This window comes from Telmatherina bonti, assembly GCF_933228915.1.
Source record: "Telmatherina bonti genome assembly, chromosome: 3".
Lineage (NCBI taxonomy): Eukaryota > Metazoa > Chordata > Actinopteri > Atheriniformes > Telmatherinidae > Telmatherina > Telmatherina bonti.
The window spans coordinates 36,238,210-36,305,709 of NC_136621.1; the positions used below are offsets into that span (position 1 = coordinate 36,238,210).

At 39.0% G+C, this 67,500-nt stretch overlaps 3 protein-coding genes across 3 annotated transcripts; all 3 read left to right on the forward strand.

Moving 5' to 3' along the window:
• Positions 1-16,285: 16,285 nt before the first annotated feature.
• On the forward strand, positions 16,286-20,392 carry LOC306754252 (ATP-sensitive inward rectifier potassium channel 12-like; the record flags this gene model as incomplete). The annotated part of the gene is made up of 2 exons (XM_079238190.1): positions 16,286-16,377; positions 18,751-20,392. 2 exons carry the CDS (start codon positions 16,286-16,288, stop codon positions 20,390-20,392), a joined length of 1,734 nt encoding a protein of 577 aa, XP_079094316.1.
• Positions 20,393-38,178: 17,786 nt separating this feature from the next.
• On the forward strand, positions 38,179-42,187 carry LOC306774945 (transcription factor SOX-10-like). Its single transcript, XM_079265139.1, has 4 exons — positions 38,179-38,289; positions 38,639-39,307; positions 39,667-39,935; positions 40,108-42,187. Exons 2-4 carry the CDS (start codon positions 38,871-38,873, stop codon positions 40,896-40,898), a joined length of 1,497 nt encoding a protein of 498 aa, XP_079121265.1. The 5' UTR covers positions 38,179-38,289; positions 38,639-38,870; the 3' UTR covers positions 40,899-42,187.
• A 3,134-nt stretch (positions 42,188-45,321) lies between these two features.
• rnaseh2a (ribonuclease H2, subunit A) lies at positions 45,322-50,520 on the forward strand. Its single transcript, XM_079264938.1, has 9 exons — positions 45,322-45,363; positions 45,674-45,808; positions 46,506-46,577; positions 46,705-46,831; positions 46,914-47,001; positions 47,294-47,431; positions 48,245-48,332; positions 49,042-49,165; positions 50,177-50,520. Exons 2-9 carry the CDS (start codon positions 45,682-45,684, stop codon positions 50,334-50,336), a joined length of 924 nt encoding a protein of 307 aa, XP_079121064.1. The 5' UTR covers positions 45,322-45,363; positions 45,674-45,681; the 3' UTR covers positions 50,337-50,520.
• Positions 50,521-67,500: the final 16,980 nt, after the last annotated feature.

Here is a 67,500-nt window from a genome sequence, read left to right on the forward strand (position 1 = left end):
CCCCCACCCAATGCTACACCCACCTGTTGTCTTGTGAAACTACAAAGAAAGGAACTTTAAAAATAAACTGACGGGGGAAAGGAAAAGAGAGGATTTTATGTGTGAGAGACAGAAGATGAAGAAGGGAAAGGGAGGTTTCCATGGAAACTAAAGAGTTTTGTCTAATTGGTAAAAAGCTCTTCAGAGAAAACTGGCCTCATGTAGTCGTAAGGAAATGGTGACAGTGTGATGATGTGCTAATTCAGCACCGCTTTAATGCTTAAAAGAAATCTAAAGGTGTTTGCTCTGTTTTGAGTAAAAATCCTGCATGTGGTCAAAACATCCCACTACGACCAAGTAGGAGTGATACCAGGCTGTATTTGTTTTACTTTGATGATAATAATGTTAATTTTTTAAATGAATCATTAAAACATACAAGCATAATAGTAATAAGTGATGCTGTTTCGTTACCAAAAGACAAATATCATTTATAGATATTCAAAACTTATATTCATTCATTCATTCATTCATTTTCCTAACCGCTTGATGAAGCGATGAAGGGTCGTGGGAAGCTGGAGCCTATCCCAGCAGTCTTTGGGCGAAAGGCAGGGTACACCCTGGACAGGTCGGCAGTCCATCGCAGGACCACAAAGAGACAAACAACCACTCATGCTCACTGCTATGGGCAATTTTAGAGTAACTATTTAACCTAACATGTATGTCTTTGGACAGTGGGAGGAAGCCGGAGTACCCAGAGAGAAGCCACGCATACACGGTAAGAACATGCAAACTCCACACAGAAAGGCCACTGACCAAGCCTCGCCAAAATGAATATATTAGGTAAAATACTTGTTAAAAGTAAATTGAACAAATCTGTTTGCTTTCACACAGAGGATTTTCTCAGCTTTAAATGGGTTCTGAAAACCTGGATTTCCACGACATATGCTTAAATCCTCATTCCCTTTCAGGCTCATTTAAAGAATTAAGTTCCCACAGATTGCAAAATGATGTAAAATCACTGTTACATAATCTGTGTTAAAGCAGTCATAATGCATGCAATGTCACTGAAGTAACTCTGGCTTAATCACTCAGTATCACATGTAAGTACTGCAGGAGCTGCAAGGACGTTGAGAGACAGCAAAACAAGTTTGCTTTTTAGACACATTCATATTATTCTATGTTGAACAGAAATGACTGAATAGTCACACACAAAAAGGAAAGTTTGTCCTGTAATTATCTTCAAAAACTGTCCTTAGTGCAAGTTGTTTTGCATCCCTGAAAAATGCAACATACATAAGTGGTCAGTGACTACTAAACAAAAGCGACATTGTGATGAGAATATTGTGATTGTAAATATGTTGAGAATTTGGTTAGAAGTGGAGCAGGGTGTTGGCAAACAAGTGCACGCATTTATTACATTTTCAAATAACCTAATATAATTTAAAACCAGACAGATCCCGTGGAGTTATTCCTGTAAATGACTAAATGACTACCACCATGCTATCTGTTTATTTGCTGACAGCAGACCAGAACAATCTTGATATCCAGATAAAATAAACCAACACAGCCTTAGAAGACAACTTGTGACAGAGGAAGAAAAGCTGATGCAAGATGGTTAAAATGTTGTCGTCACACTTGCTCTGAGGTTGATTTTGCATGCAAGCAGGATGGTGTTTTTATATGGAAGATCAGCCTCATCAGCCTCTGACATCCCTTTATCATCAATTTCCAATCCACATAACCAAATAACCACATATACAGTACCAGTCAAAAGTTTGGACACACTTATTAAAGTATTATCCTATTAAATCCAGTGGAAAAGTGGAAATTATAGGCAATTGGCAAGACATACCCAATAAAGGAGTGGTTCTGCAGGTGGTGACCACAGATCACTTCTCAGTTCCGATGCTTTATGGCTGATGTTTTGGTCACTTTTGAATGCTGGCGGTGCTTTCACTCTAGTGGTAGCATGAGACGGAGTCTAGAACCAACACAAGTGGCTCAGGTAGTGCAGCTCATCCAGGATGGCACATTAATGCAACCTGTGGCAAGAAGGCTTGCTGTGTTTGTCAGCGTAGAGTCCAGAGCATGGAGGCGCTACCAGGAGACAGGCCAGTACATCAGGGGACGTGGAAGAGGCCGTGGGAGGGCAACAACCCAGCAGCAGGACCGCTACCTCCTTCTTTGTGAAAGGAGGAACAGGAGGAGCACTGCCAGAGCCCTGCAAAATGAGCTCCAGCAGAGAACAAAAGTGCATGTGTCTGCTCAACCAGTCAGAAACAGACTCCATGAGGGGGGTATGAGGGCTCGACGTCCACAGGTGGGGGTTGTGCTTACAGCCCAACACCGTGCAGGACGTTTGGCATTTGCCAGAGAACACCAAGATTGGCCAATTTGCCCCTGGCGCCCTGTGCTCTTCACAGATGAAAGCAGGTTCACACTGAGCACATGTGACAGACATGACAGAGTCTGGAGACGCCGTGAAGAATCTTCTGCTGCCTGCAACATCCTCCAGCATGACCAGTTTGGCAGTGGGTCAGTAATGGTGTGGGGTGGCACAGCCCTCCATGTGCTTGCCAGAGGTAGCCGGACTGCCATTAGGTACCGAGATGAGATCCTCAGACCCCTTGTGGGACCATATGCTGGTGCGGTTGGCCCTGGGTTCCTCCTAATGCAAGACAATGCTAGACCTCATGTGGCTGGAGTGTGTCAGCAGTTCCTGCAACATGAAGGCATTGATGTTATGGACTGGCTCGCCCCTTCCCCAGACCTGAATCCAATTGAGCACATCTGGGACATCATGTCTCGCGCCATCCACCAACGCCAAGTTGCACCACAGACTGTCCAGGAGTTGGTGGATGCTTTGGTCCAGGTCTGGGAGGAGATCCCTCAGGATAAACAGGAGCATGCCCAGGAGTTGTAGGGAGGTCATACAGGCACACAGAGGCCACACTCACTACTGAGCCTCATTTTGACTTGTTTAAAGGACATTATATCAAAGTTGGATCAGCCTGTAGTTTGTTTTTCCAATTTTTATTTTGAGTAAAACTCAAAATCCAGACCTCCATGGGTTGATGCATTTGATTTTCATTGATAATTTTTGTGTAATTTTGTTGTCAGCACATTCAACTATGGAAGAACAAAGTATTTAATAAAAATATTTCATTCATTCAGATCTACTTGTTACTTGAGTGCTCTCTTTATTTTTTTGAGCAGTGTATATATTTAGCTCAGTGGTTAGCTCAGTTGGTAGAGCATCCACCTGGAGTGTGGGAGATACAAACAAGTCCTATCAATGGCTGGACTGAAGGACAGCACAGAGGCACTAGTCATGGCAGCAAAGGAGCAGGCCCTGAGCACCAGAATGATCAAGGCCCAAATCTAACAGGTCCCAGGCAGGTCCCAGGTGCAGACTATGCAAAAGAGCCCTGAAACAATCCAGCACCTCACAGCAGGGTGCAAGAAACTGACAGGCAAAGAATACATGGAGCACCATAACCAAGTAGCTGGCATAGTGTACAGAAACATCTGTGCAGAATATGGACTGGAGACCCCGAAGTCCCTGTGGGAAACTCCCCCCAAGGTGGTGGAGAATGAGAGGGCTAAGATCCTCTGGGACTTCCAGATCCAGACAGATAAAATGGTGGTGGCCAATCAACCGGACATAGTGAGAAGCAGCAGAGGAAAGCCGTAGTGATCGATGTATCCATCCCCAATGATGGAAATATCAGGAAAAAGGAGCATTAGAAACTGAAGAAGTACCAAGGCCTCAAGGAAGTTCTTGACCTCAACAGATACCTGTTGAAACATCAGACATTTCCGTCCAGAAAAGCGCAGTCGTAGGAACAGCTAAGATACTGCGTAGGACCCTCAAGCTCCCAGGATTCTAGGAGCTTGAGGGTCACTGCAAAAATAAACATGTTTACAGCCTGCTTCAAAAAACATGTTCGGTGTAATAGGTCAGGTTTACCTGATAGCTGTGAGGGGAGAAATATTAGTTTAGAAGTAATTTAATCTTGAAATTGGGCATGATTGGGGGCATGTCATTTAACTGACAGGTACCTGTGTACAGCAAGAAGGAAGAATGTAGCACAATCATGGACCATGTCCGAATGTCCCCCCTATTCCTTACATGGTGCCCTATATAGCACTCACACCAATTTCTAGGGGTTTTGAGATGTCGAGAGAGAAAAGGGTAGTGCAACCCACAATGTGTCATTCATTTTATATCCTTACTGAATAAAAATGCAACAAAGAAAGAATAAAATTCAATGTAAGAAAATACTTACATAGTGGTGGTTGCCGTGGTGACGGCCGGTAGTCATGTGATCCACAACATGGCAAAAATAGCCAGTTTCCTATCTAAATCACCAACAGAATGAATGCACTACATTCTGGGCTATCATATAGTGTAGCCCTTTGTTGTAAATGAGGGGTTAGGTAATAGTGTGGACATTTGGACACAGCCATGTTTTTTTTTTTTTTTACTTTGCTTCAGCCCATACCTTTGTTAGCTGGTTAGCTCCCTTTAGCACTGGATTAGCTCACTTGGTGAGTAGCTACAGGCAGCTCACAGTTTGATGGATGTCAGTCATCCACCTCTACGCTCTAAGCTCCACCTCTTTCCAGTTTTTGTACATTCCTTTAGAGACTGCATGTGTGGCGCTGCCAAACAGAGGTGAATAATCCAGGTGCCATAAAGTAAAACTTCTCTGGCAGCTGTTCCAGCCAGTCACCAAACCAGGTGACTTTAATTAGCTCAGCTCCGCTGCAGGTAGATGAGCCCGTTAGTGAAAACATCTGTTCTAAACACACAGGTAGATTAAAAAACATGGTTATGCTTGGTTATTTTTGAAGGATTCTTCATCATTGCAAGATTGGGAAATATTTCAGTATATACTGTATGCATATAACTTCCATGACTTTTACTTTATGGTACCTGTTCAAATAGAGTTGCAAGAGGGGTCAGAAAAGTAGGTAAATATAACGCTAAAGTTAAAATTATCTGCAATTGTCTGTTTGTAATGTCTGTAATCTGAAATTGTGCACTGACAGATAGACAGATAGTCTCTACAGTCTGCGTTCCTGTCTGTTTAATGCAAATCACTCATTTGGTCCAGTACAGGGTCCAGTACCATCCAGTCTATGCCTGAGACGCACCTTAGTCTTAATGACCATGTTGGCAAATATAATATATGTCAATGTAACAAATATACTGAGATATTAGCTGCAGAATGTAACCATATTGTGCTCCAATAGAAATATTGCTACATAAAAGTAGTTTTTCTAACTTTAAAGAGCCTAAATGTCTTTAGATAGATAGATAGATAGACAGATAGACGAACAGATAGATAGAGATAGATAGAGATAGATAGAGATAGATAGATAGATAGATAGACAGATAGACGAACAGATAGATAGAGATAGATAGATAGATAGATAGATACCTGACGCCTCTGAATGAAGATGAGAACATGTGAAAAAACAAAGTGAAAATGCTTTCATGAGGAAAATAGACATTATGGTCCTTCTCACAAATCTGAACTGTGCCGGCTGAAGGGTGCATCACATTTTATCTGCCAAAGCAGTAAATGAAAAGTTGCAGAGAAATTAAATGTGAGAAATCTGACTCTCTGTTCTGTCGCTTTGCTAAACTGTTACAAACACAAACATTTGTGAGGATTGGATCTAGGTGGTCATCTTGTGAAGACTAAAAAAATTCAGTGGTCTTTGAAAATGTTCAAACTTTCTTAGGAAAAAACTAAAACTGTGGAATATTTAGAGTGTAAATGATCAATTTAAAGTGAGACAGAATCATGGCACAGCCCTAAAAGCAGCGTCCTATATTTTAAAAGTGCTTACTTCACAGTACTCAGGGGCATAAAAATAATTAAATCCATCCATGCATCCTTCTATTAATTAGTTTGTTTTTTTAAACCCACTAAATCCAGTTAATTAAATTATTTCTAAAATTGCAAAACCATCTGTGGATGAAGCTTTTCAAAATTCTCTTTTATTTATTTATATTTGTTTTGACTGTTTTAATTACATTTATTTAATTCCCTTCTTTTAAAATGTCATACAGGATTAAACGTATTCATCCGCCATGCTTCCACCTAACTGGGCATCTACCTCTGACTGTTATCACACACTGTAAAATGCCTCAGACACACTCTCCTAAATCTCTATAGGAATTCAAAAGGATTGCAAAAGTTTTTGCTTATTATTTATTGATTTATTGCATGTAAGTCCTGATCATCTGCTTTCGTTGGCAGTCTTGAATAAATATACTCCACATCCACACTCTCGGGAAAACAATGACACTTATAAATAGGCACATAATCAGAGCTCTCTCTCTCTCTCTATCCCTCTCTCTCCTACACACACACCAGCATGGACAGGAGGGGGAGATGCACAAGCAGCAGGGAGAGAGAAAGGACCGACTCGCTGCAGTGACTATGGAGCAACAGGACAAGGTTCAGGCTGGAGACATGAAGTTTCAGATCAGTAAATCCAGGAGCAGATTTATAAAAAAGCTGTTTCTCTTTTAAGCTGGAGCAAGCAAGAAAAACTAAACAGGTGGAGTCACGGCATTAAACCCAGTTAAGTATCTTTTCCTGAGGATGAAACCACTGATTCAGTCTGCAGTTACACAAAGGTGAGTGTTTACAGTTTTACGTCCTTCTTTCTGATGTTGATGAGAAATAAACTAGAGATTAAAGACTTTTTTAAATTTTATTTTACCAAACTAAAGTTGAAGATTATCAAATTTGTGAGGCTGTAAAACTGCATTTTATGAAGTTCCCACCTCATTAAGTCCTGCGATGTGGTGTATTATAAGAAACAAACGATCCAACTACTCAGAAAATAAAATCAATGATTGAGCCAAACATTTATGCTAACAAGCAAGTTCACATGGGGAGGGGACACAAGAGAAGATTTTAAAAGGGCAGCATCATTTTCAATGCCAGCTTTGAACACAGCTATCCCTCCTCCTCCTCTTCCTCCTCTTCATGCCTGCTGTCGATTATTCCTGCAGGGTTCGGATTGATTTTCAGCACTGGACAGTTCCCGTGGCCTCAAAAAGGGATGCACGTCACAGCTGCAGCTCAGTTAGCAAACAGCTCCGTCATAACTTCTGCTCGCACTCGCTGACCCATTGATTGGCAGTTTAGGACTTCTCGCATGCTTGAAGTTGAAAAGCTTTATTTCATCTTTATTTGGTTTACATTTACAGCAAACATTTAGACACATTTAGAGGTTGAGAGAGCTGACCGTGACTTTGATGCTTGGGATGAGTTTGTTTCCTCAGAAAGTTTCTGTCTGGTGGTACAAAAGATGGAAGAGGAAAAAGTTTACATAGAGTTTTAGTACATTTATGAAGCCATTTTATATTGTGCCTAAATATGAATATTTTCAAACAGAAAACAACTGTCAAAGTGAAAAATTTTCTGAAATGTAGCGGACTCAAATAGTATATATATATATATATATATATATATATATATATATATATATATATATATATATATATATATATATATATATATATATATATATATATATATGTATATATATGTATATATATATGTATATATATATGTATATATATATTATATATATATGTATATATATGTATATATATATGTATATATATATGTATGTATATATTATATATATATGTATATATATGTATATATATGTATATATATATGTATATATATATGTATGTATATATATATGTATATATATATATATGTATATATATATATATATATATATATATATATGTATATATATATATATATATATATATATATATATATATATATATATATATATATATATGTATGTATATATATATATATATATATATATATATGTATGTATATATATATATATATAATATGTATGAAAATATACTAAAATATACTCAATAAACTAAAACATATACTAAATAAACATAGAATTCTGCATAATTTTCACACAAGAACACAAACAGACTACTTTATGTTATGCAACCGTTTACCTATTTGAGGCTGGTTTTGTATGTGTGTTGAGTTTCAGCATTTTATTGTCCTCAATGGGAAACCTGATCCTTCAAAACATCACACAATAAAATCCAGTCACTCACAACAACCATAATTTAAACAATTTAAAACACACACTTGGTGTGTGTTTGTAGGAAGAAGTTCATGAAGTTCTTGTATGGTAAATGAACACAGTCCTGCAGAGCCCCTATTTTTGCATCTCTGCAGGACAAGGACGCAGCATGAGGCCAGTGCTGCTGCCTTTCAGGACGTCTCATTTAGGTCCATCTTATCGACGAACATTTTCACATGTCTTCACACATTTCTTTCATTTTTTTTCTTTTTTACTAGCAGCCATATTCACACTAGGAAAAGAGGATGCAGAGGACAGGTTGCGTGTTTTTTTTTCTTGCGTGCTCACACAGTGCTTAAATGTTGTAGCCACATCCTCAGATATCATGATCTTTTAATCTTAATCGTCATGTTTCCCACCCTGTCTTGCATAAAGGATTGCACACCTGTAAGAGTTTATCGTTCTTGCTCTGCATCTCTCCCTCACAGCCTCTCCGTAACCACCCTGCTCATGCCATCAGTTGTCTGATTACACAAAAGGGCTTAAGGCGGGTCATACAAGAGCCGTCCACCTTTCATATCAGTGTTTTGGATCAGGAGATTAAAGGCTTCCTCCATCCTTCTCTTTATGTAGGATTACGCTCTTAAAACACGCCTGTTTGCTTCCTCTGACGTAATTAGACATCAGCATCCCTCTTGCATGATGCTGGTGATTTTGTGAAGCCCCGTCCGGTTCTGCAGGTCATCCTCCATGAGTTTTTGTTGCTCCTTTGTGAATTGTCATGTGGATGATTCTTCACTCAATCAGTTTATCACAGTTTTCCCATAAACCCTCACAGCTCAGCCCCATAGCGAGATGAAAGCTGTTCCTATGGAAACGACTAGCACAGTAACTAAAATCCTGATTAACTACTTCTGCTGTCTCCCAGTGTTTCTGTCAGCTGACAGCAGATTTCTGCCTTCCAGACAATATATGAAGTTATTAATGCTTAATTTAAAGGGTCTTTATAATGGCAGGTGTTACACCAGCTGAGAGGAGTCATGTGTGTAAAAAAAACTTGATTTCACCTGGCGAGTATGAGTTAATCATCTGAATATGTCAAGATAATAAAATAATCAAGGCTGGTCTTCTTTTTTGGAGCAGTTGAGTGTCCTTTATATGAGCTTGACAGAAAAGTGTTGAGAGAAAGAGAAAGGGGGCGATGAAATGACATGCTGCAAAGGCCTGAATTTAAACCTTCATTGTAAAGCTGCAGCTGCTTTACACACCACAGCATTTAAATTGTTTTCCTGAGATAACGTGGTGAGATGTTTGTCTTTGTTAGAGTTGGGAAAACCATCACCAGGCAGAAAACAGAAACATGCACATTTAACTTAGATTGTTCTCAGTTCAATGCAGTTAAATTCAACTTTATTTGTATAGTGCCACTTCACAACAATGTTGTCACAGGGCACTTTACATGCATGAATCAACATACACATAATTTCAATCCAATTCATACATATCCTATAATAGAAACCAACTGAATGCATTGAATCACGACATGATCCAATCCCCCATCCTGAGCTGCACGAGGCGACAGTGGGAAGGAAAAAACTCCCCTTTAGCAGGAAGAAAATCTCCAGCAGAACCCAGCTCGGGGAGGGCAGCCATCTGCCTCGACTGGTTGGGATGGAGAAGCCAGGAAAGACAGAACAACGTGTACAACTGCACTTATTCAGGAAGACCTGCGGAAAAAAGGAGAAATAAGTTAGAGACGGCAATATTGTCATATATTTATACATTAGTACATTAGAAATAGAGCAAGTTGTGATAATAAGATGCAATTAGGTGCTACTGCATAAAAATACTTTTTTTTTCTTTTTTTTAGCTCAATTTAATCATGTTGTGATATCCAAAACGTTTGTTATATCTTGAAAAGATGTGATGATGACAGTTTGTGATTTCCTGGTTGGCTTTACACTGTATTATGACTTCATGGTGAAAAATGAAAACAACTCATTTAAGGTTAGAAATTGATCTTGGTTTGTATTAAAACACATTTTGACAGCATAGCCATCACCATGATCACCATTTTTACCCTTTACATGCTGCTTCTCTGTTATAACCACTACATGGTGGTGCATATTCTTACAACATAGTTACAGCTATGACCATAAACATGCACACAAACTGTGTGGAAATGTTTTGCAGAAGAGGATAGTCTCTGTAAATCGTACATGTCTACCTTCAGTCAAACTGTCAAAAGTTATATGATTCGGCAACACTGACTCCTTTTGTAAAAACATGAAGGCATGCAGCTAAATTCCCAATAAATTCCCATTAAAGCTGCTGGCATGCACATAATATTTTCCAGACTGGAGCTTAGCTGTGATGGTTTTAGTTATAATCTAAACCAATACAGTTATTTTGGCTGCAGAAACAACAGAATATTTTCACCACTGGGCAAACTCCAGTCAAGAACTACTTTACCCTCTCATACATGTATACTGGGACAAGGATGGTGGTCCACCTAAAAGAGCAAAAGCTGTAGCTTCACTTAACCATTCATGCAACGCAGCCAGCATGTCACGAGGCTGGTGGTGGAGGTGTGGACCCAGAATGCTGAGACGGGAGCCAGAGATGCAGAAACTAGACTTTTAATGTGAGAGAACTAAAGGCAGCAAACGCAGGAGGCCAACAGAAACCAACACCAGGAGACTCATGTTGTGATCCAGCAACACTGAACTGAAACAGAGGCTAGAAATACAGACAGAACAAGACACAGGTGAAATGAATCAGCTAATTGAGTCCAGGTGAAAGCTTTGAATGGGAACAAAGGCTACAGGGAAAACAAGACACAACCCTACAAAATAAAAACAGGAAACTATAACTAAAGACCAAAACAAACACAAACCATGACACAGTCTGTAGGATCTGAGTACTGTTATGGCTTTGTGTCAGTATTTTCATAGAGGGAAAAAAGTCCTTTGGTTGTTAACAGTTTGTGTTCATACATGACGGTGCTACATGTTACCATGGCAACAAAACTTTTACCCTTTATTACATAGTAATAAAGTAAAGTGAGTTTGAAATGTCAGATGTTTGGCATATTAGTAAGGCTATTATTATTTGGAGGACAACCTACAGGCATTCCAGATATGCTCCGCCACTTATCAAGGCAGAACCTCTCTAGAAACCAGCCAAAAGGCTGCCGTTGGAACCAGAACCAGCACAAGGCTGGACTGAAGACTGGTAACAAAAGCAGAAAATTTCCAAAGAGGAAACGTTGGGGATTGAAGTGCAGGCCGGGATGTGGAACAGACAAAACATCGGTAGATGAATCTGACATCTTGTCAGGGTTTGTCAGATCCTGCAGGGCAGATAGATGATCTTCATGGACTAGATCTGAATTTAGCCGGATGTCGGCCTGGAGGGTAAACTCCAGATCGAAACCCTGGGTTGTTTAGAAAGGTCCAATGTGCAAACCAGTAATTGCGAAACCACAATTCTGCAAAAGAAGATCCAAAAAAGATTAAAGATCATCCTCAGAGTAGGGATATCAAAATGTTTCCTGTTGAGACTTTTTCACCAATACTGATGCAGAAATTGATACTTTTTGCCCCTTAAAGCAACATCAAGATTAAACAGTGTGCATGAATATTTGTGTAGCAGGAGCAGTATGAAATATTAATAAAACTCAAAAGCAGAAACACTGAAAAGAATTTAAAAAACACTTTAAATTATAATGCTGAGCAAATTAAATACAAATGAAATTTGAAAACACATTCTTAAAATGACAAAATACTTCAACTACAAATTAATAAGTTCATTCACATTTGTTAAATGGAAAACAATAAACTATCTCTCTCTGTTGTAGCAATATTATAATTATATAATAAAATGTAATGCACAATAACCAGCAATAAATCATCATAACATCATTGTCACTAACAGTATCGGCATCGTCATGACGATAGGCTGTCATAATCATGTGACACAGGAGGAATACACTGTGGCTGGGCTTCACACGCTGCTTCATTGCCTTAAGCTCTCAGAAGTGAAAACAAATGACATGTTTATTGGTAACAGCCTGTCAAAGTATTAAATCCAATATTTTGACTGACTGATATCGAAGTTATAACTCCAGAGTATCTATTCACCCATCCCTACTCAGATGCTTCTACACACAACGATACCAGGGTGGCTTGCCAAGAATAAGTGGAATACTTTAGAAAATATCTGGCCAGTGGCTTGAAAAAAATCAGGAAATGGAGATGGCAAGAGGTGCTTTTGTTGGCTGTTAGTTGTCCGGTGGCACGAAGACAACAGCCTCCATGCTATCGTTACCTTGAGTCACTTTGAGACACATAAAGGCAAACAAACGTCTCATGAGAGTGCACCTCCCAGACAACAATTCAGCCATGCTTATATATTCAGAAGTCAGAGTTTTGCCTTTAATTGTACTTCCCTTAAAAGTTTCTTAAGTCTGCTGGCTCTCGCTGACTGCGACCCTTCCAGTGGAAGAACGAATCCTTCCTAGATGGGATGTTAGTTTCCCCAAATCCACAGAGTTTCAAAGGAAGTGCAACAAGCACAAGGCTCATTCAAATACAGGAATAAAAGGACATATGAGCTCAATGCAAAACACAACGTGAAACAAATGACAGGTTGTGAAACATGACTGATTAAATTCATTCGATATTTGAATAAACACAACCAAAGATTGTTATTTGTGTTACAATGTTTTTCACTGTAATTTAATGCAAACATATTTACATATGAGACTAAGCAAAAAGAAATATCCAGGTTAGAAGATAATCCCAGTAAAACTGAGCCAAGTTTCCAGACATATTGACTGGTGTCTTTAAGAGCTCTGCTGAGGACACTCCCACAGCTGCTGGAGTTAAGTGGCAGATGATTACTTCATCTGGGATTATCCAGTCCTCATTCAGCCAATCAGCAGCTAGCTCGCAACAGCTGTCCTCACCAAAGTCCGTTTATATCTCACTCAAGGGTTTGCACACAGCCCATGTTTCGTGCCACCAAATCCCATCAACTTCTGTGCATGTTTGTGTGTGTTAATGTGCAACGCAGTCTTTTCATTCGTCAGTGACGTGCAAGCGTTATCGACGATCCATTACTAACTTCAGCATTAATGCATGCATGTCAGTTATTTCATATCAGCAAAAGCGTTTTACGTACAAGGAAAACATAAACCACTTCTGACCTTTTGCATTGAATACAATTGGCCTCCTGGTTATGCAACCCAGTGTTTTTTGGTTCTCCTGCTCTCTGGGTTGCTGACATAACCTTGTCATCGGGCCAAAAAGCCGATCAATTGTTCCTCTAACAGTGGATTACCACTGATTCATCTCCTTTTTAATCCTTTGTCCCTTCCACTGCCTGTCTAGTTTTCCACCCGTGGTTGGTCTGACGAGGCCTTAGGCTAATTACTGAGCAACGATCTGATCAATAGGCTTTCATTACACAAAACTGTCTGGTCTGCACCGTACATTAGGCAGAGCTTCCAACTCTCACAGATCGACTGTGAGATTCACACAAATTACACTTTTCACACAAGCGTTCTCACGCTATACACCATTCACACGCAGTTAAAAACAAATTCACAATTGATAACGTCATTGCACGAAATGAGGACAGTGAAAAAACACACAGTCAGGGAAGATTGATCATCACAACAGCATCAGAAAGTTGCAGCTCTGATTTATTCAGATCTTCAGAAAGAAAGACAGAAAGAAATACCTTATGTTGAATTTAGCGTCATCGCACCTGGTGAGGTCCAGCACATAGGAGACAGAATGGAGAAGCTTTTTTAGGTCAGATCAGACTGACAACTACTCTGATTTGCTTTTTGTGTGTGTGGATTAAAAACAGGCTGCGCGTGGCGATGTCTGCTTTAATGTGCAATGAACCCCATTATTTCCTCTTTAACAAGAAAAACTTCATCCATTGCAGTTTTGTACACGGCTGTGTCCATCTGTTTAAATACCACATGTTGTAAAACATGTTCACACTTTCTTACCTTGATCAGCTGTTTAATCAAAACAATGTTTTACCTGCATCTGAAAAAATGCAGAAGCGACAACTTTCTGCTTCATGCTTGTCCGTGTTAACTACGCCCACCTCAAATGTCTGACCAATCACACAAAACTTCACAGAGCTCCACAAGCAAAAAGTTTTGCCAAGAAATTCTGTGTTGAGAACCATCTTTCAATCATGTCTGCGAGAAAAAAGTGACGTCATTTTCTTCTCGGGGAGGTTGAGAGCAAGAAATAAAGTTCTCGCTTCTCGTGGGGGATGTAAGAGGCTTTGCTTGGTCCAACTTCACAGCCCACAGCACGAAGGTCACTGGTTCGAGCCTCAGCTGAGGGAAGGATTAAAGTGTGGCCTTTCTGTGTGGAGTTTGCATGTTCTCGTCATGTAAGCATGAGTTCTCTCAGGGTACTATGCCTTCCTCCCACCCACAAGATATACGTTTGGTTAATTTATACAGATAATTGATCACTTCACACATCACTTTAGGTTGCTTTGGATAAAAGCATTTACCAAATGACTCTAGAATAGAATAGAATAGAATAGAATAGAATAGAATAGAATAAATAAAATGCTGCTGTTGTTAATGTCTGGAGGTGGTCCGCTGACTTTCAGTGATACACCTGCTGGGGCCTGCCTCTCGCTCAATGATTGGTGGGATTAGCTCCAGCTTCCCCTCAAGTAGACTAAGTGGTTAAGGAACTGACATAAAAAATAAAATGAAATGATTGTGATTGTGGGCAGTATTTTTTAGTTGGAAGCTCTAACTGAAAAAGCATCTCTATCTCCACATATCAAGGAATCCTCCAAAAATAATCCTGCATGCAGGCAGTGATCCGGTTCATCCTCAACAACTAAGATAATTCTTGTTTGTTCCATGTCTGAGATTTTTGGAAAATGCAATTAAAATCCGTTTATAACTTTTTAAGTTATGTTGCTAACAGACAAAACAAAGCCTCCAAATACATGACCCCCCGTTTGGTGGGAACAATAATTGGGAACAGTTATTTCCGTTTTTCTTTGTTTGTTGTTGTTAGTGTCTAAGTCAGGAATGTCCAAAATTGGTCCTCGAGGTTTGCTGTCCTGCAGGTTTTCCATTTTTTTTCCTGTTCCAACCAAGAGACAACCTGCTGGGGTTAAAAGGAAAACCTATGCGGAAGTGCCAAAAATTGCAGCTCCCCCCTCATCCACTAGGGGCTCTAAAACAGAGCAAATACCCATAGACTACCATGTTAAAAAGACCAACTTCACAGCAGATATAAACATGTTTACAGCCTGGTACAAAAAACCATTTTCGGTTCAGTAGGTCAGGTTTATCTTCTTGACAACTGTGGGAGTCTTTTTTTTTTTTTTTTTTTTAACTCCCCTGTTTAAAAGTAATTTAATCTCAAAGTTTGGCATATTTAGGGGTGTGTCCTTTTGATTGACAGGTACCTGATGTCCCGCTTCAAGTGAGAGGAATGTAGAACAACTGCGGTTTTTAGCCGCTTAACAGCGTGACTTAACTTTAGCCTGCTTACCTCCATTAGCTGGTTAGCTCCCATTAGTGACGGGTTAGCTAAGTTAGCTCTTAGCTACAGGCAGCTCAGAGTTCACTAGATGTCCATCAGCCACCCACACGCTCACAGACCCTCTCTCAGTTCCACCTCTTTGCCCATTTTTGTATTTTCCGGGCGAGACGACATGCATGCCCGTCCCCTGCCAAGATGGTGATGGTAGGAATCACCCAATGAGCTTCAATTCAGCTCTTCAGAAACCCAGGGGTAATGTCATGGAGGCTCCATCCATCATTTTATGTACAGTCTATGGTTCCAACACACCTGACTTCCATTAAATGGATCCAACAACCATTCTGCACAATGACTGATAAGTTTGAGTCTGGTGTGTTGGGACAGGGATATATGGAAAACCTGCAGGATTTGGCCCTCAGGGACCAGAGCTGGGCACCCTTGGTCAATGTGGTAGAGCTACCAGCATTAGCCTTATTATAAGTACATATTGTTGTATTTGCTTTCCTTCCCATTCCCATTTCCAATTTGTCAAAATTTACAAGTATGCTCTTTGTCCTCTCCATCCACAGAAAATGTACGTTGAAAAGGCAGTGCTGATCCCAAATGCAAGACAGACCTGAGCTCATACTGCTTCCCTGTCCAGCAACAGTACGTTAATGGTTGGAACTGCTCGCCCCAACCTACATTACTGCCCTCGCAGACACAGCCTGATGATCGCCGGTGCCATGGGAGCGGTGAGGGTCAACAGGTAAGGAGAACAGGAACCACAACTTCTACACAAACGTCTTTAGTTCCTTTTAATGCTTTGTGAAATACATGTACCACAAACTTTAAGCTTGAGGTCCAAACATCGATAAAAGGATGCAAAAGTGTTAAAGACTTTTTAAATAGTGAGGAAATCACTGAAAGATTTTTGATACTTTTTTAGTGCTGTTTAACTCTGGTCTTTAAGGGCTACCGCTTATAGATTTTAGTTGTTTCTCTGCTTCAATACAATCAGTTGAAATTAAATAGATCTCCTCAAGATCGTGTTTTCACTTTCAGCAAAAGCTGGTTAATGAGCCATTAATTTGGGCCAGGTGAGTGCAAACAGGGAAATGTCTACAACCTGCAGGAAATGAGCTCTTTAGGACCAGAGTTGAACTCTGGTTAAAATTAATGCTAGGGTACTATGCAAACTCTGTAATACAAACACTTATTCATAATAAACAAACAAATAAAAAAAAGAATTTAGATTATCTAGTGGATCATTATATATAGCTTATAAAGCTTCTTTTGGCAAAGCAAATTTGCAACCAGACCATCAATCTGCCTGCTTTCCCAGGAGAAGACAAGGGAAAAAAAGAGATTGTCAGGGACTCAGGTTGGGAAAAACTTCTGAAGCCATATTACCATTTGAGTTGCTACTCATTAACAATCGTCCCTCCAAAATAGTATGCTTTAAATTGTTTTTTCAACACTGCACAAATGGCATCTTGGTTTTACTGCTTAGTGACTCCTCATAGCATTGTGCATACTCAGGACCAAGTACTGAATCAGAGCTGATCGATACAATTTGGTGGTTTCTTTCAATAGGCAATTATTTTTTAGAACTTAGCTTATATGAGCCATTATAAACTGGATTAATGTAGAGTACATTATCAGTTTAGTTTGATTATGTTATAATTGGATCACAGTGGTATTGAATTGATTATAAGTGGACTAAATAGTATTGTTAATAGTGCCTAGAAACGACTTTGTCATGAATCAGTGTGATACAAATTCAGTAAAACGCTAACTGACTTGAATGACGTGTTAAATACAGCTGAGAAACTCACAATGACTTTACTGCATTGTCTGACTGCAGAGCTGATCTCTGAAGGTCCCATGTTATGCAAAATTCACTGTCTGAAGGTTTTCTAACAATCATATGTGTCTGCATATTCTGTGTTGAGGCCCAGAAATGAGAAATCCTGTCTCCTCTTTCATTTCCTCCACTTCTTTGCAAATGTGTGCTAAAACAAGCTGGTCTGAAATCTTTCCATTTGGGACTTCACAAAGGGAAATAACCACTCCCACCAGTGGTGAATACTGCTATTGACCTACCCCACAGCTAGCTGAGCCTGCCCTCTAAAATCACCAAATGGGGGCCTTCAAAAGCCACATTCTCTCACAGCGAGTGGTGCGGAGTGGGCGTGGACAGGCATTGCTCATGAATATTTAAATTGTTCTGATACAGATCATTCTCAGTAGCACTCACTGGAGCAACTTTTGGCATGGCTCAAATTAACAACCAAGGCTGAATTTCTGCTGAGACACTTTGAAAACAATGTTGTTGGATTTCTGACATTCAAATGAAATTGTTAAAAAAAAAAAAGTGTAATATGGGACCTTTAATGGTGCAACTACAATCAATTTTGGATAACATTACATCAGCAGACTTGGTTTCATTGGAGACTTATGTAGAGTTTTTTTGCAGCCTTGAAAACAATTTATAAACAGTTAGAGAAAAATTAATCACTCTTAAAAAAAACTCCTGAGAAAAAGGATTCTTGTACAAAAGTATCCATCTGTCTCACAACCAAACTCAGCTCCTCAACAGTTGTGGTCTAATTTTAGCTTAGCAACAGTAACTAAGCACTTTGTATCTGCCAAGATTGTTTCACAAGTTTAAGCGCGTGCAAGGGACTCAATTAAAAGAAATATTGAGGCAGTTTTTGCTAATTAGTGTCTTTGACTTCTTTGAAGATGCAGCTGTTTGCGACAGCGATGAGCTCACTGTTTCCTTAGCTGCCGAGGTTTTACATCAGATTTTTTAAGGAAAAATTTGAAGATTTTAGTCATTTTGAAAATGATCTTTTGGTGCTTTGAAAGTTTGGAATAAAATTTACTTAATTTTTGCATTGGGATTCACATTCGGTGTTGGAGCATTTTCTAATGAATATTACATTTGGCAAATCTTTGCCAACAACAAGCTCTGTCATTTAACTGGGTTTCATTGATCCCTTAGCCAATACCAAATCTGACAAAGACAAACCAGTACTATCATTATATAAGAATCATGCTTTGGTTACTTTTCCTATTTGATTTTGTTGTGTTTGCCCATTTTTAATTCTTTTTTTTTTCTTCTTTGCCCCTCCAGATACAGCATCGTTTCCACCGATGAAGATGCCCTGAAGATCTCCAGCCTGGGCCTCCACAATGGCCACAGTCCTCTGACTCAGCAGACACTGTCAGGGAGCTGCATGCGAGGTGAGGAAGGAGGTGGAGGAGAGTGTGCAGGAAGTGACGAAGGGCAAGGCACACTTTCTTTGAGGGTGAAAAACGAGCCAATTGTCCACACCAGTTGCCGTGCCTCACCCTCATGTCGCCTGGACCTGGATTTGGGCAACAGCCACCTGCGCAGTCGCTTTGTGAAGAAAAATGGTCAATGCAACGTGGTTTTCAATAACATGGAAGACAAACCGCGACGATACCTGGCTGATATTTTCACCACCTGTGTGGACATACGCTGGCGCTACCTGCTGCTTATCTTCACTACTACCTTCCTTCTGTCTTGGCTGCTGTTTGGACTGGTCTTCTGGGGAGTGGCCCTCGCTCATGGAGACTTTGACCTTCATGTACCTGTGAAGGACGGGGAGCCTCAGACTACCACAGAGGGAGGAAAAGACGAGTGGCGACCGTGTATTCTCCACATCCAGGGCTTCATTGGGGCTTTCCTGTTCTCCATCGAGACCCAGACCACCATCGGATATGGTTTCCGCTGTGTCACCGAGGAGTGTCCAATCGCTGTTGTGACTGTGGTGGTGCAGTCTATCATGGGCTGCATTATCGACTCTTTCATGATCGGCACCATCATGGCAAAGATGGTGCGCCCCAAAAAGAGGGCGCAGACCTTGCTGTTCTCGCATCATGCTGTCATCGCGCTGCGAGATGGGAAGCTGTGCCTCATGTGGCGCCTGGGGAACATGCGTAAGAGCCACATCGTTGAGGCCCATGTGCGTGCACAGCTAATCAGGCCTCATGTAACAGTGGAGGGAGAGTATCTCCCTTTAGAGCAAACAGATATTGATGTCGGTTATGATGACGGGCTGGATCGGCTGTTTCTGGTGTCGCCACTGGTGGTCGTCCATGAAATCAACAAGAACAGTCCTCTGTATAATCTGAGTCGCAGTGACCTGCAGAAAGAAGACTTTGAGATTGTGGTCATCCTGGAGGGAATGGTGGAAGCCACAGCTATGACCACGCAGGCTCGTAGCTCCTACTTGGCCAGAGAGATCCTTTGGGGCCACCGCTTTGAGCCTGTAGTTTTTGAGAAGGGCGACCGCTACCATGTAGACTATTCCCGCTTCCATAAGACCTACGAAGTGCCATCAACACCTTACTGCAGTGCCAGGGAACTGAACCAGATGAAAAGTCGCAGTGGGCAATCTTCCTCCTCAAGTTCAAGTTACTCTCGATCTCCGTCGCTGTTCATTCCAAGAGCAGCCCGAAACCTTCACGGCTCTCACTCTCCCAGCGCTTTCTGCTACGAGAATGAGGTCGCCCTCTGCTGCGGAGATGATGCCGGCGACGAGAACAGCAAGGAGGAGATGGAAGGCCTGAATGTAAGAAGTGAACGGGAGGTCAAGATGAGAGACGACATTCATTTAGATTTCAAGGGGACATTCGCGAAGGAGCAGACAGTTGAGATGCTGTGTGTTCTGGACACAGAGAATCAGATCAGCCTTGACAGACTACAGCCCACCCTACCTTTATACGTCAGCAGAGAGTCCGGAGTTTGATCAGTGGTCACGGCTGCCCTTTCGTTTGTTTCCTTATTTGTGTGCACCCAACCAAAGTATTGAACTTAAAGCGTGTATGTTCCATAAGAGACGAACACCCTCCCTTTATTATTTCCTTGTTTTTGTTTCTTCCTTTGGTTTCAGTTAACACACACTTTCAGCTGTAAAATCAGCAAGTGTACAACTTCACTGCTCTTCTTTAAGAAAAAAAAAAAAAAAAGCATGTCTTGAAAACTTATTTTCTCTCTTGTTAGTTTGACCTGTTTGTGATCTACGATTAATTTTCATTGTTGACTTCCATTCTTTTTTTAAAATTGTAAATATATGCTTTTGTTTTAATTCTACATTGATTTCACATCATATACAGGTAAACCTTAACTGAAGATATTCGGTTTTTGTAAAGAAAGCATGGTGCAAAGGACTCTGATGTTTTCTCACGTGTAAGCACTTCCTGCCCGAATTCTGTTTCTTTTAAGCTTTTTTTGGGGGTTTTTCAAGCTGCATCATGGCATGTACGTAAATGTTGACAAAGCACAAGTAAGACCCGTGCAGATGAAGAACAAGCACTTTAGTCTCACTTTTATCAATAGATATAAAAACTTTGCAAATGTCTGTTGTTTTGAATGAACAAAACACATATTAAACAACAGTTATACTGTTGACAACTTGAATTTTCTGTGTTGCGTCTCTGTTGCCTTTTTTCCACACGGCCTGTTGATCAATGCTCATTTTCATCTTTCTATATTTATCACTACATTAGCTGTACTTTGTGTTCGCTACACATATAAAATTAAACAAAGAAGCTTGAATAAAAGGTGAGACAAAATAACAAAAGACCTGATAAACATCAACATGACAACTTTGTTACTTTTAAGAAATTAGCATATCTTACCATTATTCAGAAAAACACATGAGAACTGTGTTTTTTTACGTTTTACAAAGTAAATACAAAATATGCAGACGAACCAGCTTCAGCGGAGATTTTTTGTTATCTGAAAGAGCGGGGAGTATTTTCTTGCTTCCTAGTTGAAATAATATTAAATTGCAATAAAGAAGCAAAACTTCTTCGTTGGCTGGCTTTGCGTAAGAAAGGATGTAGGGCGAAAGCAACTCAGGCAAGCAGGGTTGAGCAAGATCATTTTACTGTTTGTAAGCTAAGAGAAGAAGTTTTAAATCACTTCTATATGACACAGGGAGTCATAGGAAGGAGAAGAAAAACCGTGGAAATGTGCCCATGTCTGTGTGCTCCAGTTAACAGCCGAACAGCAGCAGTCTGGACCAGCTGCAGGTGGGAAATGGGAATCTGATTAATTCCAGCAAAGAGAGCGTTACAGTAATCCAGGTGGGTTGTGACAAAGGCACAAATTATTTGCTGCAAGTCTCTCTATGCAAAATGTGCTTTTGCTTAGGTGTTAGTCTTATTTGAACAAATGCTTCTGGACCGCAGAGCCGATGTGACTGTGAGATTTACAGTCCCAGTGGACCCCCAAGCAGGTAACCAGGCTTTTAATGTAAAACTCCAGGAAACCAGTCAGAAAATTAAATAAATGAAAATGGTACATTTTACAAAATAAAAAATGTCTTTCTTGCCTAACAATAAATAAATAAAGAATTTTTTCAAATGATGATATAATTGATCTTTGGATTACATAAAGGCTATTTCTAGCTCTACTACTAACTAAAAATAAAATTATACTATAACTTCACATATTGTATTTTTAATATTCATCCACACACAGATAAAGTAGAGTGAGACAATAAAGTAACGCAGCAGGACTCAGATCACTTCTTGTGGTAAATAATTTGCATGTTATTATTTACAATTCTGTATTCCATTGCTAGAAATATTCCAGAAAACATATTAGGTTCTTATTAACATTTTGTCCTGCAACCATGTGTTCCTGCCAAACAAGCATAAGCTGTGCTTCCAATTGCACAAAATCTAGATATCACAATAAAAAACAACTGATGGAAACACCTACATCTTGAAAAACCTCTCAAATATTGCAAAGAAGGTTTTTACTCTCTCATTAAGCATATTGTTGTTGTTTTTTTTGTTTGTTTGTTTTTTTTTTAACCTGTCCTGTCCAGCATCTCAGCATACAGAACAGCAATCTGCGTGCCATATTTTTGCCAGACAGATTTGCTCATGTATGTAGCTGCCCTTGATAATCTGAATATTTTTATTATTAGGATAATTATTTTATTTATTTATTTTTTTTCCTTTTTTCATTTTGCAATCATCGTCAGTCTTGATATGGCCGAGCTGGACCTGGCAGGGGAAGAGGAAAAAAGAGGAAATGAAAGGAGGAAAAAGAGAGAGAGAAAAGAAAGGAGTGTCTAAGCTGCTAAAGTTACAGTATTTGCAAAACAATATAAAGTACTGAAAAAATACAACAAGACATAAGTAGGATAGTGACAATATTCAAAAACAGACAAAAAAAAAAAGAAAAGTAAAAGTTTAAAAAGTAAATGAATTAATAAAATAACAATTACAATACTAACCGTTATCAAACATACCTACAGAGTCATCAGCAACATTTAGTAGGAAGCAGATGGGAAGATGAGCGCTTTGTGGGCGTGCACAAATGAGTGTTCAAGCATATTGTTTTTATATAAAAAGTACATTACAAAAGTGTGATGGAAACACAGATGTGACGTAGGGGGTCATGTGACCAGTTCATTTTCGGTACAGATGGCGCCTTATGGAGCTAACAACAGTGAAAAGCAGATTTTAACAATGAATGAGGATAGGGAAAGAGGAAAAAGGGTTCAAAAATTGTGGCAAATACTGCAGATTAAGTAGAAAAGCCAAAAATAACAATACGTGCCTAACTTACAGAAGCCGCAGTTGTCGTAAAATTTCATCTACCAGTCGAGATTTTATGAGAACCGTGGGTTATTTACAAAACACCCTTCAGTAGAAACACCTGCAAATCACGATTGTAGTTGTTAAAATTTTACAAATATCGTTTTACAACACAGCTATAGAGAAAAGGAGAAAGAGAAAAGCCCGAACTTTCTGTGACTTTTCTCTATAGCAGTACTTTACTTCAGTACACACAAGCAGCTCGCCTGAAATTTCTACCTTCACAGTTACTTGTTCTGTGTCACTGCAGTCAGGCTTTTCTTTGGTTAAATACTGAATACCTGAAGTTTTTTTTTAATCCTGGATGAGCCAACAATAAAAACAAAAGTCATAATTAATTTTAAAAAATGGAGCAACAAGAAACTAAAGAAGCTAAAGAGAGGAAATCAGACTTTTTCCATTATGCAGTACCGTCAGTACTACAGCCCTAATTTAACAGCAGCCAGCTTGTAACACAGCAAAAAAACAACAAAACAAAAAACAACTACACTCTATTGTAAATATAATTATTGATAAAGCATAATACATATGTAATATCTTTTATCAGCCTGCAGAATTTCTGTCACAGAGTGGTGGAGGTGTGAACCCAAATGCAGGGAAGAGGAAACAGGGTGCAGGCGGGATGCAGGAAGGGATGTTTAATACACAAAAGACCAGCAGGAAAAACAAAGAAAACCCACATGACTACATGGAAGACAACACAGAGGACAACTAAACAACAACAATGAACTGACAAGCGTGAACTGAAACCAAGCAGTAATGCGGACACAACAACACACAGGTGGGATTTAATGAACTGAATGAAACCAGTTGAAGTGATGGGCAGGAAGGAGAAGCTAAACCAAATCCACAAGGGAGGAAAACTACAAAATGCAACAGGAAACCAGGACAACACTTGACAAGACTGCACATCCCCACAACAGAAGCTCTAAACCAAAATGATTTCCTGTGTACTGAGCAGAGTATTACGTTATATTTTCCTGACTACCAGGAAAGAAACTGTGTGACTACAAATGTCCACTACGGAGGACATTACTTAAACTTTTAAATATTGTGGTAAAATATAGTTATATTTATTTAAGAAACGATTTAATGTGTTTATAAGATATTAAATGAAAATATAACTACAATATTTCAAGTAAAAATCAGCACAAAGAAAAGTATTATGCACTTTTGCTCTTGCCATAAAACATGCTTGTTGCAATGGAGGCCATTTTTCTTGAAGAGAGAAAGAAAGTTCACAAAGCCCCCCCCCCCCCCCCCCCCACACACACACACACACACAAATGAGGTACCATTTAAAAGCACTAAATGTCCTCTTTAAAGACCAAAAGGTGTTAGTTCAGTAGCATTCAGGGAGATGAAAATATTTAGGTTTACAAAGGTCCTCCACAGAGGACAAATTGAACTACTGGTAGTTGGAAGGATATCATACATGTGACTTTTCTTAGCAAGTAACATAACTAAAACTTTCACATCAAATCCATTTTTATTTATAAAGCAATTTTCACATATTAAAAAATAAGCACAAAGTGCTTTACACATTTACCCCCACCCCAGACAACTTATAAAAAGAAGGAACCTAAGTCAGGAAGGGGTTACCTGCACCGGGTAACCCCGCCACTGCTTCTGCCTTTTCTTTTTTTTTTTCTTTTTTTGAGTAAATAGTAGCCAATTAATTGATGAAACTTCTAAATTATTAATAAAAAGACCAACGCAAACTGATAATAAAATGTCTGTCCTACTTTAAAAGGCCAAATTAATCTTCATATGAGTGTATTAGTTAGTTTATAACTTCAGGAGGATTCTTGTTAGATTTCCTCAGATTCTTTCTTTCTTTCTCATTGAACAGCTTTATGTTGGAAATCAAGGTCAGGTTTTGGATCAAGTTTACTTGTGGTATTTATAGACAGAGAAATGTAAGTGTGAATACAACTGAGGACACTTTCTGATGCAATTACTCTTCCTACTAACAAGCCAAATCTTCCCAGAGTTTAGTTATCTACGGAGGCGTAAAGCTCTCCAACTAATTAAAAAAAAAAAACAGAAAATTCGGACCTTATCAAGTTATAATATGACAGTTTTATAGTCAAAACATGACATATTTTTGTAACATATAACTTATAAATTTTGCAGTGGAAAAAGCTGAATATAAAGCATGTTTGTCTTTAAATGAGGAAACTGTGCAGTAGATCAGAGAAATGTTAAATGTGACTTCACACTGGGTGTAACTGGACTATCCACGGGTGACGCTTGGACAGGATGACAACGCTGATGTTGCACCCAGAGGGGACAATGTCTTCATGCCAGCAGCTACATTATCCCACTGGTGTATATATCCTACATAATTTTAATTATAAGGATTCTACTTTTAGTTCCATTTAAAAGCAACACACTCTTGCACCATCTCATGTGTGTCTAACTTGTCAGCTTCTGTGTTGCGTTGGTGAATAAATTGCGGCGACACAGTGTGATCTTTGGAAAAAGTCTCCATTTAATTTCCTTTTCTGAAAGCTGAACGCTACAAAGGAGAATGAAAACCACAACTGGGATCTACTCGCTCCAGTTTAAATGAGAACGAACAACATGCATTGTGATGGCGACTGTCATGAGATGTTTTGTGTTTCTCCTTGGTTCTGGTTTCCTGTATTGGTTTGTAGTTTTCCTTGTTTAGTTCTCTCATGTCTAGGTTCCTGTTCATTAGTTCACCTGGTTTGATTTTCTGATTAGTTTCACCTGTGTCTAGTTTCTTCTTCTGTGTATTTACACCCCTTGGTTTGCATTGTCAGTTGCTGGTTCATTTAGTTAGTTTTGACCTTGCTTGCAATAATGGAATTAAATCATGTCTACTTTCTGCATCCTGGCTTCCCATCTCCTGCATTTGGGTCCACGTCTCCACTCCATTCATGACAGGCAACACCGAAATATCTCTCCACAACCATCAGTGCGCTGCGATCGTCCTGTCAATGCTAACAAACACATGCAGTTTTTATAATAAGAATAAACATTTGAGCAAAATGTATATGAAGTAATAGGATGGCGATTTAAGGAATTTATTGGATTTATTCCCAGAAGAATAAATCAGGAACACTGTAAAGAATTTCACTGCGTCCCTGCTGCCAGTATTTTACAGTTATTTTACAGTGCACCTACTGTAATTTGTTTTAACAGTAAAATACTGTATTTTGAAATACAGTATATTACCATATAATAACAGTGGGTGGTGTGGTAATTTCAATCCCACAGTTATCAGTAAGATTGTGATGGATACAAGACTTTTGAAGAAACATGGTGCCTATCACAACCGCTCAATATAAAATACTGTTATATACTGGTCAATTGCAATTTGTTACCATTATCTGTAAATTTACATGTAAGGATGAATATTTAAGTGTTTTACAATTTTTATAAAAACAAACAAACAAAAAAAAAAAAAACCCAGGAAGATACTGTTCTAAATCCACCATAAATTTACAGAAATTTGTTACAGTGAAGCAAGGGCTTATATCTCAAACTGAACTTCAGTGATGTAAAAGATCTCTTTAGGTAAATTAACATTTATCCAGGATTTGTGGAATTATAACTCAAGGATCAACCGTTTCTGGTTACATGTGCATCATGTGATGCCTGTTGCTCACAAGACAAGGCATCACCTGATGCACCACCACCAACACCATGTTTACATATATAAATCAGAGTGAAACAATTAAAATTGACAAAAAAAAATATACACTGAAATTTTTCTGCTTGATTATAACAGTCTCAATAAAATAGACTTTGTTCCAATATTTCTGGCTCACATTTTTTATGTTCTAACAATAAAACGTGTCAAATAACGTGAACAGGTTCCAAATTTTTAAAAAAAAAAATAGTTTCCTAATGTTTGCGCTCTTTGCAAAAGGCTGAACAGAGAAGATAAATGGCAATGTTAGCAGTGTTAGCCTTTCTTACCTCTTTTAAAAGAGTTTTACCTGATGTGTCACAAACACTTATTAATGGGCTTAAAACAGTAATTTCTGTCTGAGAGGGTTCAGAAGTCAAGACAGTGAGGCTCCACAAATAAAAGGTAAGCAGTCTCTGGAGGAAAAAGGACAAAAGAGAAATATAACATAAAGTGATATACTACATGTGTTTAATCTTCCAAATACCTTAATGAAAGACTAAACTGACAAGACATACCTGCAGGCTTGTACTAAAGCCCATATCACTGCAGCAGTGTTGTACAGGCTCCACCGTGTGGCTGGGCAGTGACACCACAGACGATGCAGCCAGTCCATTTGATGGGTTTGACGACGATTACACAAAACTTTCAGAGGACTTAATAAAATACAATCCTAAAACAAATGTGTGTTGAAAAATGGAACCTTTCTTGTGCTTTTAATGTAATATTTTCCCTTCTGAACAGATGAAAATAAACACACGTTGTAGATTTCACACAGGCGTTCATGTATCTTACATTCTTTCATATGGTGTTAAAAATCAGTAGTTTGAGCCTGGTATTTTACTTAAATGTACCGCACTCTTTATGCACAAACCTGTTGATTCACTGTGTGTAAATCAAGCATCACCTTGGCTGAGCTCCCAGTAGCTCCAGTGTGGTCACATGAACTTACACACAGGCTGTATGAAGCATTCAGTCACACCTAAATGATCTTGTAATGCACACAGGAACATGTTTACCATGCAGCCACTACCTTTGTTAATTTGATTTCCCCCCTTTTTTTTTTTGTCCTTTTCACAAGATAAAACGGTCGATGTCCTGTCTAACAGGACATCTTGGAGCAGACGTCTCTCCCTGCTGTCATCTCATCTTCCTCTGCGACTCTTCTCTGCTGCTGCTTATGTCCATTTCATCACATTCCCCTGTCATCAGTGTTGGTGAGGGGAGCAGCTGGGTGACCCCCTGAGACCTCTGTTAAGGGTACTAATGGCTGACTAGCATCTTTCCTCATAAGGTGGAGTGTGTTCCTTCTTATTTAGGTTAAGTGTGTGAGTGTGCTTGTGGGCTTTCATGTGTGTGACACCGCGTATATGTGCGTGGCCTCTCTGGCCTCGGTGGCTGCTTGCGGCCTCAGGCTGAGTGACCGAGGCTGGTGACAGGCTGTGTGTGCTCAGCAGGGGACAGTATTTAGGCACTTGGAGATGAGGCTGGGGGATCTTTGATTCCATAATAAGCTGTTGTCTGTTGTGGAGCTGTGAAGCAGTTCGCTGGGGGGAACAGAGGAGCATTGTGTGCAGCTCAACGCAGCCCAGCACTGCAGCCAAAACCTGCTGAGCCCAGCTGGGAAACACCACGGGGCAAACATCCCCTGGACGCTTCTGTCTGGGTCTGCTGTATATTTTTACACATCCTGTATGTCACAGCTGTTCTGTTTGAAATCAGAACTTTCCTTTTTTTTTTTTTTCCTTGATCAATTGTCAGCTAATAATTTAACTTAAAACATTCAATAATGTTGTGAATTTGTGATGTTTGGAGGTATTGTTATCATTGTTTGTTACCTGTGAATTTCATGTTTCCTGTCTTTATGCTAACAGATGCTACATTACTTAGCAGGCAGATATGAAAGCAGCAAACTTCTTTCTATGTAATTCCCAGTAAGGCAAGGAGTTTTCCAAAATATCAAATCAGTTACAGGTAAAATTAAACCCTGTTATACATGAATTTTGTTGTTTTTATGAAGCTGAGAGTTGTTTTTTTTTGTTGGATTTTCTTGTTTTCATTGTTTATCAGGACAGATAAAACCAAGGGAAAAATTGCACGTCAACATTTTAAGATACCCATCAAACCTGGACAAAAGAAAATGTTCTGAAATTAACAAATGAAGCTTTATTGAGCTATATAGGTGCCAATTCATATGAATTTCCTTATCAGGAATATTTGAAAAGAAAGCCTAAGAATGTTTTGTTTTGTTTCCATATTAGAACTAAAATGTTTTGACAGATGGGATTTGGGATTTTTTTTAACTCTTCACGTCTAAAAAAATATGTTAACATCCTGTAAGAATCCATTTCTGCCACATTTTCGGGAATGAAACATCAGGTTATTTAGGAGATTTAAGCAAATCTCACCATGAAAACTAGAAGGTTTGGTGCATTAAAAAGTTACTGTAGAACATCAGAAGCAAAACTGTAAAAGTCAGAGCAATTTTACTCGAAACCATTTAAAATTCCCTCTAAACTGATATCACCGTGAAGCTTCAGTTGATTATTTTCACTCTCATGCAGCATCTGCTCGCATGGGAACTCCCTATTTAGTGTAATCACAAACCCACGTGCACACACAAACACACACACATACGTGCACAAACTGAGACCGGTCCATAAATACACACGCTAAAATGACTTACATCAGATCAACTGATTATCGTACAACATATCCAGCAATAATTACATCAAAATATTAATTTATCATACGTTATCTCACTAAAGTGATGCAGTGATGTCTCCTGCAGTTGCCATGGCAACTTTCTGACCACATGGGTTAAAATTTCATCCAAAAATGTCCCTTGTGATATATTTGTGATCATGATCGTGCACTTACAGGTTTGTTGTACAGGCAAAAGGCACATTTCTGCTACATAATAAATACTGTGACTCATCATTCGTCCTTGTTTTGGGTGATGAAGGGACGTAAAGTGGTTTCAGTTGAAGCTGAACTAAACGTCCTCTGCGGTAGACACCGAAAGGGCAAAAGACCTCACTCATTCCCTCTGTCCAGCTGTCTGTCCAGCTCTTTGTCTGTCTTGTTTACATTTTACAGTGGTTTATAATTGCTTCTGAGAATGTTTGATCTACAACAAGCGGCTGTTTTACTGATGAACATTCAGCATTTCTTTGCATTTTCACTTTTAAACACTGTTTAAATGTGTCCTTATTGCCCACTAAACACTACTATTTGATTTTGTGCTTGTTGTTCTCACTCATATGTAAGTCGCTTTGGATAAAAGCTGCTGCTAAATGACTTTAGAATAGAATATAAAAACAAAATCACATATTTATACTGACTCTTTCACATCCACCCCATCAAACGCTGCATGTCTTTTAATCTCAAGTTGTCCCCATTCTGTGGCCAAACATCCCTTTATTTTGTACTTTAATTCAAATGTGATTAAATCAATTATTTTTCACTTGTAGCTTTAAGCAGTTTGACAGAAAATTCACTTGCTCACGTTCAGTCCAGTCGATTAAAAAAGAAAAAAGATTAATTGGAGTTTTAAGAAGCGGAAAAGTAGTGAAAATGACGTTTCTCTCTCTTCTCTCCCAAATATCCCATCTATCTTCCTGTCCTGCTGCCTTTCATCTCCCCGTCTGCTCGGACAACAACAGACTCTTTCATGTAGCCATCTTTTCCTCAAACCCTCAGGCCCTCTGCCTCTTTCTCCTTCGTTCACACGGACTAATTAAATGTTCTGAGAAGAACTCATGATTGGAAAGCCACAGCTACTTTCACCGCTTCTATTTCTACCCCGTTCTTGTAAATAAATTCTCATATAAAATCAGTGTTTGGGTGCTTATCGCCTGTTAAAAGCTTTTTCTGGATATAGACACATTCAGTCTGGTGTTGTTTTTCATATAAATGTTGCTTTATTTGCAGTTTTATGTCATTTCACAGCAGAAACAGGTGATAAGTGTTTAGTTTTCCAATTTTCTTGAACTTTGCACAGAAGGTAAAGTAGTTACGATGTGAAATTATTATTATTATTAGTAATGATGTGCATCATATATCTTGCTTTTTACTTGCAGTGATAATAAAAGCACAAGTTACAAAAGAACCACAAGAAGAAACCAGCATGAGAAACATAGATAATTATCAGAACTAGTAAATACTTGTTTTTTGTTTCTTTTTAACCCTTTAAGCTTGAGCCCATTTGTGCTTCTGCTTTCATATTGCATTCACATAATGAAGTATATATCTGCAGCTGCCACGTCAACTTAAGTACTTTTGGAGTCATAGTAAAGGCAACAAGAATTTATTTTGAACTAAAAAAAAGACTTTTAAAAAGAACAAATGTTGGTTACAACAAACAACAAACAAAACAAGCTTCTTAAGTTCGATAATGGGTTTTGGAAGAAGTTGGGCACTTATCAAAACCTCTTATCAAAGACACCGTAAAACTTTCACAGCATGAAAAGAAATAGTAATACACATTAAATTCCATTACAATGAAACTTAAACAGCATACAGTCGTAATACACACAATAAATCATAGAATTCAACATACATTGCTTTAGAAAAATAACCCTATTTGCCTCATAACTTTTAATTATATCATTTTTTATCATTTGTTTAAATTTTCCTATTGATTGACATGATTTTATTTCTTTACTGCAGCTCTTCCAGAGCTGCCTTTTCATAGTGAAAGCAACGCTGCAAGATTAGTAATGTGTATAAATAGGTATATGACTGCTAAAGAATAAATGAAAATGGCACACAACACAAAAGGAGAAAACTTTCAGGCTTGCCTGAAAAACAAGCAAAAGAAGACATTTTCCAGATATAAAGGGATTGAAATATGATAAATCATAATACAATATGTAAACGTGGTTCCTTTAGAGGCCAAATGAAGCAGAACAAATAAGAGTGCTTTTAGTTTAGACAGCTGAGGCTCCAAAATGGTCGTTTTGGTTCTAGACCTCCGTTATTTAAACCTGAAGCCACTTCCCCACTTTTTCCTCCCTGATATTTTACCATGATCTAAACTCCAGAATCCAGAAGGAAAAGGGAAAAAATAAAAGATGCATGTGTTTGGAGCTTAAATAAAGCTGTCTGCAGTTTCTCATAAGCAGAAAAAACTCTTTGCTAATTTCCTTTGTTCTGACTGAAGAAGCTCAGAGGAAAAAAAAAAAGATGCTTGACCTGAGAGGTCACCTGGGTCCACCTGGTCCAGGTCTGCTGCTTGTTTTACTTGATCTCTGTCTTTTTACAGACTAGCCTTGTTTACATACACATCTCCGCACAAACAATCCAGCAGAAAACGCAAAAGATTGTCTAAAACCTTTGAATTATTACTTTTCCCATCTGTACAACGGCACAGTTTCACAAGTTTCCATGAGAAAATCTGAATGTGACAGAAAACAAGCAGCGTGGTTGTGTTCACGCGTAAGAAAAACACAGGCCAGGATTTAGTCTTTGCTGCAGTGAAAGGAAGACTTTCGGTGTAGATAACAGTCGACACGTATGACTAAACTGCATGCTGGCATGTATGACCGAAAGGCAATAAAGATGCGTCATGAATGCCATCATTGTCCCGTTGACCATCATCCCCATCTTCATCATCGCAACACCACATCCTCCAACACCTGACACACAAACGTCCCATTTTCTCAACGTTGTCCAGGCGTCTGTTTCTACTTTTCATCACTGTAGCAAATAGATTCTATTTGTTTGTTTGTTTGTTTTTTATATCATTCTGTTGTTCACTTTTCATCCATTGCTCCCAGCTGAAGTTGTGGCCGAGAGAGAGAGAGAGAGAGAGAGAGAGAGAGAGAGAGAGACGTGGATGCAGCAAACCTCTGAACAATAGAGCATTCATGATGCCCTGCAATGCAAAGATGATCCTGCCCTGCCCTCCACCCCCCCCCCACCCTGCACCAGCCTCCGCAGCTGCACAAGAATGCGGTCCAACAAGTTACCCCCCCTCCCTCTCTCCCTCTCTCTCCCTCTCTCTCTCTTCCCCGCCACCACCACCATCGCTACCACGGCCACCACCTCACCAGTGCTGCCACCATCACAACCGAAGCCCCTCATTCCCAAACAGAAAAGATGAAGAAGGCAAGAAACTATAGAGGGGGGAAACTCTGCAGACGGAGCACAAAGAGAGGATTCATGGCCGCTTGCATACACTCCTGGAGAAAAAAGAGGGGCACCCATTTAAGTGTGGTGCAGCTGCACTAATTCACTGGGTGAAAATGGGCAAAAAGGGAATGACAGAGGTCAGATAGCAACCTTTTTCTTTTTTTCTTTTTTTTTAAATTTAATATTCAGCCCCACGGATGGCATGTCGCAGCATCATCACAAATTAAAAGTCCTGATGATGCAAAAATCAAGAGGTAAAATCAGAAAACACCTGCAGCCACTGAATTACTCCCCTCCAAACAATCCATCGATTTAAAAAAAAAGCTGGATTTTTGAGGCACATTTCATTTCAACAGCAGGTCAAAACACTTAACTTGTGACCTGTGATGAGCCCTGATGTGTGACCCCTGTTTTCTATGAACATGAAATGATCCAACAGAGTCGCAGAGTTTGCTCCCTGATGTCTCAGAGATGTTCCCTCTCTGGTGGAGAGCAGCCTGGAAGACGACTCCACAGGTCCCAGAAACAAGACGAGTCACATGAGATTCAGTTTTATTGATAGTTTAGCTTCAGAGCTGGAATTCCCCAAAGCACTGACCTCAACTGTTTTTTTTTGGTTTTTTTTGCACAGGCCCTGGGAGGAAATGACATTTATGAATTACCGTGTTTTCCACAAACACAAGCACAGGAAGCACTCTTGTAATTATGAATTCATTTTGCACAGACTGCTTCAACCCTCTCTGGAACGCTGTGAGCTGAAAGCTGAGGCGACCGGGACAATCTCTGCCATTTCTAACATATAAATTCAGATCCTTCTGTTGAATTTGTCATCATTTGGAACAAATGACGCCATTCATTTGAAGCCAAATGTGCCTATTGACATGGGAATGACTGCTTTCCACCAATTATACGTCAGCTTAATGCAGAATGTGACCCAGCATGTGAATATTTGACCGCTGTGCATGCTTTCCTTATCTGCATCCCTCTCTCTCACACTCTCTCTCTCTCTCTCTCTCTCTCTCTCTCTCTCTCACACCATTGGCATCTGTCTGTTTTCCTCTTTTCTCCATCTCTCATCAGATTTCAGGAATTTCCCCCGTGGGCCAGTATTAAGGCCAGTGTTAAAGGATGTTCTCACTGTTCCATCTTTGTATAATTCCACCACCTGATCATGTTTAAAACTACCAAATCAAAACGTCTTACAGCCTCCAGGGACAACCAATGAAAATGAGCGTTTAATGCCGGGTGTTTACGTAAAATACTTTAATAAGTTCACTGCTCTTTACAGATAAACTTGAATGAAATAAAGGAATCCATCTCAGGGTAGCTGGGTTTGAACCTCAGCTACGCGTGACAGAGTGTGCACCTGAGGCTGACTCTTTGACCCCCCCCCATTCCTCCCTCCTCCTCCTCCTCTCTCTGCTGATCAGGATCTCTGACCTTCCTGCTGATCATGAGACCTTGTCCTCCCATCCTCTCCCCGCTCTCCCCCAGGAGCCACAGGAAGCAGGCTCTTGTGACACAGTGGTCTGTGCAGCCATGGAGAGGCCCATTACTGCAGTCACATGGCAGGTTAGCACAGCGACTGATACAACCATGTGAGCTCTATTTTCTAACAAGTTACAGCTGCCCCTGAGGCCCATGATGCTTTCACACAGGACACGGAAAATGTATGGCTGATTTTCAGAAAAATCAAGCAAATACGGGAGAATTTCTCTTCTTCTGGTTGTTTTTTGACTGCAGCTGTGCTGATGTTTCTGAGGCAGGTGCAGGAGGCAGGAGCTGAGCTTTAAACCTGAACTTGGTTGTTGTTTATGCTATAAAAAACTGATCAGCTGCAATAATTCACTCTGCTTTTATGTTAATCTTCAAGCAACAAAATACAAACTTTCTATAGATCACATCTAGACATCATAAACAAAGCAGGAACACCGCCTTAAATCTGATATGAAAGTTTCAGCTGTTAATGTCAAAGAACGAAAGGTTCAAGTAAATGATGATAGAAAGAAAGAGAAAACTGTCTCTCTTTATTAAACCACTACTTTCCTATTTCCATTAAGATTATTTCTGAGATTTCCAGTCAGTTTAAAGCAGGAAATCATTCATTCACGTATCAAAATGGATAAAAAATTTAACAGGTAACAGAATACAAACAGTGTTATAAACTATAAATGCGTGAAATCATGATATTTGAAAAATTAAGGATACTATCTTTTTGTCTTTTTTTTATTTTTATTCCAGCTATTTATTTTTTTTTTAAAAACGTGCGGCAAATTTAGATGAAGCCAAATTACAATAACGAAACTGCATGTTGCTAATCAGAATTATAATTTGCTACTATTTACCAAACGAATTCAATACATTTTGGGTTTGGTTTCTGTGGTTTTAGCAGCTTTCCGGTGTCCAAAGAAAACAAGAAGGAGAAATTCTAACAAAGCAGAAGACGGAAAAGTTTTTCTTTAGTTTATACATCAAACAAAGTACATATTCAGTCTGACAATGTTGCTTAATTCTGGTTTAATTCAGCCTAAACAAAAGGTGGACATGGGGAGAAAAACGTGCGCTCGTGCCTTGTAAAGGCCGCGCGCTGGAGTTTCTCCACTTGTTGAAAAGAAAACTTACAAACATTTTCATTAAAGTATTTCCATAATATTCCCACGCACAGTCACCGTCATATGATAAAATATTATTTACAACATTATTTTAAAGGAACTGACAAATGCAAAGAGAAAACATTTTAGTAACAGTTTTATTATTATTATTATTATTTCTATTTTTATTGATTAGTTTTTATATTTGCAAATTAAGCCAAAATGACGTGAAACTACAGTGTTTTTGTCATTTTTCAATTTTAAAACGCAAACCTCAAACAGCATTTTAAGCTACTTGCAGCATGTCATTTATACGTTTATTATTATTATTATTATTATTATTATTATTATTATTATTATTATTATTATTATATACATTTTGCAAGTTTTTAAAAGAACAAATGAAGTTTTGCTTGATTTTTATGCATAAAAAGAGAGTTTAACATAAAACGGAACGAAATAAAGTAACTTCATTACCAAAACTACCATTTTAAAACCAGCAATAATTATTATAATTTAATTGTTTTAAGTTATATTCAGAACAACCACCATTATTTTAATTAATTTATACTTCCAATGAGCGCAACTTACATGTGAACCTTCTGGGTTTAATTATTTTTTTTATAATTATCACTGAACATTGCCTCGTGCGGTACTTCTCTGATAGAAAGACCCCCTGGGGGGTCTTGCACATCGACCAAACACTCTTGATGAAACCACAACTCCGTGTAGCCTCCCAGTCTGCAAAAACACGAAGAAAGAAAGGGGGAAAAAAGCACGACCAAACCTGCAGCAGCATTTCACTCAACAAACAAAAACATACACACAAAAAAAAAAACAAAAAAACAACAAAACAAACACAACTCACTCCAGAAGCCTCGGAGGCCTTCCGCTGAATCTCCCGCTGGTTTGCTTGGTGGGGTGCAGCAGGTGGGTCAGCAGGTGGGTCACCCCCCCACCCCTACCCTCCCTCCAACACCACCACCACCACCCCCCCTCACACCACCACAGCGCCCTAACGCCCAGATACAACACCCTCACCATCAGGCTAAAATCCAGGTGAGTGTGTGAAGAGACAGAAAAGTGTCGCAGCGGGAGGAAAAGAGGGAGATCCGTGTGTCCCGTCCGCCGCCGAGCATTTATGTGCGCGCGACTTGTGTCTATGCTCGGACATAAGGGAAGAAAGACGCACACATCGCTCTCTGTTATCAATTTTTTTTTTCCATGTTTGCAGCACAAAACTGCTTTTTGTTCCCCATTTTTTTCATTTAGGAGGGTTAATGGATAGAGGCTTGGGCGTTTGATCACATGGCTACAATTCACCTGAGATGGAGACAAAGAGAGCAAAGAGAGTAGCGGGAGAGAGAGGGAGAAAGCTGAGAGTCAGGCCCGACATTAGAGGCAGTGGACACACAGGGGTCATTGTTGCATTCATTTTCTCTCTCTCTCTCTCTGTGTGTGTGTGTGTGTGTGTGTGTGTGTGTGTGTGTGTGTGTGTGTGTGTGTGTGTGTGTGTGTGAGAGAGAGAGAGAGAGATACTGCTTCCCATCAGGGCACGCTTTAACGGTTTATATCACGGCCCTGCGAGCGTGGACAAATCGGTCATCATGCGCGCTTTTGCAGCCAGAAGAATGGAGAAAACAGCGCGATTTGGAGTCTCTGGTGTTAGTTTGTGTCCAGGCCTGGCTGTGAGACATAAAGGAGTTTTTTTTTTTACTCTGCACCTGGCTTTGATGAGGCCTTTAATGTCCCCACGTTTCTTTCAAACCTGCCTGTTCCCTCATTGTTCCCAAAAGCTGCAGCTTCATAAGAATGAAGGATCAAATATTTGTACAAATGTGACAGCTTAATGAGGATTTTCAAACATTTTTAATAACCCAGTTTGTCCCTCCTCTCGTTTATGTTGCTTTAAAAAATAAAATTCTTCTAATTTATAGTAAAATATCAAATCATTTTAAGCATTGTGAGAGTTTAGATCAAATTATTAGGGCGAATTCATTTTTTTTTAGGAGAAAATACAGCACAAATAAAGTTTTTCTAATGAAATGGGAGGTTTTCTTGTTTTTTTTCCCCTGATATTAAAGTCAAATGTTTAGAGTTTCCTGTATCAAGTAAAATATCGTTAAATTTGGCGAACTTTAATTTTTTCTTCCATTTATTGATTTCTTTATTTCAGTTCCGTTTTACACGGGGCAATAACTCTCCCCATGATTGTTTATTTGTTTGATACATGTTAACACGTCAGACAAAGCCGGCCTTCTCCTGCCTCTAAATGGCCGCACTGTCGAGTCATTTAAGCCACTCCGAGGTAAAAAAAAAAAAAAAAAAATCTCACCTCTTCACTGCTGGAAATGTTGCAGTGATGGGCAGAAGGACATTAACGGTGCCCGTAGCTCCCGTCCAATCAGAGAGCAGCGGGATAATTACAGGACCAATCAGAATGCACCGTGGCATGGAGGGGGCTGTGTACCGGAATGCTGTCTCTTTGGGAATGTTTTCCACTTTCAATCACTTTTTTTCCCTCCCAGCCCTTCTCACAAGGCGCTCTTTAAGCTCCGCTGTTGCCACACAGAGCAGCCATTCATCGGCTCTGCTCTCAGCCACACACACTCCCATGCTCAACCACTGCACGTCAAAATTGGTAAGTTATGTAATTTTATAATACAAAATTTCTCACATAAACGGGGATATTTCATAGCAACATGTAAAACACATGTATTTTTTTTCTTAATTCATATTCAGTGTAATTATGCTCTTAATTTTCCTTTTATGGTTGTTCATATCATTTTTTAAATCGTAATTATTTTCTGCATGAGGCTGTTTCGCCAGAGCAGAATTATTATTGGCTGTTTTAGTGAAGCTGTTAGCTCCATAAACATGTCCCCTTATAAAAGATTTGTTTGTAAAAGCAAATTTTCCTTATAAATAATGGAATTTAATTAGGCTTTTTTTCTAATCTATTTGTTGTTTATCTTATTTTTTTATTTTAGATATAAGCTGCTTTTTGCAAAGTAGCCGACGTTGACGAGGACTGGGCACTTTTTTATGCACCACTATGGCTTTTCCTGAGAAGTTTTATCAATAAACTTTGGAGACTTTCGACTTTTATTTTCAACAATTTTAATAAGAGTTTGGATTGTTTCGATCCTCTTTAAATTATAAGACTCTCTTCTTGTCGCTTGAAGTGATAATAATTAATTAATTATAAACCAAACAATAAAAATGTCCGGTGAGGAGCACAGCCTGTCCGAGGCGGAGCTGAGTCCAGGGGGCTCAGACGACGGTCAGTCGCTCTCCCCGACGCAGCCCGGAGCGCCACCCGGCCGGGACTCCCCCCTGGGCGGGCCGCCGCAGCAGCTGACCGCGCTCTGTGTGGCGGATGGCGACGATGGCAGCAGACCGAGAGCCAAATCTGAGGAAGAGGACGATCGCTTCCCAATCGGCATCAGAGAGGCGGTGAGTCAGGTGCTGGACGGATATGACTGGACACTTGTGCCCATGCCCGTGCGCGTAAACAACGGCAACAAAGCCAAACCCCACGTGAAGAGGCCCATGAACGCCTTTATGGTGTGGGCGCAAGCAGCGAGGAGAAAACTGGCCGACCAGTACCCCCACCTGCACAACGCGGAGCTCAGCAAAACCCTGGGCAAACTGTGGAGGTTTGTATGAGGAAAATAACACTGTGGCTAAGCGTGGCGCATTTCCTGCGTCCGTGCGTAATAGACGTGGATTTTTTTTTTTCAGATGAATTAACTTGTTAAAAGAGGGAACAGATTATATTCTCAAGATGGGGATTCTAGCAACACTAAATTAGTCGTTTTTGGGTTGTTTTAGGAAATGAAGTCAGATGTAAACCAGCCAATTGGCCAGTTGTTTACCTATTGCGCAATACATCACCAGCAATAGAATTAATCATTTACAGATATTTAAAAAAAAATCTTTTTCATGTTTAGTCAGAAAGCTTATTAAACTCTTTCCGGTCTTGTTTTTTGTTTTTTTGTTTTTTTCCTTCCTCCAGGCTGCTAAATGAGAACGACAAGAGACCATTCATTGAGGAGGCAGAGAGGCTGAGGAAACAGCACAAGAAGGACTACCCGGAGTACAAGTACCAGCCCCGGAGACGCAAAAACGGCAAACTGATGCCTTCCAGTGAGTCCGACAGTCAGGGGGAAGGGGAGGCCAGCCACTCCCAGTCACACTACAAGAGTCTACATCTGGACCACAATGGTGGGGCTGGGTCTCCCCTGGGTGACCTGCACCATCATCATCATCATCACCATCCTGCTGGTGGGTGCACAGCTGCTTCTGGGTCCTCATGTTTTCAGGTTTTTGGTCAGGAATTAGGACCGGGTGGAGTTTTTTTTTTTTTTTTTTTTTTTTTTTTTTTAGAAATGAATCCCATTAAAAGAAGACATGAAAAAGTACAAGATGTCAAAGTTGTTTCTTCTCTCTCCTTCAGGTCAGGGTCACAGCCCACCGACACCCCCCACCACCCCAAAGACAGAGCTCCAGTCTGGGAAACTGTCAGACTCCAAGAGGGAGGGGGGAGCAGGAGCGGTCGGGGGATCAGGGGGGTCCAGGGGAACCCTTGGGGTGGGAGCTGAAGGGGCGTCCGGCGGCCCCTCATCATCAAGTGCTAAATCCCACATCGACTTTGTCACGATGGATATTGGCGAGATCAGCCACGAGGTGATGTCCAACATTGAGCCGTTTGACGTCAATGAGTTCGACCAGTACCTCCCTCCGAACGGCCACCCCCAGAGTGGAGCCGGGCCCCCCTCGGCCGGTTCCTCTGCTTCCTCCTATGCCTACGCCCTGGCTGCTGCCAGCGGGCACTCCGCCTGGCTCTCCAAGCAGCAGCAGCAGCAGCCTCAGGCTTCTCCGTCCTCCTCTGATCCCTCCAAGGCTCAGATCAAGAGTGAGTCTGCGTCTGGTAGTCACTACGCCGAGGCCTCCTCCTCTCCCTCCTCAGGCACCCATGTCACCTACACCCCTCTCAGCCTCCCTCACTATGGCTCTGCTTTCCCCTCGCTGGCCTCCAGGGCTCAGTTTGAGTACGGAGAGCATCAGGCCCCTGGGGCATACTATGCCCACTCCAGCCAAGCTCCAGGGCTGTACTCAGCCTTCTCATACATGGGCCCTACACAGAGGCCTCTGTACACCACCATAGGAGACCCCTCCAGCGTGGCCCCCTCTCACAGCCCCACACACTGGGAGCAGCCTGTTTACACCACACTCACAAGACCCTGAGGCAGACCAGCTGAGCAGAGGGAAATATGGGAAGTGTGCGAGTGGATCTCTATGTGTGTACAAACACGAGAGCGTGTGATTGTGTACATGTGTGTGTGTGTGTGTGTGTGTGTGCGTGTGTCTGTGCCATATTAGAGGTTTTTACTATTTTTTAGCCAATATAAAGCAAGATGCACCAACGGGACCTAACACAGTTTAAAAACAAACTCAACACAGAACAAAGTGTGAATCATGGACCAACATCCCAAATCAGAAGCATGAAAAGCTAACATACGTGTGCCATCGAAATCTCTGAGTGTACAGCATGTGTGTGTACGGAACGAGAGGCAATGCAGGGCGAGAGACACTGGCAGTGGATTGACGAGCGACTCTGATGACATCCGGAGGTGATGAGTTTAAACTGACATTATCAGAGTTTATTAACCAAACTAAAGGATTATTTGATGTTTATGTGTTATTTTATATGAGTAGTAAGTTTATTGTTGATATGTTAGGGGGTGACTTTATCGTGTCTGATTTGATATTACACATCTGCACCACTGCTTTGGGGGAAAGTTTGGGTTTTTTTTTTTGTTCATTTCAGATGATCCCCGAGGTTGTTTTTTCAGAAAAGGATAGCTGCAACTTTTTCTTCTTTTCTCTGTAGATAGCACAACTTTCTGTTTTTCCTTGACGGCGCCATATCTAAACTAAACAAATAAGCATTTTAAGGGGAAAAATAGGAAAAAGAGAGGGAAAGAGAGCTCTTAAAAGGTGTATCTTAACTTATATCTCAGTCTTGGACATTTACCTCAACTCTGTTTGTTTTGTGGCAGCAGCAAAGGAGACGTGCAACCCCAGATTCCTAATTAAAGAAAGTGAATTTCAGCGCAGTAAACTTCCACTTTAATGTTTTTCTTCTAAGTGCCGAAAATGTTTCTAAATTTCCTTTGATTTATCTCATAACTGAGCTGAAAATCTATAAGTCTCTACCAAATCTTTTGAGATAATTGGCCTGGTTTGGGTCCTGCTTAAGGATTAGAATCACGTGTACAAATGTTCTGCATGTAGGCTAAAAGCAGGCCTTCATGTTTAGTTTCCTCCTTTGCTGCACCCCTCTCCCTTTTTATCAATGTGAATAATGGTCATTACCACAACTTCACCTTCATGACATGACACACTCTTCTTTTACTTTTATACTGACCCTTTTGCCATGTAGTTGTGTTTATGTAAGTAATAATGTGTTGTGTGTCACGTCTTTGCTTTTTTTTTTTTTTTTTTTCTTTTTTTTTTTTTTTCATTTTGTATAATTCTGGATAGTTTTGTAAAGTGTTTGCTACACATTCACTTGAGTATTTTGCTTCCTTACAAGAAAAGCAATGTTGAAATATTATTGTTGTCATCTATTAAATCAATTTATTTATAAAAAAAAAAAAAAAAGTGTGACTTATTCAGTGGTGGAGAAACCAGACATGGAGCGGTAAGTGAGTGAAGGGTGAAAAGAAATATTAAAAACACGGTGCTGACGTGTGAACTGTAACAACAACACAATCAGAGCCCCACCAGCCTAAGCTGTTTAGTGTGTTTGTGTGTGTGGTGTAGGCTAAAATTGACTACTAATTCCCCACATTTAATCGGCTGGGGACTGCGTGTTACTGCAAGAGACAAAGAGAGCCTTTCACTCAGGGAGAGGGACACAAGGAGAAAGAAGGGGAGGGTGTAAGGAGCCAGAGGCAAGGCCAATTTCAGCTCAGTGACCGGCGTACACTTGGACTTTTGTACATGGCTTTCCTCTCACTCTGCCCTCTCTTCTCCACCTGAGGTTCCCTCCCTTCTGCCATATTCAGCTGCAGTTTGGACCCTTTAAAAGCGCATCCAAAACCCAAAATGTCAAGTTTATCACATGCATTTTTTTTAGGATTTCTGCAAACAGAAAAGCTGCAGCTCTGCAAACCAGTAATTGACACTGCACAGTGATGAAGAAGCGTAACATATGACAGGGAGAAGTGTGAAAAGGGATCAGTGATCTGTAAATGTGTTACATGCATGTATTTATGCAAGTAAAGGTGCAATAGGGTTGAGTAGTTCAGCACGACTGGACTGGATGAAAGCCAAATAGAGAGATGAAGAGTACAAATAAAAGCTGAAACTAATTTTAAACATAATGAGGAGCTGTCTTACCACAAAGAAAGTTGTTCATTCTGAGCAAAACAAAGAAAAAAAAAAAGATTAAATTCAGTCTGAAAACTTAAATCGCTCAAAGGTTAATTGTTAAAAGTTGTCAGAAGAATGGAGGGTGTGGATTATTGGCCAAAAATGAATATATCAAATTAATTCAAATAGCTCAAACCTTCAGAAAATCAATTTTTTCATACTTTTTCATAACTAAAAAAGAATGTAATTTAAGTTTCTTAAAAAAGCTTTTCATGTTCCTTCATTGATCCTGAATAATCAAACCTGGACTATTTGTCTTAAATAATAGGATTAAATATATAGTCAGTATTATATTAGTAAAAATTGTTACTAAGGGGCTAAAACTTACATGAACTATATTACATTTAACTTTAATCCATTTAAAAAGGAAAAGGGTTTTATTTGAGCGTATATCACTTATCTTTACTCTGAGACCCACAACAGAATACTTTGGCTATGAATTTAATTCCTTACTTTATTTGTTGATTGTTTGATTTGTAAAAGTTTCAGCTACAGACACATAAAAATATTAGTTATACAAGTTAGCACAGAAAGTTATTTTACTAATATGTAGAAATAAAATAAAAAACACACGAAACACTATAATCCGTTGTAGATTCACCTTTAGTTGCAATAAGATGTCATTTTCTGTAAAATCTTGTGTTAAGTTGCTTCAGTTCATTGAGGTTTGCAGGCATTTGCTTAATCATTGCTTTGTCTAGCTTTGACTTGGTCACTGCAGCACTTTGATTCTTTTTCAGTCTCTGTTGTAGTTGTGATTCTGTGCACTGGATTATTGTCCAGTTGCATGGTGCAGTTTAAGCTAAGATTCAGCTGCCAAACAGATGGCTTTACATTTAACTCCAGAATACAGAGGAGTTCATGTTCATCTCAGTGACTGTGAAGCCAAATCAACAGCCCTCCACCACCACGCTCAACCATTTGAATGAGGTGTTTGTTTTGGTATGCTACATTTGCCTTTTGCCAAATGTGCCACTGTGCGTCATGGCCAAAACATCTGCACTTTGGCTCATTTTGTGGTTTGTTTAGATGCAACTTTTCAAAGCAAATGCAATGAACTTTTTAAATATAAAAAGTTGGCAACACTTCCAAACCAGCCATACATGTTAATTCCTTTTCATGGTTGCACTGTCATTAAGTTTAACATTTAAATTGAGGAATGCAGAGGCTATAAAACATATTTATTTGTTTGTATTCTTGGAACCTTTCAGAATGATGAGCAGCAACAAATTCTTCTACAACCTCTGTGCTGATGTCTTTCCTCCTTGAAAAACTGAAGAAGAAAATAGAAAATTTATTTTTCCTCACACTGCCTCAGCATTTGGCTTAGTTTTTTATTATTATTATTATTATTATTATTATTATTATTATTATTATTATTATTATTATTATTTTATTTGCATAATAACAATAATAATAATAATAATAATTATTATTATTATTATTATTATTATTATTATTATTATTATTATTGTCATTATTATTGTGTTATTATTGTATTATTATTATTCTAAAAGAAAGAACATCATGGCATTTGTTTATGTGTATGTTTTGTTGTTCATCCAAGGTTATTCTATAGCTTGGGGATGATCATTGAATTTGAAGCATCTTGCTATGTAAAACCATAAAATTTACAATAAATCTGGCTACAAAGAACACATACAGGTGGGCAGATGGCTGCCTTCCCTGAGCCGTGTTCCACCAGAGGTTTTCTGACAGTTAACGGGGAGTTTTTTCCTTCCCACTGTCGCCTTGTGCATGCTCAGGATGAGGGATTGGATTGAAGTCATTACTCAATGCGAGTTACTGAATGGGCGTCCGGTGGACTCAGTTACTCAGATGGCTTGAAATGGTGTTTATGTTGATTCGTGTATGTAAAGTGCCCTGTGACAACATTGTTGTAAAGTGGTGCTATACAAATAAAGCTGTATTGAATAAAGCTGAACATACATGTGTTGAAGTAAATAGAAATATCTCAGAACAGAATATTTGGCACTTGTATTTTGTAAACATTTTTCTTTTGTACTAAAATAAAAATAAAGCCTTTCATTAACACCCTGAGGAAACTTTTAACAATAAATCATGAACTGGCTGAGTAACAGCAAAGAGCTGGTTTCACCCTTATGGCATTTAAGTCCAGCCTCCAGAACAGATGGTGGTGACACTTCGTTTGAAATTAAAGAAGAAGAAGAAGAAGAAGAAGAAGAAGAAAAAAGCTGAAAGGTGACGTCGCTTCCGCGGCGCCAAATCTGCTATAGAGGGAAACAAACAGGTAAAAATAAGCTTTGTTTTTTGGTTTTTTTTTTGTTTTTTTTTTTTTGTTAAAGATGTATGTAATTGCTTAAAACTCTGGTTTTATCTGGGAGCCAGTTAATCTAAAGAAAATAAAATTTAATATCTGAATTTTTATCATTTTTCCAAAGGTTCGTCTTAGTAGCGTGAAGCACCATGTAGCATTGAGCTAACAGTTGATTACGTTTTAAGCGTGAAAAAAAAAAAAAAAAAAAACCCTAAATGCAGACTACTTAAACAACTTGAAAACCTCACAACAAACACCACAAAGATGCATGTTTTCTTTCCAGCTTCCAGTATGGACCTCGGCCCATTTGAAACTGACAACTCTGTCAGCTGCCTGCTGGCCTCTCAGATCCCTGATGTCTGCAGGACGGAGGACTGCTGTCTGGGTGTGGATGAGGCAGGCAGGGGGCCTGTGTTGGGTATGCTGGCTAAAATTACATCTGTAAATGATATAATTATGTATGCATGCATAGTCACAGTGCATTTGTGTTTTATACAGGGTCCATTAGGGCTGTGAGGGATGCTACTGTTCATATTTTAACCCCCCACAATGTGGCGCTTTGGTCAACATTTTTGTTTTTAAAGTGCCTTATAAATAAAGTTGTATTGTATTGTATTTGCAGGTCTACATACGAAATTACTTTTACCTTTACTTTTATTATATATTTTATAAAAAATATATATATATTTTTTTTTAAAAAGTTTGTATATATGTTAATTTCATTTCTCTGCATGCCTTACCTTATTTGTAAAATAGCTGTAAAATAGCTGTATTTCTAATTTTGTTATTATTCACTGTTTTTATTATTATTTTTATTATTCAACACCTTAGCACCTAAACAAGTCCCTAGTCTGTGAATTGTTCTAACACAATGGCAATAAAAATCTTTCTGATTCTTATTGTGAATCTGACAATATGCTTTTGTCCTGATTCGATGCAGATTTTTTGGGTGCCGATTCGATTTAAATTGCAATTCTCACAATTCTCCAATATTGCTGATTTTTGTAGATTAAAACCAACAACAACAAAAAAAAAGTATATAACTCCATTTTAAAATTGTGAAGAAAAAAAAAATCACAATTTCCAATTTTTTCATTTGATTTTCCCACCCCTAGGACCCATGGTGTATGGGATATGTTTCTGTCCAGTTTCCAAAAAGGAGGACTTGAAAGACCTAAAAGTAGCAGGTAACACTGTTTTTCTGAAGGATCTCACTAGACATGATTCTTTCCCCTTAACCAAAGGAAATATGTTTATTTTTCTACTTTTTTATAGTTGCAATTGTAATAAATGTATTAACTTGTCCCTTGTCAGATTCAAAGACCCTGTCAGAGCCAGAAAGAGAAAATCTGTTCCAAAAACTAGATGAAGCCAAAAGTTACGTAGGCTGGGCCTTGCAGATTCTCTCACCCAACACCATCTCTACCAGCATGTTACGAAGGTAATGCACATACAGCTTGCACATGTGAAGGCTTGTGATGTTGATTTGCACACACTAACCAAATCTTTGACTTTGCTTCAAGGACAAAATACAACCTCAATGCCCTTTCACACGATACAGCCATTGGTTTAATACAGCACGCCTTGGACAGTGGAGTACAGCTGAAGGAGGTTTGTATCCCTGAATGTAAATGTTTACATCAAAACCTGAATTCTGGGTCTGATTGTTTCTTTTCATCGATAGAGAGCACTTTGTAAGTCTCTTGATTATTCAGATTTCTTAGTCAAAGAGCAACACGTGGTTTTCTCCAACTTGTGGTGCAACTTTATGACAACAGATTTTTATATTTTCATCTCCAATTAGGACATAATGTTATATTCCTTTAAGCTCATCTATTTCTCGTGTTATTTAATATTCTTGCTTTTCACCCCACCCCCGTATCTGCCTTGTGGTGTTCTCCAGGTTTATGTAGACACAGTTGGCCCAGCTGATAAGTATGAGGAGAAGCTCTCTCAACAGTTTCCAGGTATTGACGTTACTGTAAGGCCGAAAGCTGACTCCCTCTTCCCCATCGTCAGTGCCGCCAGCATCTGTGCAAAGGTCAGCCATCCTTTTTTTAGTTTCTCCCCTGGATCTTTCCTGAAAGAAGATGATCTCATGAGGGGGTGAATGGTGAAGCAAATGTTCGTTGGGTTTCATAAATTTGGTGTCAGGCAACTGAGAACATTTTAACTGGTTAAAGATGTTTTGGTGTCTTTTGGTGTGTTTTGTGGACATGAAGATCTTAATTGGTTGTCAGAAGTTGGTGTTAATGCAACTTTATATGAACTTCATTTTTTCTCTTTATTTTCTCTTGAGTAGGTTTATTTTAAAAAACTAAAATGATTAGCAGGATTTAGTGGCAGTAAACTCTGTTGGCATTAAAATAAAACAGTAAATAAATTTGCACTTGCAGTTTATGAAAGTACAGTTAGTTTCTCAGCAGCGGAGGAAACTGTTGCGTGTGTTTACATTGATGGAGCTTTACAAACTCGCTCTTTCTCAGCTTTCTGACAAAAAAGGACGGAGACAAACTAACCTGAACTTCATCAGTGTGAGTGTGTGTGTCCTGAACAAGCAGCGTGGATTGAAGCCTCGGCTCCATTGTTTGTTCATGCAACTAAATCTTTTTCACATGTTTGTTATTCACCAACAAGAACAGCCGCATTAAACACGACACATCCTGCAATGTGTTTCGTTTGCAGCCGTCGTCACGTTGATGCTTCACAACTTATAAAACAGGCTGTTGTCCCGGATAGCCGCTGTCAGTTCCTCCTATGTTCAAACTTCCTGGCTGTAGTAAAGTTACAGATATATATATTTCTCCTCTTTATGTTTACAGTCCAACATCAGGCTTGTTTTGGCTGGTTTCAGGTGGCCAGAGATCGTGTTGTGAAAGGCTGGAACTTTGCAGAAGACCTGGGAGAAGTGGATGCAGATTATGGTTCGGGATACCCTAACGGTAATAACAATTTCTGTCAAGTCATAGTCCTCCCATTAAGACATCTTTAAATGTACTAAATGAACTTTAATTTTTAATTATTGTTCTTTTATTGAGCATGTTAAAGTACAGTTGTGCTCATATTTATTCATACCCTTTCATTAAAGAGACAAAAACAGCTGCCTGTAAAATAAGCTGAAATTGACTTAAGTAATAATAAATAAAAAAATATGAAAATCATTACATTATTTTCTTATTCTGGTGCAATAGAAATATTTTTTAAAAAGCAAACAAATAAGATAATTTATTACATATTACATCACTCATAAACTAATATTTAGTTGAACAATCCTTTAATGTTTCCGCTCCAGTCAGGTGTTTTCTGTTCCTCTCAGACTTCTGCACCTGTTGACAGGTATTTTGTCCCACTGTTCAACAGAAAAGTGCTCTAATTTGTCCAGGACACATTTGTTTGTTTGTTTTCTTTCTTTAACTCAATGAAATGAAAAAACAGTGTCTTATATTACTAAATTATATTTTTACAAATTTTCAGTTATTTGAGTGACTGTTGTAAATTCAGCCTTTTCTTTAATGAAAGGGGATGAATACTTATGAGCACAACTGTATTTGTTTTGATCTTACTGGATGTTTAACTCTGCCTAAATCAGATCAATGTAGAAACTGCTTGGAGTTGAACTGATGGTGAAAAGCAACGTTTGTTTCTTTTCAGACCCCAAAACTAAAGCGTGGCTGCTGAAGTACCTCGACCCTGTGTTCGGTTACCCTCAGTTTGTCCGATTCAGCTGGAGCACTGCTCAGACCCTGATGGACAGCAAGGCAGTGACTGTTCATTGGTAAACACGCTTCAGCTTTGATATTAGAGCACATTCACATCAGCTTTTTTTGATTTGAATCCAAGTCCGTTTCCCCGGAGAGTCCGCTCTGTTTGGGGAAACGTGAACGGGACAAATTAATTCGGATTCAGACCAAAGAACCAGACTCGGTCCGCCTAGAAATGCAGGTTTCGACCGGTTTGAAGCGAACCAAAAAAAAAAAAAAAAAAAAGTCACTTCCTGCATTTGACGTAGCATTGCATTGTGGGTAAATACATAGCGATGGCATTAAGGGTCCTCTGCCTCGTCTGTTGTTCATACTGCGTCCATTGTTGCAGTGTATTTCTGCAGTATACTCGCATAAGAGACAATAAAAACCCAAACAGCGATAGTTTCATCTCCATGTTTAACTTGCAACAGAGTTTTCTTCTTCACGCAGGTCTTGTCCTCTTTTTTTTTTTTTGCTAAATTCTAGTGCAGCGCTACCTTTTGTGAGAATGAGGGCATGTTATTGTAAAGGTTTGGCTTGTTTGACCAAAGTGCAGTGTGAACGCGATATCGGTCTGCATGGATACACCCCCCTACAGCTGAGCCAAGCCCACAATCGGACGGAGTCTAGCGGACTATCTGGATGTGAACGAATCCGTAGACTGAGTCCTGGGACGAATGAAAACAAAGATTCATATAATTTTGGAGAAGGGGATTTTTCAAAACTTTACAGTAAAATAGTAACCACACAATCTTCCACTGGCATCCATGTTCCATATTTATCAGGTATTTGGCTTCTAGAGTTTCATTTAGGTCTTAAAAAATATCTTTTTATTTCTCATAATGAAAGTAGAAAACTGTGTAAAGTTCAATTTAAAAATGGCTTTGAGGAAAAATGTAAGTTTTCAGACATGAATAGTTTCATAAGTCTCTGACCACGTCTTTGATTTACACGTTACACTTAATGTCTGTGGAAAATTTCAAGCACAAGAAAGTAGTTTTAACCGCTGTGTAAAAAACAGTCTTGTTAACTTTGTCTCCCAGGGATGATGATGAGGATGGGGAGAAGGCAGCGCAGCGGCTGAACAACAGGTCCATGCTGTCCTACTTCAGCGCCTCAGCTGGAGGTGATGACCGAAACACGACCCACCAGACGCACCGTTTCTTCACCGAACGGAAGCTGAGGAGTCTGGACGCACTCTGACCGGCCGTGGGCTTTTTCCTATACAACTAACCGACTTTAATATTACATTCGCATTGATAACTTGAATGAAAAACTTCACTTGTTTGTCCTGTTTGTTTATTTTTATCCATAAAACTAAAATTAAAATTTTTCTGGTAACAGTCTCTTTTATTTTAAATGATTAAAACTTTGGACAGAAGCAGGACCTCCTTGATTAAAATGATTGGAGTCTTTTATTCTAACACTGCCCTCTAGTGGCAACACGACACTATCACAAGCTGCATAAACCAACACAACTGGCATTAGAAACACTTGCTACACATGATGAAATCACAAATAGATCAGTTGCACATGTAGATCATATACAATATTAACATATCTTTAGGAAAATACTTGACATTGAAAAGAATTTAAACGTAGAGTGACAGGACATCACGTGGCTTAATTCACTAAAATGACTAGTTTGTTTTTTCTGGAGCTGGTGTGCTTCATCAGCTGAAGCCGTTTCCATCCATCAGGCAGCTCTTCTGGGACATTTTTTTTGTTTTGAATCCTGAGATTATCCACCCACAGCACTTCACATTTTATTTTGTATTGAGGATGGAGGGTGTAAAAAGTTCTTTGTTCAAACAGCTGAATAACAAAGTTAAAGTTGTGAAATCATAATTTCTCAGAACTGCAACTTCCTCACAGTGGGATGGAGGCTTTTGCAATACTGAGATTGTTGCGTAGCTTTGGTCTGCATGTTGGTCCTCCTTTCAACGTGACTGAAAAGCAAAAAATTCATCCATCAAATTTCATCTTATCTGTGGTCGGGTCATGAGATCAACTGCCTGAGCGGGGAAGACTAGACTCCCTTCTTCCAGGGTACTTCTATCTCATCCAAAGCGTTCCCAGGCCAGACGAGGAACAAAGTCCCTCCAATGTGTCCTGGGTCTTCCCTGGGGTCTCCTCCCCGTGCCATGTCCCTGAAACACCTCACCAGGGAGGCTTCCAGACTAGTCAGTAGGAAATTTAAAGCAACAAAATTAACCCTCTTTGTTATGCACTTCTACTCACTGACATGTTGGCTCACATTGTTCTCTTTAAACTCTAACTTTGGTCTCAGAAAGCAGCTTTCTTTATGGAATCGGATGATAGTACCAATAGCAAAACCACGTCTGGTCTGGTTAATGAGGACTCGGTCTGGTTACTTTTTTTCTAGCAGTGAATGCTTTCTAGATAAAAGTGCACATTTTGGTCTTTTCACTATTTTTAGGAAAGAAAACCCCGACTGAACCACCATCTATGAGCTGCTGGAACTAAACAACTTTTCTTTTAGGAATCTTTTCTATTTCTTTATAATAAATTACCAGAACAGATTCTTGCATCAATTTCAGGACAACACAGATTTTCTGAATAAAATACATGATATGACTTAATGAGACTAATACAACGGATGTGAGGTAAAAGGAGTATGAGGTTTCATGGTTTTTTTCTTACATGCCAAAGTGTGACCTAACAAAGCTTCTTTATGTTTGTTATCTGGACATCAGCTCTTCTCCCATCACTGATGCCGCTCTTGTTCCTCCTTTGTCTCCTTTGGTTTTTTTCTCCAGAACTTGAAGACACTTTGCACAAAAGACAAAACATTTCATCTTTCATCAAGAACAGAGCTGTTTAAGAGCGGCGTCTTCCATCATTTCATGATGAAAACATCTTCTTGTTGGACTTCATAACAAATCCTGCTACAAGGCATGTTCATCTGCTGTTAGTTCTGGTTAAGTTTGTGTCTGGACTCCTGGATCTTCTTCCCACAGTTCATAGCCAAAGTGGAGACAGCAAATGAGGACAGGATCATGATAGAAGTCCCCACAAAATGAGATGAGGCTCCTCTGGGGGAAGCTCGCAGGACTTTCCTGAAAGTCATTCTGTCCAGGGGTGCGTTGGCAGTCAGCGCTTGTGCTGCAGGGTCCATCGTCCTCGATGGTGCAAGGCTGTCAGAAAACTGAAGGCGAGTCTGGGATCAGGAGGAGAGTGTGTGCAGCAGCTTCAGCAGAAGGTGACTGGATCTCTTCGTCTTGACACTTTCCAGACCTGGACTGATTATGTCCCGTCTGATTACTTTCTGATCCCTTTTCCTTTGTCCATTTATAACCTTCCAGGCTTTTCTTCTTGTTCCTCTCAGGATCCTGGTTTCCTACTGCGTCAATGGGATTAAACCGTTAACCTAGACCTGCAGTCGTTGAGGTTGTAATCTATCTCAGCTTACTACCGGCTGAAGTAATAGTATTAGATCATCCTGTCCATGTGAATGAACTGGGATTCAGGACATCGTGTGAACTTTGCTTTTGAAACAGCAAACACATCTATAATTGTTGTCATCCTATTTTATTTTAAATTTAATTTATTTTTTATTATTATTATTATTATTATTATTATTATTATTATTTTAATTTATCTTTGTTTTTATGTTTGGCGATTTTATTCTTTTAAATTTGTGTCTCATCTTAATGTTTTATTTGTTTTTTATTGTTGCTTTTTTTCAAATATTTATCTTTAGTTTTGTGTTTGACGTTTTTATTCTCTTATTTTTATTTAATCTTGACATCTTTTAATTTATAATAAGTGTCTTAGCTTCCTGATCCAGTTAATGGGGTCAGGACGGCGCCTTTTGAGACATGATTTTACATATATAGGTGGTGCTGTGCTGAGATGTATGTGGGTTTCATGGGCTCTTGATCTGCAGTATATGATGTGTGAGATTGTTATTTTTATCTTTATTTTGCTTTTCACATAAAGCCCTTTTTGCTACATTTTTATTGTATGAAAAGAGCTTTATAAATAGAGATTGATGAATTGAATATGACAGGTTTGACACATAAATAAATACCTCAAACGTTCCCCGTTGACATTAAGTGAAAGCCAGAACTGATGATTGTGCTTCAGGCATTCTGCACTTTTACAAATCACAGCCGATGAATCAAGATGAAATGTCTCACAAACATAGTATACGTTCATAAAAATCATTTAGTGGCTGAAAGGAAATATTCCAGTTTCTGAAGACAAAAAAAGGAGCAAAGTTCATGTCAGATGAAGCAGATGAAAACCCTCATTCGTTCAGCTTCAGTGTCCTTGTGTCTTCTGCACTGAAGTAAATGAGGAACAAGGAGAATAGTGACCTCATTCCCCTGTAATAAATGTTTTACTAAAACTTTGGCAGTTAGCTTGTTTTTCCGTTGATCACTAACTGTAACACACGCAGAGCTATCATTTCTTTTTACACAAACTCTTTTACAGCTACTGTACTTAGCAAACGTCCTTCACTCAGAGACACTGAAATAAAAACGCAGTTTAATTTCAGATATCAACAGTTTAGAGTTTAAAGGTACAGTGTGGAAAATTTAATAATATTTTTGCAGTAAAGTTTAATTCAGGAAATGACTTTAAATATCAAAGACCGTGGTGAAAGGATGGTGGCTGTGAGTGGTCAAAATTCTTTCAGACATAAACAGATTTTCATTTGAGTGGATCAGTGGCCTCAAATGTGTGGTGATGACTACAGGTAACTGCTCCAGCAGTGCGTACATATGTAGACTACATGTCTTCTATGTGCCTTTCTGTCAGCAATGACACAAAATGACACCTGTACCATTCCTGGTACTTAAAGGGTTAATGCACTTTTAAAGCTCAGATATTATTTGTCCATTTGGAGACACCGTATTAAAAATGGTGGTGCAAATATTGCAGCTTCCTTCTATGTGGACCTGCAACAAGTAGACATAAATGTCTGATTCTAAGAAAAACAACAAAAACAAAAGATATTTTTTTAAGTTGACTAAATACCAGTGGAAATAAAATTTTAATTATATCTTACATTTTTGTCACTGAGCCTTGATTTTGTTACTTTCTGCACCTTTAAATAACTCTGTTGAAACTGCAACAATTTATTTATTTACGTTGTCTGTTAAAGTTGCCACGATTTGCTGATTTTATTTAAATTATTTTAAGCTGAATTTAAGATTTAGACTTTTTTGGTCTAAATTTTGGTTAAATTGGAAGTTTTGGCTCAAAAGATTTGGTTGATTTTGATCTGACATTTAATAAACGAATAACAAACTAGCAAAATAAAATATGTTTTTCCTAAATTACAGGGGAATTAAAGAAAACATTACTTTTCATACATTATTAAATTAAATAACAGATTAGGTAAGTCATAATTAGCAAATTCTGCTGTCTGGAAATGGCAAATCAGTTTTTGCTCTTTAAAATGAGCACATCAGGCATGAATTCTTTGAATATTCAGGGAGAAAAAAAATGTTTGCTGTAAACACATAAACACCTGAACAGAGAGCCAAGCCAACTTTATTTCTTTAACACTTTCATACAGTACATACTGAAGAGAATATTAAACATTTAAAAGTGTAAAAACACAATTAAACAACATAAAATAAGATACAACTCAAATAATATAAACAAATAAAAATATACTACAAGTCAAAAGTTTGGGCACCGTTTCCCCATTGGATTTAATGGGAAAGTGTGTCCAAACTTTTGACTGGTAGTGTATGTTAAATAACGTTAAAACAACAGTATAAAAATCAACTCTCACACTGGTCAAAGACCAAAGAGAATAAATAGATTTTAAGGAGAGATTTAAACAACCCATGAATGAAATCACCAGTTTGTGATGTCGGATGTGACGCTGTGGTTTTCAGCACCAAGGACAGCGTCTGCTCATCGTGACCCAAGTCGCACTGGGGCAGGAGGTTTCTAATCCCAGACGTTCGTACACAAAGTCCTGGTTTCTTTTCATGAGACGTCTATAGTTGTGCTAATTGGATTGCACTTGTTTATTTCCGACACTGACAGAGGCAGCTTAGAGCATGAAAGGCACAGCATGGGCAACATAACCTCAATGTCAGCACTGATGCTGCTTCATTATTTCATTAAAGTCCCACATAGAAATATATTAAATCTATGTAGATTGTGGCACAAAAATGTTTCCAAAGTGTCTCTGTTTTTTTTAGTCCAACCACAACCAGGCAGTTGTAAAAACGTAAGTTTCATGTATTATGTATGCACTAGCTTTAAAAAATTCACGATAATGCAACAGATTTGATCATTTTAGGCATAAAATCTTGAACAATGTGCACCCCTTCTATGCAAGGCATCAGATGCAGAATGTTGTGGAAATGCCATCTTCTGTGTGAGTGACCTTTGAGGGTTTCTTATTTAACTGCAGAACTGGCCACTTGGCATTTCGTGTTGGCTCCATCCTGCATGAAGATTTTATGATAATTCAGCAGATAAGTCCCTAATTTGTTTATGATTAACATTTTTATGGCCAACATGAAGTGTTTGCTGAATGTCACAAGCTGCACTGCATATTCCGTTCACTCTGGGATTAGTTTGAGCTTGTAATCTGTGTGGAGAAATGCAGACGCATTATGACTGGCCTCCGCTGAACTTAAGATTGATACGAAGTGGTCTCTGCTGACTCTCTCAGGAGACCTGACATTTTGATTGGCTCAATTAACATATGGCAGTGTGGGATACTGTAGGAGTGGATTCCTATTGATCCTGATGTACTACTTTTACTAAAAGCCATGTAACTCAACGAGAACAAGGCGGCATTTTATTCTGATCTGAAACTTTTTATTACCTCTGATGCTACAAATGTTGGAAGTTAGAAGTTAGGATGAAATAAAGTCAGAAAAGAAGTCGGACAAGCTGAAATTTATTATGGGTGTTACTCAGTAAAATGCAGGAAGGCATGGTTTGAACAATGGAGGGGCTCTAAAATAGTCCATTTTCAGTTTATGTTGATTTTACTTATATTCATGCAAGCTACTGATGTTTCTTTAATGAAAAAGAATAATATACATTTGCCAGTATTGTATATTTGTGTCACGGTTAGTGTGGAAATGAGGACCGAAATGCTGGAGACGGGAAGCCAGGATGCAGAAATCGCATGATTTTAATTCCATGAACAAAAGTGAGGGCAGAACTAACAAAATGAACCAGCAACTGACAATGCAAACCAAGGGGTATGAATACATAGAAGAAGAAACTAGAGGTGAAACAAATCAGAAAATCAAACCAGGTGAACTAATGAACAGGAACCTAGACATGAGAGAACCTAACAAGGAAAATCACAAACCAAAACAGGAAACCAGAACCAAGGAGAAACACAAAATATTATATCATGACAATTTGTTCAGATATTAGATTTAATTTCACAAACATTTGACATTACTTTTTGAATGTTTTTAATTGATTTCATCAGTGGTCTTCCATGCATTGGGCTCTAATTATTAGATTTCTGACCCCTTCCATTTCCTACCACCTATTTGTAGTGTGCTATTTTTATTTATTTAATATTTAATACAGACACCATGGTCCATATATATAAAAGGAACGTCATCATCAAACTTAGATACACAGTTACCACACAAATTAGTCCATGTAACTGTTAAACAGTTTCTCCATCCAATGTTTCCTCAGATCAGAGGTAAAGCAACAACAGCTCAGCTGAGGGTTTATTAAAGCCTGCATGATGGAGTTTTCTGACTTCTCCGGCCGCCACATAAGTTTAAACATTAAACATCTTAGTAGTGCCTCACAGGTTGGAATGTTATTCTCTACAAGCAATCCGGTGTTAATCCGGTGAGTAAAAGGTCTGTCGCGATGGAGAAGTTTATAAAACAGTTTAAGTTGCTACTGACTTACAGACGGCTTCTAAACATCACTTACCTTAGTCATATTTAATGTATTTAAATGATTTTATGATCCTGATAAAGATGCAACTGTGTTTCTGAAAGAAACCACCTATTTTCTGTGAGACTGACTAACTACTCGAGCTGTTGTTGTGGGAGAATTGTTTGTTTGTTGTGTCCTGATGTGAGCCTGCTGAGGAGTGATGATTTGATTTCCACTTTCTGTTGTTTCTAAATGAAATCAAACTTTATTTCTAAAGCAGTTTTCATGCCAGAGGCAACACGAAGGGCTTTACATGATAAAACCAAGACATGCTTATTAATATAAAGCAAGCTTTCCCACAATATGATTGATTTATTGTATTTAAGTGTCATACATTTGTAGCCCAGCCCACTGGGTTACATGACACTTCTAACATCCAAAGCAGGAAGATGTCTAACATACAAAATATAAACCAAACACAATAACAGTTACACAAAAATAAAACCCTAATTTTTTATCTGGATACTGAGTAGTTTGTCTATGTTTCTGTGCATTTCCCAGAAATCTCACCGGACTATACATTTTTATTTTCAAAAAGCCAACTCAGCATCTTCCCATCAGTCATCCAGAACAAATCAGGCTTTTTACATGAATTTTCCCCAAAACACCACAGTTCTGACATCATGATATAAAGGAAAATTAAACAAAAATGCCATATATCCTCAACAAGCCTTAAGTTACACATAGATAGATAGATAGATAGATAGATAGATAGATAGATAGATAGATAGATAGATAGATAGATAGATAGATAGATAGATAGATAGATAGATAGATAGATAGATAGATAGATAGATAGATAGATAGATAGATAGATAGATAGAAATTAAATTAAATAAAAATATCTACTAAATTTGATTTAAAAAAAAAAAAGAAAAAAAAAAAGACCAACAATAGTAATAATAGAGTGCCCAGATTAACATACAGTTCAGTTCAGACCTGTGTTGTACAGCCTTATGGCAGATGGGATAAATGACCTTTTGAACCATTCAGTTCTGCAGAGCAGTCAGAGGAGCCTGTTGCTACGGTTACTCTGCTGTTCTGTCACCGTTGCTGATTAGAGTTGCTCAGGATGCCCCGTTCTCCTCCCCAGCATAGCTCCCACAGAGTCCACCTTCCCCCCCCATCACAGACATATATGTATTAATCAGCTTTTCCAGCCAGTTCCTGTGCCTTGTGGTCACGCTGCTGCTCTAGCACACAACCCCGACGAAGACAACAGTTATAACTTAGGAAAATATCTTTCCAATCCTTACACAAATTTTTATTTTTATTGAAATCCACAGATAAAAATGAAATGTCAGGAAAATGAAGGTATGACAACATTAATCAGGAATTCAACACAGAGGCAGAGGCAGCTGTTTTATTTCCATGTAAATAAGTTCATTCTTCTACGCTGGACTTCAGCTGAAACTGGGCCATTCGCTGTGGTCAGCTGCTGCGTCTTCCCAGTTCTCTGGGTTTATGTCCACAGCTTTCATGTCGTGCTTACAGACATTTTTGTTTCCGTGCTGTAAGACGAGGCTGGAGTAGCAAGCCAGTGCAGGGTGATGTGGAGGACAGACTGTTGCCCCTTCACCAGGTCCCCTCTCTGCACACTAATGGTGGGTCCAAAGGAACAGCCGAAGCTGGTGCCGTTTGGCACCAACAGGAGTTGCAGGAACACCACTGAAACCAGCAGTGGACTGCCTTCTGCTCCTGACTGTCCTCAGGGTCAGCTCCTGAAGCCTTTCCATTTGATGGCAGTGAAGGTTGGGGGTCAGAGTGTCCTTCTGGGTTGCCGTACTGGGCCAACGAGTCCCATCAACCCAAGTGACAGGTTGTAGCAGGAGTAGCAGGGATAAGCCCTGACCTGACAAATGAATAAGCTAGTGTTCAGCTATTTTATACAAGTGGTTTTTTTGTTGTTGTTGTTGTGTTTTTCATATGATAAGACAAAAACATTTTTTTTTATTCTGATTCAACTATTTTTGCATTGAGATATTTGTGAGTGTATCAGGTGCATGGCAAATGTTTTGGACCGCAGAAGTGTGCATGAGATTCAGGAGGCCAACGTTAACACCCCACAATCCTCTGTGTAACTTAGACTCTCCAAGGAGGTCAAGCAAAGCTGAAGCTAACAGAGAACACATGTAGTAAATTACACTTTGATCCATCCAGAAGCTGGACAAACATTTCACCTCAATCTAAAACTCTCCTCCCATAAAAGCCCAAGTGTTTTTGTAGGTGTAGGTTTTCAGCTCCTTTAGTGGACGAGTGGAAACAGTTTTGGCCTCCAGATGGCACCAGAGGAAAAGTAAACTTTAAACTGAAAACTCTTTTTAAAGGTAAATATAGGCATTTTACTTTTTATCTATTTTATTTAAGTCCAAATGCTTTATATGAATGTATTGAATGTATTCAGACCTACTTTATAGTTACCTACAATCCCTACTGTGTACCCATATGTGCCAAATAGGCTGTAGCATCAACCTCAGCTGCATACAATCATGCAAAATGAGGATACACGTAAACAATCAAACAGCAGCTATAGCAAAGAGGAAATATCTAAACTATGGATAAACTACTGCTGAAATTCCCCTGTCGTTGTTGCTACTAGCAACAGAGCGTTCAACCATCACTGACTCCTGGTTAAATATATACAGGGCCAGAAAAAAATACACTTTGTTAATCAAGCAAAGCAAAGTCTCACAAACATGATCTGGTTCTTTTGAACTCCTTCACATCCTCTCTGAATCTTTGTGGGTTTATATATTTATGATGAGTCACCCCCCGAGACGGCGGATCGCGTAGTGTTTTATTTAGAGAGGCTCCTCTTTCCAGACAGACCTTTTAGCACAGCTGTAGTCTGTGACCCACTTCCAGACAGATGAGGAAAAGGATAGCAGCTTAAAGAAGAGCCTTAAGGAAACAAATCTGCTCTACAAGGAGGGTAAAATGTACAAACGAGGAAGACAATGGGAGCAAAACGAAGGAGATTTGAAAAGGACAGAGTTATGAGGCAGTAAATTTTATAGCTCAGGAAATGGAAATCATTTCCATAGATGATTATGGCGTAAACCTTTAAATGGGCTGACATTTGTTATGTAACTGGAATAAACCCCACAGGTGTGATTAATGCCACATGTAAAACTACATTACATGCATTTGACCAGTTGTGCTCCCAGTGCTGCTCAGAGTATTTACTGATTTATCATTTCACCTGTGCTTGACCTGATTTAGTTTGCATACTTGAAGTGCAAACTGAGATCACTGGTGTGGCAAACCTCTTACTGGGGAGTCAAGTCTACTGGAAGGTAATCCTCCATAAATCAGCCATCTAATGGGATTGTGTACGTCTCCATGAGGGAACAAAGTTGTCTTTGTGCAGCTGTTTAATCTGCCTACATGTATGATAACATTAATGTTACAGCAAGATTCAACATCAGGGTTGTAAAAAAACAAAAAAAAAACAAAACTTTGCTGCACTGGGATAAGAAAGAATCTGACTTGAATTAAAGTGTATTTTATTTTAGTGGTAAATGTTTGAAAAGGTAAGGTAATCACCCTGGATGGTCTGTAGTTTGTAGCATAAAACCAGTAATCCCACCAAGAGAGTTGATTGAAAATGTTTTGGAAACATAATAAACATGAGAAAACACATGTTTCAGGCAGGTATGGATGAAAAACACTCAGATGTGGCTGCTACCAACCAGCAGTGGCCAGAAAAGTGGCCTAGAGGGCATGGACCACCTCTACAACCAGACAGCCCCCTCCCCCCTGAAACCCCCAAACAAGCTAAAAACTCGCCTTTACCGAGGTAAACCAGGTGCCCAAGTGCAAGTGAATGCAGCATATAATGTATTTCCATGTGACTGTTTTAAATCAGGGCTATTCAGCTTCAACCCTACGGGTTTTTAGCGTATCCCTGCTTCAACACACTTGAACCAAATTAAATGGATCCAACAGCCAAGGGATCCATTGAGCACAATGACTCATTAATTTGAATCCAGTGTGTTGTTGCAGGGATGTGTTGAAAAGCTGCGTGGCTGCACCATCATCACGTCATCTTTCTACATGAGCAATAACTTTTCTTTCAATCAAAACTGGTCACATTTTATGAAGAGGATGTAAAAGTTATGATAAGCAGCAGCTTATGACGCTGAAGATGTCACTCAAAAACAGGACCCACATGCACGACCAGGTAGGATCTGAAGGAGCCACAAATTTAATGAATAACAACAAAATGCACTAAAACTGGGGTAAACAAGTCCAGTTGTTGAACTGTGCAATCCTGAAACTTTTAAATCCGGGGTGCCCCAAGTTGTTCCTCGAGGGCCACTGTCCTGCATGTATCCCTGCTCCAACACGCCTGGCTTCCATCAAATGGACCCAACAGCCACTGAAGTTCTGCACAATGGCTGATCAGTTTGAGTCAGGTGTGTTGGTGTAGGGAAACATGGACTTTCTGCAGGATTGTGGCCCCTGAGGAGCGGAGCTGGACATCCCCGTTCTAAATGCACACCAGAACCAAATGAATGGCTCATTACCAGACCTCTGCAGGGCTGAGTAACTTGCAGATGAGAGATATTAACCATGTGAATCAGGTGTGTGGGAAGGGGTGCATCCAGTGATGTAGTCCAGGGTATACGTGGGTATACGGAGTGTACTCACTTCTTCTTCAGTCAGCAGTAAGTATACCCACTTCTAAACTCCTGTGATGCTGCTACTACAATTATTAACATCCTAACCCTAACTACGTGGTCTCGCAGCTGAGCTAAGGTTACCTGTGCTACACTGGTGCTGATGTGCTGTGTAACTTTTTACAAGTTTTTGTTTTGGTGTTATAATTGTGCCGGACCCCAGGAAGAATTGCTGTAGCTTGCTGCAGCTAATGGGGATCCTAAATAAACTAAACCAAACTAAACTGGTGCAGGTAGCCATCAGCTGCGTTAACTTTAAACATAATAAAGATATATGTACGTATGTCTATGACCCTGTCTCCCACTAGTTTAGTCATTTCACAACTCTTCTTCCATGAAGCCGAAGAGCAGAAATGATGTGACAATGATCAAATATACTGATGGATCTTTGGGGTGAACTAAATAGAGTTGTCTTAGATGTCACTTTTTCTGAAACAATGTTTTTCTGGGCTACTTTATTCTGTTTTTTAAAAACAAAAAGGTGAAAATTTCAGAGTATACCCACTTCATGAGGGACCACTACACCACTGGATGCATCTAAACGTTGCAGGATAGTAGCTCTGCACTAAAGAGAAACAAATGAACCAATCGCTGAGGAGCAGAGCTACCTAAACAAGGAGCGGGAAAGCAATCAGCTCTCAGTTCCGGTGTGTACTGAACAGGAAGTAGAGAAAACACAACATTCAAGGGTGTGACTCTACAAAACTAGACAAAAATAATACTGATAATACCTTTCAACCAGGGATATTCAACTCCATCCACATGGGACACAAATCCAGCAGGTTTTCATCATATCCCTGCTCCATCACACTTCACTCAAACTCATGAGTCATTGTGCAGAACTTCATAGGCTGTTGGATCCATTAATGAAGTAGTGTTTTGAAGCAGCTTGTGCGATCAAGTCGAACGGCCCTGCCATAAACCACGACTGGAGAAACACTAAAAAACTTGTGATTCTGCAGAAGTGATTAAAGCCATGCAGTAAAAGATCATCCGTAGTAAACTACCGTTGCTTTTTTAATTGATTAGGTCTATTTTTATTAACTGAGAAAACTGCATAGTAATCCAGTAACAAAGTACCAAATCAAACCAAACTGAGGTCAGATTATCTACCTCCCCCTGAGATGGTTTTAAAGGAAATCCTGAATGCAAAGTGATATAAAAAGTTCTAAATTGGACCATTAGATGAGACTTCAAATCGCTCCAAATTTGCAAGTAATCTCACAAACAAGCAGGCTGTGCGTTACAGACTCTGCTGCAGGTGATTTCCAGTTTGAAAGCTAATGAGCAGCAGCCACCCTGCAACAAAAGCTACTTGGCAATCAGCAGTCATGTGACCAAACATTCAGCAGCGTTCAGTCTGAAGGAGCACCTTTCAGAGTCCTGAATTAGTTGTTAATAATTAGCGGACTAATTGATGAGCGCCCATGCTGCAGCTGTGATGTGTTGAATAATTTTGCATGAACATGCATGAGGATTTATCCCCTGAAAAGACTGATTATTGCAGGCGGTGGGATTTAAAACTGCATTTTGAGTAGAAATAGTCAGAGCAACACCTCGGTGTTTAGTCTCTGTTCTTGTTATTTGTTAGGAAACATTACTTGTATTGACAGCACAACACATGATGTCAAGCTAAATTGCTAATCAATTATTTCAGATGCTCTGAAACAGTGGGGGAAGAAGGGTTATATTAGAGGCAGGGCTAATGAGGCCCGTTTATTATCAACACAAAGTGAAACGTACAATCATAACAAGCAGTTAATTATTATTTTCTCTGAGAACAGCCAGAGTTTTCCTGGTCTGGCATGATAAATCTCCGCACATCAGGATTAGCCTCTTCTGTAACGACTCACATCTTTGAGTTTTGGATTGTTTATATGATAAAATAAACACTTTGCAGAAGCTACATCTTAGAAATGTGGTCGCCATTTTTCTCTGCTTTGCAGCACTTTCTAAACGAAACAAGCTGTAGAAACATTAGAAGATGAATTAATCTCCAGAGAATGGCTTTTAGTTGCAGTCCTTGCTTAAGGAGTGGTTGACATGGTTGCGAGACATTCATTTCCTTTCATGTGTGTCACAGTTTGCGGTCTATGCATGCACACACACGTTTGATTGGAATTCAGAGGGAGGCCTGAAGAGATGTGAGCTGACGTGGCTCTTATGGGACAGGCTTACCAGAACGGGAGATGGGAAGCATATTTCAAAACGCCAACCCAAGCCAGACTTTGGGCTGCAGAGAGCTGACCCCGTGTGACCTCCCACACGGTGATCCTTTGATAAAGGATGACATCATCTCTGAGAGCTTTTGGATGGGGGAACAGTAGGTCTTTGCGTAGTACGGTCTCCTTGTTGCCACCTCCTCCCCTCCCAGAGTCTCACAGCACCTAATGAACAAAAAGATGTAAAATTCATGCACCTTCATTCATTATTTAGTATTAATTTTTTACAAAAAGCAAGATAAGCTAGCTGCAGTGAAGGAGTCGGACAAGCTGGTAACTGGGTCAGTCTGCAAAACTTACCATCTTACTGACATTTTTAAAATCATTTTGGATCTTAATACTTTTTCTCACTTTTTAATTTTTTTCCAGTTGCCCAGCATGAGATTACTTTGAGGCCACTGAAGGCTGCTGCCAATATAATTGAATTTATGATTAATAAAAAGAAACCATACTGTGCTCCTGCTGACACGTTTACCAGAAATAGTCTAAAAATCCTGACAAATCTTATACTGGGCAAAGTGGAAATGTGAAAGTCTGTCTTTAAAATGTGTACATTTTCAGATTGTAATACTTTAGATAAAATAAAGTAACATTAAATTAAATAAAATTAAATAAGATTAAATTAAAATATGAAAAACTAAAAAAAATAACTAAAATTTAAAACATGAATTGCTACACTAAGGATTTAGAATGTTTTCATAAAGGAAAAAAATAATCTAAGAAAAATTATGAATTAGAAAATTAAAAAAAACGTTTGTCATCTTAACACACAGAGATACATCAAATAAAAGAAAGATGATGCATTCAGGAACAATCAGACATTCAATATTAAGTAATTTTTCAACCTCAATTTGTAAAAAAAATAAATAAATAAAAAACTAGTTAATGTTTTTTTTAAATTATGTTTAATAATTATTTTTTTTATTTTTATATTAGTTTATATTAATCAATCATTTCTTTCCTCTTTAGCCTTAATAAGTACAAATGATACCATCATTAAAATGAATGCTCCCTTTTTGTAAGCTTAAGTTTGGATGTTTCTAGTTGAGTTAAGTGTAATTTAAAAATAAAAAATATATATTTTAAATCATAATACCATCATGCAAAATATCAGTACTGCAAAAGGAACCTTAATACCGCAAACACTTTACGGCTTGAAACAAGATAAAATTCCTCTTTGTGAAAGTTTAGCAAGCATCCGACATGCAGCGCTGCATAACTGGCATGAAGCCCAGTAGCTCACCTGCACTCAGAAGTTTTTATTTATATACCAGTGATATCACCATCACAGGATTCAACAATGACATCACACAGTGCATGTATTTTTTTTAATATCATGCATGCCCTACTTTTAAAGCTTTCTGGTAAGTCAGTCATGATGTTTCACTTGAAAGTAAAATACCACAAATTTCTGCTTCAAAAAGAGGGAAAAGGTTTGATCAGGCTCTTAAAACAATGGGACAGAATTTTATTTATAAATATAAAAAAGGTGATGGTAGCGGCTATAAAACATGGTAGTAAAATGAAATGTAGATAAATGTCATAGTGTGCTAGAATACAGGACGTATAAAGTAATGCAAGTGTATTGGATTGAAAGCATTTTGGATAGACTTTAAGGGTATTATATACTCATGTACTACATGTTTATTCTCCTGGTTATTATTTCTTTTTCTTCTCTTGGCTGTTTTCTTCCCTCTTACAGGGCAGAATGTGGATAATCCTTCATTTCACTGGAAAACAACGAGCTGAACGATCCACGGTCATCTTTGCTGCATCCCCACCTCCACAGAAAACACATACAGCTAACAGGTTTGTTCCCTTTCGGCTACTGTATGGCGATAAAACATGGTAAACTTCTAGTTGCATGCGTCCCCTCCTGCACTTCCAGTCAAAAGTTTGGACACACTTTCCCATTAGACTCAATGTAAAAATGTCTATAAACATACAGTATGACTGGTAGTGTATGCATTTATAAATAACTCTTTCTAAGCTATTTTGATGCAATTGTGATTAAACTTTGGTAAAAATACATATTCATTAAAAAGCCAAATTAGTTTCACACTACCTTTTAATTTATGTACTTATACTTTTATAGTGTTTTTAAAATCTTGTGGTATTCTTGTTGATGGAAAAGACTTTTATTGTTTGGAAAAGCCTGTTTTACTGTAGACATGACAATAAATTATTTAAATCTTGAATTTTACCCAGATCAAGCGTGAATAAGCCACTATTATTTATTTTGCTGTCTTTACTATAATACAGTGGTTCCCAAACTGGGGAGGCAGAGTTATCACAGTGGGGGTGCGGCAAGGCTAAATAAAACTTGGGAGTTTTTACATTGGATGAATTTGTAAAAGTACTCATAGGAAAATGTACAAGAGAGACTTCAAATCATAAAAAAAGAGCATATCCATATGATGGAGCATATCTGTCTCTGCTTGAACAGTAATAGTAATAACCAACGGTGGGTAATGATGAGACCACAGTCTTTTGCATGTACCAAAATATTATCATCTAATATAATGAAGTATGAAGCCAAACAAGTTACAACACGACTTGTGGACTTTTCATCCTGAACACATAGAAAATCCTGCAGGTAATCAGAAAAAAACTATCCAACTATCACATATAGCAAAGTTGTTTTATTAAAGCTGCTTCATCTCATAGAAAACTCCACTCACCTGAAGTAGAACCTAAAAACGCATTTCTTAGTATGTTTCTTTGGTTTATGTGACGGGGGGGGTGTCGATGAAAAGGGGGACCTGCAGAAAAAGTCTGGAAACCACTGCTATAATCCAACTTTCTGAGGAACACAGTTAGGAAAGACTAAACGTTTGTTTCCCACCTGCTTCACAATACGAGAGCTGAGTTACAAATCTTACAAAAGAAAACAACAACTAAAACATGGCAACACCTGCATCTGGCAGCAGCCTGACCAGCACGTATCTATGATGTCCTCTACTGTTTGATTGCTTGTGTTGCTCTCACTCTCAGACTTGAGTCACTCTGGATAAAATCATCTGCTAAATGACTGAAGAATAGAAAAGAATGAATACAATAAGCAAGATGCACTAACACTGGTCACCTGACAAAAATATCAGTTTTAAAACAGTTTTTAGCTCCTAAAGAACTTTATGTGTTTATTATATTTAGATTGATGCATTATTAGTACAAATTTTTAGCATAACATTGAATATAACAGTAAAATACTTCCATTTTTTTCAAACCAAAGCGCAACGCTGCAATTTTATGTTGCACGTTGGACTTTCTTTCCTCATGTTCTGAAACTGGGATTGATGACTGGGTGTAGATGGTGAACTCTGCCTGCAGTAAATCCCACAGTGAGAAGGACTAAAGCTTGGCAGCTCCTTCTGCTCAGAGAAATGCTGATCATTAAGGCTGCAGTGCTAAAAGCCACTAAGCCTCCCTCTCCATCCTCAACCTGGAGCCAGACCAGCTGACTGGCCTGCAGCCTCTTATTCCCAACATGTCTTCCTACGGGCCACCTTTGACCAAAATCTGCCCGTCTTTCTTCTGAGA

What these genes read in the sequence shown, in the direction of transcription:
- LOC306774945 (XM_079265139.1), top strand. Translation starts at nt 38,871, where the DNA reads ATGTCCGGTGAGGAGCACAGCCTGTCCGAGGCGGAGCTGAGTCCAGGG. An exon ending in ACCCTGGGCAAACTGTGGAG is followed by an intron (nt 39,308 to 39,666) that starts GTTTGTATGAGG and finishes TCCTTCCTCCAG; the next exon opens with GCTGCTAAATGAGAACGACA. An exon ending in TCATCATCACCATCCTGCTG is followed by an intron (nt 39,936 to 40,107) that starts GTGGGTGCACAG and finishes TCTCTCCTTCAG; the next exon opens with GTCAGGGTCACAGCCCACCG.
- rnaseh2a (XM_079264938.1), top strand. Translation starts at nt 45,682, where the DNA reads ATGGACCTCGGCCCATTTGAAACTGACAACTCTGTCAGCTGCCTGCTG. An exon ending in AGGCAGGGGGCCTGTGTTGG is followed by an intron (nt 45,809 to 46,505) that starts GTATGCTGGCTA and finishes TCCCACCCCTAG; the next exon opens with GACCCATGGTGTATGGGATA. An exon ending in CCGCCAGCATCTGTGCAAAG is followed by an intron (nt 47,432 to 48,244) that starts GTCAGCCATCCT and finishes GGCTGGTTTCAG; the next exon opens with GTGGCCAGAGATCGTGTTGT.